The sequence below is a fragment of the Orcinus orca genome, chromosome 19 (assembly GCF_937001465.1).
Source record: "Orcinus orca chromosome 19, mOrcOrc1.1, whole genome shotgun sequence".
Classification (NCBI taxonomy): domain Eukaryota; kingdom Metazoa; phylum Chordata; class Mammalia; order Artiodactyla; family Delphinidae; genus Orcinus; species Orcinus orca.
In genome coordinates this window covers 17,718,103-17,790,191 of record NC_064577.1, presented here as the reverse complement: position 1 = coordinate 17,790,191, position 72,089 = coordinate 17,718,103, and the positions used below count along the sequence as shown (strand labels likewise).

General features: G+C 43.8%; 1 protein-coding gene across 2 annotated transcripts; it reads left to right on the top strand.

Annotated features, from left to right (window-relative positions):
* Positions 1-25,440: 25,440 nt before the first annotated feature.
* Positions 25,441-59,228, top strand: TEKT3 (tektin 3). Of its 2 annotated transcripts, none has more exons than XM_049702091.1 (8): positions 25,441-25,550; positions 33,248-33,855; positions 36,630-36,713; positions 41,333-41,403; positions 44,764-44,907; positions 47,306-47,528; positions 50,863-51,017; positions 58,884-59,228. In XM_049702091.1, exons 2-8 carry the CDS (start codon positions 33,277-33,279, stop codon positions 59,098-59,100), a joined length of 1,473 nt encoding a protein of 490 aa, XP_049558048.1. In that variant the 5' UTR covers positions 25,441-25,550; positions 33,248-33,276; the 3' UTR covers positions 59,101-59,228. The 2 variants fall into 2 exon arrangements, with proteins under 2 accessions (XP_049558048.1, XP_049558049.1); XM_049702092.1 differs by having other exon boundaries at positions 25,441-25,728.
* Positions 59,229-72,089: the final 12,861 nt, after the last annotated feature.

The window sequence follows — 72,089 nt, the reverse complement described above, 5'->3', positions numbered from 1 at the left end:
CCTCAAGGCAACCACTGTGTCCGGCACCTCCGTTACAGCAATTGCCAAGTTGTGTTTTGTGGTTTACACCTAGTGGCCAAACGCAACTTGTAATCAAAGCGATCTTCATATTCCCCGAACCTTGCACAGTGTTTAGCATTTATGAATGCCCAACAAATATTTTTAAAGGTAATTCATTTACAGAAAAAAAGGAGAGTATTAAATAAGGAGATGAAAATGTTGGACATGCCGCAGATAGAAGGGTAGATGGAGGGGGGCGGTTTTCAATAACTGGGTAGGAATCTGAGCCAGAGAAAAATATACTAAAACAGTGTTTGGATATTTTAAATAAATGTTGGCTTGGATATACAAGGAGTAATTGTAAAATTGTTTTTTTCTCCATTCCTGAAGGCTTGGGGTCTGAGAGGTCAGAAATGTGTAACACTGTACTTTGCCTAAACAAAGCATCCGTTTTGTCATCAGCGAGAGAGGGGGAAGATGCCGGGGGAGCTAACAATGGCTTTTTTTACACCCATATTTCTGGTCTCCAGCGAGTTGAGTTTGCCAGGGAGGGAAGCCCTGGGGCCAGACATCATGAGTCACCTAGAGGAGCAGGGGTTACCCCAGGGGCAAAGATTATAGAGCTCCCCACCTTCAGACAGCTTTTGAATTTTATCTTGGAAATTCATTCCTTCAGATATTTAAAAATATTCCCCAGGTACCTGCTGCATGCTCGACGGGGAGGTACCAGGCGTCTGGAGACTACTAAAATACAGTCCGTGCTCTTACCAAATACAGTCTGGTGGAGAGATGTGAACATCGGGTGATAATCCCAGTAGAATTCAATAAGCCACCAAAGTGCTGTGGACACAGAGACAGAAGACGAACTACATTGCTTAGATCAGGATCCAATGTATAGAATAGAAACCCTCAAAATAACAGTGGCTTCCACAGGATAGACGTGTATTTCTCTTGCACATAAAAAATGTCCAGAAGTGGGCAGTTCAGAGCTGGTATGAGGCTCTTGGGCATCAGGAACCCAGGTTTTCGTCTCCTGCTCTACCATCGTCAAAGTGTGGCTTCCTCGTCCCCTGGTCCTCCAAGGCCGAAGGAACTTCAGCCAGGGCATCTGCCCTCCAGGCAGGAAAGACGAGCCCCTCGCATCTCAGGCAGCTCTTTTAAGCAGCCTTCCTTCCAGAAAGTTCCGCGCAGCATTCCTGCTCCTGTCTCAGTGGTCAGACCTTAGTCTCCTGGCCATACCTACCTGTGAGGGAGGCTGGAAATCGGCTTTTTTTCCTTTTCCGATCAGCAATGTTCCCAGCTACTAGTTAGGGTTCTATTACCAAGGAAGGAAGCGGGAATGGACGTTAATTCTGTTAACCTGCAGTTTTTGCCACACTAATCTCATTTTGTGGGCTCTGGGGAGTCCTTTTGGATCGTAAAATTAATGTTGCTTAAGATTCTACGTGCCTGCCTCATAAAGGAAGGAATGCGTGAGTTGTAGGTGTCAAGAGTGGGCTTTTGGAGGAGGTGGGAGGTGGCAGAGTGATGGAGATTAGAGTTAGGGATTTACAAACTGGTTTTGATGCTTGAATTCTGATGCATACCCCTTCTCCCCTCTGAGACAAAGTGAAAGGCCCAGGTGCATGGCAAATATGCCCCAGTCCCAGGGCAGAGCTCCCTGGGAAAGCTGAATGGGTGGCTGTAGCTTTGGTCAGGAGGCCACACGGACTCTAGGAATCTAGGGTGGTCCATGCGGAGCAGACAGGACTGGACTTACTCACCCAGGCTGGGATGCAGAGGGTTGGGAACAGGGAGACCCCGTGCATGGATGTACTCCACCTCCCCAATCAAACAAGACCCAGTGAATTTCACAGACACTCCCACATCAGATCATCAACCCCAGCTCCTGTGGAAATCACAGGTTGTAAACTGGAAGTTTCAATGATTCTTTGACCTCCGGGCAGAGGCTGAAGTGTGGGGACAAAGGGGAAAATATTTTCCCTTCTTGTCAGCATCTAAGTGAGTAAGAGGGTGGATGGTATGAGGTGTAGTAGAAGCGGCACTCAACCAGGATCTTACCCAGATGATTGAATTGCTCTGAATTGAGTCTCCTTCTCCATGACGGGTGATAATCACTTCTGCTCTCCCCGCCTTGCATTTGTTGCGATGATCTTACTGTTATTTCCAGGTTTTTTTCTTGGTTCAAATTCATAAGAGAGAGAAGCTGATGGAAAAATATCGGAACATGAAAATTCATGCAGTGAATATTTAAATATTCAAACAACAAATAAAGAAGTACAAACAACTGTAAAAAAAATTGGAAGCCCCAAGAATGAGGGCAGGAGAAACTAGAAATCACAGGGTAACACGAGGTAGATGGATATGCCGGGGAGAACAAGGCAAGTTATGGTGTTGTTTAATAGCTAGCCTTTGTTTAATGGAGGTATGATTGAAAGAAACAAATTTAAAATTTTTTTAATTTAATTTTTTAAAATGGAAGTATAGCTGATTTACAAGGTTGTGCTAATCTCTGCTGAACAGCAAAGGGACTCAGTTATACACATATAGACATTCTTTTTTTATATTCTTTTCCATTATGGTTTATCACAGGATATTGAATATAGTTCCCTGTGCTGTACAGTAGGACCTTGTTTATCCATCCTGTATATAATAGTTTACACTTACTAATCCCACACTCCCAGTCTTCCCCTCCTCCTTCCCCCTCCCCCTTGGCAACCACAAGTCTGTTCTCTATGTCTGTGAGTCTGTTTCTGCTTTGTAGATAGGTTCATTTGTGCCATAATTTAGATTCCACATATAAGTGATGTCACATGGTATTTGTCTTTCTCTTTCACTTAGTATGATAATCTCAGTTGCATCCATGTTTCTGCAAATGGCATTATTTTGTTCTTTTTTATGGCTGAGTAATGTTCCATTGCATTATGTATATGTACCACATCTTCTTTATTTAGGTTGTTTCCATGTCTTGGCTATTGTGAATAGTGCTGCTGTGAACATAGGGGTGCATGTGTCTTTTTGAATTATAATTTTGTCTGGGTATGACATAAAGAATTTTTAAGTTCTTACACATACATACATACCTACATACATATAGTATATTCGTGAAACAATCACCACAATCAAGGTAATGAACATATTCACCACCCACTAAAATTTCCTTGCCCCACCCTCTCATTTCTCCCTGCCCCTACCCTGTCCCTGGGGAACTACTCATCTATTTTTTTTTTTTTTTTTTTTTGCGGTATGCGGGCCTCTCACTGTTGTGGCCTCTCCCGTTGCGGAGCACAGGCTCCAGACGCGCAGGCTCAGCGGCCATGGCTCACGGGCCCAGCCGCTCCGCGGCATGTGGGATCTTCCCGGACCGGGGCACGAACCCGTGTCCCCTGCATCGGCAGGCGGACTCTCAACCACTGCGCCAGCAGGGAAGCCCCTGATCTACTTTTTAATCACTATAGATTAGTTTGCATTATCTGGAATATTATACAAAGGGAATCCTACAGCATAGTTTGTAGTCTTGTTTTGTCTGACATAACTATTTTAAGATTCATCCATGTTGCTGCATGTAATAATAGTTCATTCCTTTGTATTGCTAAGTAGTATTCCGTCAGATGGATAGACCACATTTAGTTTATTCACCCACCCGTTGATGGGCATTTGGGTTGGTTTTGATTTGGGGGTATTAGAAATAAAGCTGTTATACACATTGAGGTGTATGTTTTTGTATAAACATATGCTTCCATTGCTCTGGGATAAATAACTTAGACACAGACTGGCTGGGCCATATGGTAAGTATATGTTTAACTTTAAAAAATATTGTTCAGTTAGTATAGCAAATGATAGAAACATTCCCTCCATGTTACCGGGATGACAGAAAAAGCAAGGAGAAGCCAAAGACTGAGAAATATTTTAAAATATTTGCTAGCTTTATTTAAAAGGAGATACCATTGTTTTCTTTTTTGCTACACTTTTGCTATTTATTCATTAAATGATCGCCTTTATTTTGCTTTGACTTTAATTATGAGTGAGATTTAGCGTCTTTTAAGTGGACTGACCATTTGTGTTTCTTTTTCTCCGAAATGCTTGTTTGTTACTATTTGCCATTTTTCTATGGGATTGTTTGGCTTTTTGTTGTTGTTGATCTGTACGATCTGTTTAGTAATTAATATTTACAGATATATTTCACATGATGTGCAGATTTTTTTTTTTTTACCAGTTTGTTATTATGTTTTGTTGACATTTTTTTCACATAGGAGTCTTACATTTTTCCAGCAGGATTGTGAAGGGTGAGACATGGAGATAAAGATTCCAGGTACTTTCCTTTGGCACTGATGGGCCACTGGGATGAGAGGAGGGTTCTGGGCATTAGGAGAAAGGACTCAGGACCATCTGGGCTTGTTCAGAAGAGATTTATGGGAAGAGAGCAGGGCTGCCGTTTGAGGAGGTAAAGTAAAGGAGCTGGGCCCCGTGCTGGCTGGAATCTCTTCTGGTTTCAACATCATTTGCAGCTGGTGTGCGCAGCCATCACCTTGCCATGCATCTGCTGCTGGGTTTCTTTCGATGGACGGAATCTGGACAACCACCCTACTCCAGCCAGCCTTGAAGTTCAGGAAGTGTCACCCCATTTTCAACTTTCCCTCAGTCAGCTCTTCTGCATGTTTCCCTTTGATGGTCAAAATAGGCAGCGTGTGGGGAAGGGACAGGAAATTGCACAAAACCCCTCAGATGATCCTTGCTGCCTGGGGTTGGCCGGGCGGCAGAAAGGCAAGACCTCTTCTGCGCTGGAGGCTGATGGGTCTGGCCCTGATCCCTGCTCCGTCCCTTGCCAGCGGTGTGACCTCAGGTGGGCTCCTGAATCTCCGTGGGTGTCTATTTCCTCTTCCGAAGCATTTCCTTCTCTGCTTCTCTCCTGGATTATTGTGAGGGTCAGTGAACAAATACGTACCTTTCCACCTACGTTATATTATCATATAATAAAAATCCAATGAATACAAATGCGTGGTGCTTAATAAGTGCCTTGCCTCTAATAGGTGCTTAACACATACTTGTTGATGAAAGGGGTACATGGCGTGGGAAAGGGGCTATGGAGGGTTTTCAATGGTGCAGTGTTTTGGAGGCTGACCTAGTACTATGTGTTAGTAGCCTTAAACATACAAACCTTTTCATCCAGCAATTCTGGTTCTAGAAATATTTTTTTCTAAGAAAATAACTAAAGGATGTGTAAAGATATTTGCTGCCACATTGTTCACAATAGTGAAAAGAACTGATAACATTCGACGTGCACAGTCATGGGAGGTGGGTCAGATAAAGTCTGGTTCTGTCCCAGTGGATGCGTGTCTGCAAAGCCCCTGCGGAAGCATAAGGCTTGGTTTGCAGAACAGGCCTTGGTGCTGGCGATGAAGCCTGGCTCTGACGCCTGCCGGCTCCATGGACTTTGGCGAGTTTACTTAAGCTCTCAAAGCACTAATTTTCCCCTTTGAGAGTGGTTTTAAGGATGCCAACCTCGTTGGGTCAGGAAAATCGGACAGGTGCTTGGGATGGCTGCTGGCAGGCTGCCAGGGTCCCAAATGGCACGCAGCCAATGAAATCAGCTAAGCCGCAAAACCATATGATTACTTTTGTGTGTGTGTGTGTGTGTGTGTGTGTGTGTGTGTGTGTGTGTGTGTGTGTGTGAAAAATAAATACACATATAGAGGTAGAGAAAGTCTGGAAGGATATATGCAAACTCGTCGATAGTGGTTATATCTCAGAGGGCGTGTTGTGGGTGCTTTTTAGTTTCATCTTTCTGTTCATTTGCGTTTTCTTTTTGCTACCATGTGCTATGATCATCTCTGCAATAAAAGCACATTCAACTTGTACATATGGCGTCATTTCTGGGGTCCTTGGGAAAGGAGTTTTGTACGGTTTGGCCTAGTTTGATGAGCTGCCATAAAGGCAGATTACCTGATGGGCGGTTTTATGTAGTCTGAGCAAAGTTGATCTGCTAAGAGGCAGCTTCATCCTTTTTGGATGAACTTACATTATTTTCCCATCAAAGGACTTTGGCCGCTCACGCCTCGGGTAGGGCTGGGGATGCAGCATCTGTGTCACCGTGGACAGTGCTTGCTGGCAGGTCAGTAACGACAATAATGATAGCTCACATTTTGTCTGCCTGGCACTGTCCCAATCATAACAACCCTACGCTACTATGATACTATGATTGCCTCTATGAGGTGGGTTAAAAAATGAAGGCATAGAGAGGTTAAAACAATGCCCACAGTCTCAAGGCTACTAAGTGTTATGAGCAGGAACTACCACATTCAAAGACACTGCCTCCCAGCTGGAGGGTTCTGACAGTGAAGCACCTTGACGATCCCCCTGGGCAGCTTTGTTAGTCGGTGGATCTTGTGCAAGTTTCTTCATCCATAAAATGGCGATATTAACGGTGCTCCTTGGGATGAATCCACGAGCCAGTGCGTAGAAAGCAGTTATCACAGAGCCCGCATGAGGTCAGACTTGACGTCCTGTGTGTGTGGCTCCGTTTCCCACTAAGCTTGATGGCAGAATCCTCTGCAACAGGGCTCCAAGGGACCACCCCTCATGAGCTAGAGCTGATACAGCAGATTCTCTTACCTGCCATCTCTGGGCTAGCATTTCCTAGATGTTCTTACGATGTCATTTCAAACGATAAAAACGCAAGCTCTGGTTGAATACGGCTGTCTTTCCCCATTCCCGTGCTGAAGCAAACTCCTACCCTAACCCTTGTGCTCTCTTGCCCTTCTCCTTCCCCAGGGACAGCTCAGATGTTAATAAGCATGGTGATCATGGTGATTTTCATTATTCTGATACTATTGAGAAACCTGATTTTTTGGATTAAGGTGCACTGAAAATTAACAAATGAATTTGTACGGTTCGTATTTGAGATGACTATTCATAATGTTATTTGTAGTACACTTTATTTTTTCTTGTGATGAGATACAGTATTATTAACTCCAGTCACCATGCACGGTGAATGTGCAACATTTCAGGCTGCAAATTCAACCTTGGAAAGTTTATTGATACTCTAAGGAAACAGAATTGTGATGTGGTGAGCTGTCACCTGATGGTCGTTCTTTGGCTCCTCAGTTCACACTGTAAGGCATGTGTGTTATCTGAGATTTACCTAGAGGTTAAACAACCGTGTAGGACCCAGTGAGTCATGCCTTCTGACTCTGGGCCAAATGGGTGTAGCCACATGTTGCGTAAATGTCAGCGTCACTCGTTTTCCTATTCTTCTAGCAAGCAGAATATTAAGGTTCATAAAAAGAAAATGATATATCAAAGTCCAGTGGAAATAAGTTATTACAAAAGCGAGAGGGTGGTATGCTCAGAAACGTCTAGAAACTCACAGCTTTTTGAGTTTTGCGCGTTTTGCCGGTGATTTTGCGTTTAGAACGGCTTCCAAGAATAGCGCTGAGTTGCTGTCCAGTGATCCTAAGTGCAAGTAGGCTGTGATGGTCCCTTATGGAGGAAACACACGTGTTAGGGAAGCTTTGTCGGGCACCTGTTGTAGTGCTGACGGCCGTGAGTTTAGTGAATCAACGATGTATATTAAAGTGTCTTTAAACAGAAACACACATAAAACAAGGTTATGTGTCGATTGGTCGATGAAAATGTTGTCATCAAAGGCTCCCAGGAGCCTAGCCCTATATTTCCCCCAGGAGCAAAGGTTCAGGATTCGCTAATTCAGTGTTCTCGGTGACTTTATAAAACAGAACTGCCGTGAATAACAAGAATCAGCTGTACACATATTGATTATATATTGATTCTCTGTAACTCAAAATAACTAAACTTCAACTGCATTAATATATTTCATCATAGTGAAGACCCTGCAGCAGGATGGGAAAGGGACTCCTCAATTCTAACGAACCCGGGGCCCCCTCCCTTGCAGGGTTGCGAGTCGTGTAAGGATATTTATTGTGAGCCCCGGGGGGAACACAGTGACTGAGGAAGGGCAGCTATTCTGACGATGGTGATGAAGACATTGTGAATCATTTCAGGTGGGTCAGGACGGACCCATGAGATGATTTTCAGTGTAGGCATGAAACCCACAACCTGTTCCTACCCTCCCACTAATAAAAAGTTCAAACCTCATAAGAATTAAGTTATATGCCAAAGTCCAGTGGAAATGAATCCCTAGAGGTGAGACACCCAAAAAGTATTCTGTACAAGGTAAGAAGGTGAATTTACCACCTAGGAAGAGCCCAAGTATGTCTTATTGTGCTTTATTGTTATTTTGCAAAGGCTTTGCTCGTACTGTTTCCGGTTTGACAGCTGAGAGTTGGTTCAATTCAACTGAAATCACTCAGAGATTTGGATTTGCTCCTTTGTGGTAGTTGGCTGGAATCCAGCCTTGGGACAAACCATGGTTGATTTTCACAAAGAAGTAATGCTGCAGAATTTGATGTTTCTAGAACTATAGGAAAGCGTAGATGAGGATTCCTTTCCTCTCGTTATTTGTGCAGATGAAGAAGTGAAGGCCCCCAGTGGGTGAAGGAGAAGCCCCATCGCATGCCTTCTATGCAAGGTTCTTAGGAGAGTTCATGGAGCAAATCCTATCTTCTTGGACAAAAGGAAAGCTAGGGCGTCCCCTCTAGAGTGGACACCAGGACACTAGGGTGTGCCCTGTTCCTCTTGTCCACTCTGTCCAGTGGTGGTCAACCCTTAAGGCATCTGCCCTCAGCTAATGTCCTGGTCGTCAAAAAGTGCATCATTAGGGACTTCCCTGGTGGAGCAGTGGTTGAGAATCTACCTGCCAAATGCAGGGGACAAAGGTTCGAGCCCCGGTCCGGGAAGATCCCACATGCCGCAGAGCAACTAAACCTGTGCGCCACAACTACTGAGCCTGCGCTCTAGAGCCCGTGAGCACCAACTACTGAAGCCCGCACTCCTCGAGCCCGTGCTCCACAACAAGAGAAGCCACCACAGTGAGAAGCCCGCGCACCGCAACGAAGAGTAGCCCCCGCTCGCTTCAACTACAGAAAGCCTGTGTGCAACAATGAAGACCCAACGCTGCCAAAAAAAAAAGAAAAAGAAAGCAAAGTGCATCGTTAATATGGCCAGCCCCCTTCTGAGCGTACATGATTAGCTCAAGATGAGACTAAAAATATGTGGATCAGTGCAAATCCCTCCAAGTTGGAAAAATCTTTCGAAGCACATCCTCCTAATCCTGGGCAGGCTCTTCCTCTGTGCCCTTGACCTAATTGAAATAGGTCCATTTACTGCTCACTAAGTGCCAGCTTCTGTTCTATAGGTCGCCCCACTGTCTATCACTGGATGCTGGAGAATTTCTGTGATGGAGGCAGTGTGGTCGTGGTCACTGGAGAGCCGAGGAAAGCAAAGCACAGAGCTGTGCTCATCTCACAGCTTATGGTCAAGGAGGCAATATTCTGGGCTGTCTTACCATGTGGTGGATCTGACGTCCAGGTAACGAAGGTGGACCTGGATTAACATTTCAGCCCTGCCAGTTGACCTTCATCCAGCTACCTAACCACTTGGATCACCATTTCCCCCAGTTCTAAAGCAGAGATAATGATAACTACATAATGAGCAAGTTTTATTGTGTGTCTGTCATTAGAAAGATGCAATACAGTTGTAAGGTTATTTAGCTGTGAACCAAATGGCCACATACCTATTTCTGTGTGTCATGAGGGAACTGGGTGTAGGTGTCGGGGGAGTGAAGATGGAAAGATATCTCTCTATGGCTCTATCTAACTGCATTAACAAAAGAACCCACCCAGCTTTCTAGAGATATCTAGAGCTTTTCAGAACAATAAATCCTCAACCATCAAATCAGCTCTTTTGAAAGCAGCACCTTTTCTTGAGGAGGTATTTGCTCTCCTCCTCCTTGGATAGACCACGGTCCACGAATTCCTGGAATAGTTTCGCTGCAAAAGCCGAGATCCGGGACATCTACAATCGAGTCCCTGGACTCTGTCTGTGCTCACTCCCACTGGCTGGAATTTTTTATGGGAGTTCAGACAAAGGCCATTTTGTGGTGACTCCCTCTGCCCCCTGCCCAGAACTGGCTTGGCTGGAATGCATTAATTGCTGTGAACAAAAGGATGCCTATGTCCTCTCTACCCCATGGCTGTGCATTGATTCTTTATGGCGTTGGTATCAAAACTGCCAGTGTCTCCCCTGGACGATCTGCTCCCTGACACAGGACACAGCCGTGGGTCACCTGTGCTCCCGGGGACGTGCTTGTGAGGCTGGGGAAGTGGGAAGTGATGAGCTTCACTCACCTAGCAGCCTGGTGGGAAGCACCTCCACTGGCCATAAGGTCCCCTTTGTCTGTTTGCATCCATGTCCCGGGCACTAACTCTACAGGTCCAGCCCAGCACGGGGAACAGTCAGCACCTTGCAAAGATATCCAGTCCACCCACTGGGTGTTGGCCTAAGAAGAAACCTGGTCCTACCCAGAGAGGTTTCTCAAAAGGAGACAAAGGAAGGATGTGAGGGGGTGGGTTGAACACCTGTATGAAAGTTTCTTGAAAGGGTAACAGCACGAAAAAATAAGATGGCATGCCATGAGCCAGTAAGGATGGAGGACAGTTTTTGAAGATGCAGGGAGTGGGCAACAAGAATAGCAGAAAAGCCAAAGCACGGGACAGTCCATTGAAAGGCCGCCATGAGATGCAGTGATGTGAGGAAGCCCAGAGTCTCCAGACAGAAACACAGGCTCAGGTAGGAGACCCCTAGTCTTACTTTAGCTGTGTAGTTGGAAGCTGCCTTTGGAAGGTGAGCTGGGCTAGGCAACCCCCTTTTCCAGCTCCTACTTCAAGAAGTAATGACTTCTGTCCACTGACTAGGATAGTAAGAGTGAGTACTTGGGGCTAAGACGGAAGGAAGTGTCCCCAGAGGCTACTGAACCCAGGGAGGAGTGGAGACCTGCTCACACCCAGAAAACCCCTGCTCATAATTCCCTGTAGTGAGGTCCACAGAATAAACGGGTCTACAGGCAAAGAGGGAATCCCCCAGATGAAGGGAAGCGTGAGAATCACCGGCCTTTCCAGAAGATCAACCTCATGAAAGAGAACCACCAAGCTTGACAAGGGGGCAAATCATCCCCCTGCCAATAGTGAAAACAGAAAAATACTTTAAAATATAGATAATTATTACCTTATGATGGGCTAATTGGGAGGAATCATCACAACACAATAATGACTGATGTTAAAAAAGAATCAAGTAGACATTTTATAAATTCAAAATAAGATAATTTAAAAAATCCTTCAATATATGGAATGAGTAACTAAATATAAAAAATAAATCCAGGCACCAAATGGTAAAAGCAAGAAATTCTCCCTGGTTTGGGGGGAGTTCCCTGGCGGTCCAGTGGTTAGGACTTGGTGCTTTCACTGCCGGGGGCCGGATTCAGTCTCAATAGTTTATAGACTGTACTATTCTATTTATGGGGAAGGGTAGGGGGCAGGGATAGTTTGGGAGCTTGGGATTGACATGTACATACTGCTATATTTCAAATAAAATGCCTTTCCATGAAAAAAAAATTAATTAATTAAAAAAAGAAATTCTCCCTGATTTTTAAAAAATGTAGATTAATTTTTTAAAAAATTGCAGTAAAATACACATAACATAAACTTTACCATGGTCACCGTTTTAAAATGTACAGTTCAGTGCCATTAAGTACATTCACATCATGTGTAACCGTCACCACCATCCATCCCTAGAACTCTTTTCATCTTGCAAGACTGAAACTCTGTCCGCATTAAACACTAACTTCCCATTCCTGTCCCCCTCCCCTGACCCAGGCCCTGGAAACCATCCTTCTACTGTCTGTCTCTATGCATTTGACTACATTAGGGACCTCATATAAGTGGAGTCCTACAGCATTTGTCCTTTTGTGACTGGCCGATTTCATTTAGCATCATGTCCTCAAGGTTCATCCACGATGTAGCATGTGTCAGAATTTCCCTCTTACCTATGGCTGAATATTATTCCATTGTAAGCATACACCACTTTGGCTGATCCATTCATTTATTGATGGACGCTTGGGTTGCTTCCACCTTTTGGCTATTGTGAATAATGCCTCTATGTCCTGGATTTTTATACTACAGAACAAACAGATGAAAGAATGAAACAGGGACTTCCCTGGTGGCACAGTGGTTAAGGATCTGCCTGGTAATGCAGGGGACACGGGTTCGAGCCCTGGTCTGGGAAGATCCCACATGCCATGGAGCAACTAAACCCGTGCGCCACAACTACCAAGCCTACGCCCTAGAGCCCGAGAGCCACAACTACTGAAGCCTGTGCGCCTAGAGCCTGTACTCCGCAACAAGAGATGCCACCGCAGTGAGAAGCCTGTGCACCGCAACGAAGAGTAGCCCCGGCTCGCCGCAACTAGAGAAAGCCCGCGTGCAGCAACGGAGACCCAATGCAGCCAAAAATAAATAAATAAATTTATATTAAAAAAAAAAAAGAATGAAACAAAAGGTAAAAGATCTGGACTGGAGACCCAGAAGCTCCAAACACCACATTTTGAAAAAGTTTGAGAAGCAGTAGAAAACCTAAATAAACCGATTACCATAGAAAAATGGAAAAGGCAGTCTAAAATCCAACCCTTGAAAGGATATAAGGCCCAGATCCTGTTTTGGACAAATTCTACCAAGAAATATCGGAACTTTCCCAGAGCCTAGAAGAAGATGTAAACGTTCCCAGTTCATACTATGAGCTTAACTTTGAAACTAGACAACAATAGAAGAAAATAAAAGACCCAATAAAAGAGAACAGATTACATCCATGTATGTACTTTCCTCTCTCCCCACCTCTCTGCCCGTACCACCCTAAAATAACATTACAGGAGGACAAAAGTGTAGGGCTTCTGAGGGCTAAGAAGGGCAGACAGGAGCCCCCAGTGGACAAGAGATTTAAACAGATTTCTACAAGATGGAAAACAGATGGGAGAGAGGAACTAAGTAAGGAGGAAGAAACTACATTCTAATGTGTGTAGGCAGGGAATACTGAAGGAAAACAAGCCGTTTAATTCCGTAAAACCCCTTGAAGGCTCTGGACCTGGTAGCATCACAGAAAGTTGGAGGCAAGCTGGAGGCTGGAAATGGGAAACAGGACCACTGTTTCCATCCAGCGCTCCTGGTTTTCTAGCTCTGCCCCACTCCACTCAGAAGACTGCAGGTTTATGTTCTGGACAAATTAAATAGAAGGAGCTCTGGTCCTGGACGTTTCAGGTACAATTTGAGGGGGAAGGGGTGTGGTGTAGGGATAAAAACAGGTATGAAATGAAAGTCTGATCCCCTAACCCCCTCCCTGCCCCTTTTCCCTGCTCTGCTCACAGAGTCCCTGCAGCTATATGCAGGGGTGGGGATTTGGGAATTCCTTCCCAGAGAAAATAGCTTCACACAGTGAAATCTGGAAGTGCCCAATGTGGAGGCCACCAGGCGAGAAGCCTTATTCACATATTTAGAGCTTCCAGTGTCTTTGTTAGAGCCTTGCTCTGACACATATAATAAAAGGGTGTCAAGGATTACCAGGCATTTGAGGCAAGAGTCCAAAATGAACAGGAGAAGAGGAAAGAAACTATGCAGGGCAGAGAAGAAAGCTTAAAATACTGTGTAATTTAATATCTCCAAACAGGTAGAAGATGGCATTGCAGTCGTGCAAAAGCGTTGCTCTCAGAATAAAACAGAAATCAGGTCTCGCTAAAAGGCTCTTGGAAACTAAAACTATGGGAGTAAAACAAATGGGGGATATAATTGAGGAAATACTCCACAATGTAAAAGTTAAATGACCAAGTAATGGAAAACAGGAGAGAAATGATGGGAACATTAAGAGGATCAATTTAAAAGAAACAAAAAATCATCTAATGTCAGTTCCGGAGGAAATGGAAGAGAGAAAATTATCAAACAAAAAGTGCAAGAAGGTTTTCTGGAACAGACGGACATGACAGTCCACATAGTAACCAACCAAGTGTCTGGGATCATGACAAATAAAACAAACAAACAATCAACAAGAAATCAAACGCATAAGAAATCTACTTTTATGAAATTTCAGAACAATAGTGATTAACGACACAGAGTTACAAGAGGGAAACCGGGTCACATACAAAAAGGATTAGGAGTCAAAATGGTATCACACAGCCCTGAACGGTAGATGACAAAATTCGGAGGGGAAATTATTTTCAACCTAGAATTTACTACTGAGACCAACTGGGACTCAAGTGTGAGGGAAGAATAATGACATTTTCAGAGGAAAAGGGAATTACACATTTTACTGACCGTGAACCTTCGCATAAGAAGCTGTAAAGATTTATTCCACTAAAGTGAGAGAGAAAACCAGAAATGGAAAAAAGCAATGGAGCCAGGAAACAATATTTAATAGAGAAAAAAAAAGGTAAATGAAAGTCTCAGGATGTCAGCTGTGCAGAGTGGAGCTCACATGTGCTCCGTGAAAGCCATAATGACTTGGGGGTGGGGAATGCTCCTCCCTGGCTGGGGTCAGAGCATCTGTGTTCTGGGCCAGAACCTTCCAACACTGTGACTGTCGCAACTCCCTGGGCTCCCCTTCGCTTTCCTTGTTTGTAAAGAGATGAGATTGAACAGTATACTTTTTGAGTTTCCTTAGATTCCCAGTAGTCTTTGCTTTGCAGAACAAGAGGAAGAGGTTAGGGATGAACTTTTTCCGGAAAAAAAGTGCAAGCATATATACTTTTCGCTTCCTGTGGAACAAAACATTGATACCGGAATAAGACAGAAATAAAAATAAAGCCACTTGACATGTTTCTAGCTCTAAAAGTCTGTTCTTCCTTCCTTTGGGTGAGTAACCCAAAGGAATTTGGGGTGGTCTATATAAGTGTGATGATTGTGGAACAGAACTACCAAGTAAAAATGCACCAGTTGCCCTCTTTCTTGAGGTCTTGAAGTGGCTTTCTTGCACTGGCCTGAGCCCCTTCTTTCACTACTGGCTAATATTTAAACCCAAAACATGTTCTTAAATCTTGTGGTTATTTTTAGTCAAACAAACTGTGAATCGAAACTACATAAATTTATTGTTAAACCCCCAAAGCAAAACTTGATTGGAAATGCTCTTCTTGATGAGATGGATGGGAGATTATTTACTTATTTAATCAATGCACATACCATTGCTAAACTGAGCTTAGTTTCAGTGTCAGTTCTGTGCCAGTGCCTCATTTTTCAAGCTATTGGTGTTGAGAAACCTCGTTCACACAAATTAGATAGGACTGGAAGGAGTATTCTTTTTTTAAAAGTTTATTTTATTGAAGTATAGTTGATTTACAATGTGTTACTTTTTGGTGTACAGAAATTATATATTATATAATATATATTTATATACTATATATACTATATAGTATAATATATATTATATGTTTATAAATATATATAATTTTCCATTATGGTTTATCCCAGGATATTGAATATAGTTCCCTGTACTATACAGTAGGACCTTGTTGTCTATCCATTCTATACATAATAGTTTGCATCTGCTAATCCCAACCTCCCCCCCATCCCATCCCCCTACCCCTCAGCAACCACAAGTCTGTTCTCTATGTCTGTGAGTCTGTTCCTGTTTTGTAGATGAGTTAATTTATGTCCTATTTTAGATTCCCCATATAAGTGATATCATATGATATTTGTCTCTCTCTTTCTGACTGATGGAAGGAGTATTCTTATATCAATGCTACTCAATTGGAAATAGAACACCTTCTGAGTTATGTGTCAAAAATGACAAGATCATCTATCACCAAAAATTGTTTGATGAATGGACAAGCGTTTAGCTCTTCCTTCCTTGTTGCAGGAAGCCAACTGGAAACCACGGGATTGGCAACAAAATTCACTACCTAATTATCAGAGTGATACACTTTCTGAACCCATTACCAAGTCTGAACTGTCCCTTGGTTGGACACCCTGAGATGTTTTTCACCCAAGGGCAACACACTCCTGAAAGTCAGAAGAGTGTCTGTGAAAGGGGCGGGGAGCCAGGAGGATTCCAGGACCCTGCTCCCCTCCGGTCAGATCAGTTGTAGAAATGAATATGTACAGAATGGAAATGGTTGCCCTGAAACCACTGGAGGGCCCGCCTGGCCCTTGGAAAGTCTTTCAGTACCTCTAGTGGGATAGTCCAATAGTCTCTTCTGGGCTGGAGAGGGGAGCTGGGCTGCATCTAGGACAATGCCCCAGACCCAGTGAGACACTTTCCTGCCCCTTCCTCTACTTTGAGCCTCCTGAGAGCAGCCCTGCGAGCCATGGTAGCCTCACTGCGTCCCCATCCTTTGCCGTCTCTTCTGGACTCCATTAGAGACTCCAGGGAAAGACTGCACTACCAGATAAATTAAACTTCCTGGACGTGTGCGTCAGGAATCAGGTAATCTGTTTCCATGATTATTTCTAGGCTGTGTGCTTGGAACGCTTAGGAACTCTAGGGGAAAAAAATTAGCCCCAAGATTCATCATAAACCCTGATCTAGGTTAGTCCTTGGGCCCATCTGCCTTAAGCTGAGAGGAGAAAGAAGAAAACTCTTTTTTTTTTTTTCCAGTTTAGTTATTTAAAAATAGTTGTCACCTTTCAAGAAGCCCTTGGTCATTTTCTGGAAGAGCTGATGCAGTATCCCAGGTTGTGGCTGACTTGCAGCCACATATAATTAAGTCCCATCCTGCTGTGGTTCTGCTGTAAGATGATGCGATGCTTCCCTTCCCGCCAGGAGAAAATAGCTCCCTGGGGCTGTGTAGGTTCCCAAACCTGCCCTCAGGTACCCCCCTCTCCTCTCACAGGAGCAACAGGATTCTGGGGAGGGGAGGGGAGGTACTATTTCACCTGTGTTCTCGTTGAACTTGCGTAAGAAGCTGGGAAGGTGGTATGATTATCCCAGCATCGCAGATGAGGAAACTGAGTCTCAGTGAGGTTTAAATGGCTTGCTCATGGTCTCGGGCCAGCAGGGGCAGAAGCAAGGCTGCAGTCTGGGTCCGTCTCATCGCTGACCTCATGTGCTTTCCAACACGCGGAGGGTCCACCTCAGGCAGAAAGACTTCTCCACGGCTCTTCCCGGGCTGGAACACGCAGCTCCTTGGCTGGGGCAGGTGCCCGGGCGGGGGCGTGGGAAGTGGCTGCAGGTGATGCTGCGGTCTTCAGGAATGCCTGGCAGCTGTGAGTCCGGAGCAGTGCTGCCTCACCCTTTCCACATCGTGGCTCATAGAGAAAAGGAAAACGTGTATTTGACAGCTTGGGTTACACAGCGGAAGGTGGCCAAGGCTGGAGGCCGGGGGCCTGACCTTGACCTGGCTGCTGAAGGAGGCACCCTGGTAACTGTGCTGGCCTGGGTGCTGGGGCGCTGACCCACCATGCAGGTGCCAAGCAGACCTGGTCTTAAGGGAACAGCCTCTGTCACAGCGGGGCCTCTGCAGAGCTGTGTCCCTTCATGGGATAAGCAATGGATGGTCCCTTTTCGAATTCACGGTGATGACGCATTTAGTGTCCTTGGAAAGTGGTGACTTTGGATGGTGGAGGAATGTGGAGGGACACTGCAGGTGGTTATGAGTGACAGCCCTGGTCCCTGGGAGCAGGAGGTGGCAGGAGATTGCCTACTGGTCATGGCGTTGCCCACGGCATTCTCTCCTTCTCTCTCCATTGACGACAGTCCAAAATGAGATAAGAAGAATTAATACAGCGTGGGGTTGGTGACTCTCACTTTGGACTCAAATAAGTAATTTCTGAGGAAGTAGAGAATATATAGATGTGCCTATATGTAGTGTATCCATATATATGTGTATGTATATATAGCGAGAGTATATATGTATGTGATATACATATATAGAGAGAGAGAATGTATAGGTGTATGTATATGTGTGTATCCATATATGTATATATATAGAGACTATGTGTGTGTGTATATATAGATATTATATACATATTTAGAGAGAGAGAGAGAGAATGTATAGGTGTATGTATATGTGTGTATCCATATATGTATATATGTATATATAGAGAGAGAGACTATGTGTATGTGTATATATAGATATTATATATATATTTAGAGAGAGAGAGAGAGAACGTATAGGTGTATGTATTCTCAGAAGATATATGAAAGCAGGCTGCAGGGATTTAGGTAAATGAGAAGACAGGCATGATGAAGTCTGCTTTTCTTTTTTAATTAAAAAATGTTCACCTTGAAGGCTCTTCCTTAGGGAAGCCTCAAGCGGTGATGGATGGATCCCCGTGGCCAGGGTCTGATCAAGCAGAGGGGAGACAGAGCGCCCCATGATGTGCTGAGTTCAGAGACAGCAAGCCTACCCCTGCTCAGCTGGGCCAGAGGTGCTGTTTGCAGAACAAGACTAGGAGAAAAGCTCCAGTGAGATGATAATACTCACGCCAGGCCTCTGGGTGCAGGGCAGCATCAAAGGATGTTGGGGGCAGGTCTCCGTGGCCACTTGGGTGACATGGGGCAAGTTAAACGCGTTGGTCTCAGTTTCCTTATCTAATAAAGGGGCTGAACTGGGGAGGTATTAAGATCCTTCTAGATTTCACTTTCTGTGATTCCATTAAGTTCGATTCAGTTACCTGAAACCTCTTTCCAAAGACACTGTGTGCTTAATGGGACAGGTAAGGGAGAAACAGGAGAGATGTAAAGATTCCTCTTGAATACTTAAAAACAGTTTTTAAACTTAATTTAAATGAGAAATATAACTATTAAAAACATCTCACCCACAAGCAAAAAATGGGCAACTTATTTCCAATGCAAGTTAGGTAAGTAGACAAATATTCATCTCAAATGGGAAACAGGTACCTTCTTCGCCTTTAAAATTCCCCAACTTTTTAAATAAAGATTAAAGTAAGGGCCATCTGAACAAAAATGTAAGATCGGGTATCATTGCTCAAATCCAAGTAAAGTTTGCCTGGATCTCCAGGCCCCGCCCTAGACTTACAGAATCAGATCCTCTTGGGCTGAGATCCTGAAATCTGCATTTGAAAAGATCTCTGGGAAATTCTGATGTGTCCCCTTCTTCACCTGGGAATGTCCTAACAGAGCAACCATGTCCCTGCACTGTGATTCCGGCGAGCTAATTATTGGAGCACTTAGTATTTTTACGAGCATTCCAGAGAAGTGTGGGGTGTGGGCTGCAGGAGCTGCTGTTGATTCCAGGCAAGCACAGTTTCTCTTTGTTTGCTGGAGCCTGTAAAGTGCTGGCCTTCCATCTTCGATATGGAGGGTTGTAGTTTGGTATCTCTCTTCTCCACACCCTACTTGACCTGTTACTCCAAGGACTGTTCAACCTACATTTCTGAACAGAGATGTCTGCCCTGAGCCCCTGTCTCTTCTGGGGCCCTGGTGAGCAGAGCTAGGTCAGAAGTTCCTTTTTTTTTTTTTTTTTTTGCGTACGCGGGCCTCTCACTGTTGTGGCCTCTCTCGTTGCGGAGCACAGGCTCCGGACGCGCAGGCTCAGCAGCCACGGCTCACGGGCCCAGCCGCTCCGCGGCATGTGGGATCTTCCCGGACCGGGGCACGAACCCGTGTCGCCTGCATCGGCAGGTGGACTCTCAACCACTGCGCCACCAGGGAAGCCCAGAAGTTCCTTTTAAATCCAGTTATTGGGCGAACCTGGAGCAAGCCCAGACAACACGCCTCAGTTTCCATTGATCCCTAGAACTAACGTGTTTTCTTGAGCAAAAGGCAGCCAAAGACTCAGAGAGCCAAGGGCCAAAGGGCGCAACATTCCGGGTTTGTAGAGCTTCCGGGTTTATAGCCTTCCTGCTCTTTCTTTCTGCTACCGCTCTCCTCCCTAGGTTGATAGCCTCACCTTGGGAGAGAAGGGGACATGGGAGACAAGGGCATTCAGCTGCTGCTTCTACCGCAAGCACGAACACTCATCTGCATCCTTTCAGCTTTTCGATATCGCAACCAGATTTCCTTCCATCTTCACCGCTCCACTGATTTGAATACTGTCTTGACTTCACCTTGCTTCTGCTGAATCATTACGGCCTCCCTGATAGTTTTCAGGACGCTTCCCTAAGAATTTGGCGAGTGGCCAGAAAATGGGGCCCCCTGAGGTGATCCCTAGCTTGTGTTTTAGGCTCTTTGAGAAACAGAGACACCCGATTACCTTGAGTCATGAGGATTCCAAGAAGGAGACCTGGAGAAATAAATCTCATGGCAAATGGGAGACCGTTTGAAAACTGGAAAGTCACGGCGGAGGCAATAGGTTTCCAATTGTTAACGCAAGTTCGTGTGCCCAACGATGCAAAGTGAGCCCAAACAAACGGAAACGTCGGAGTTTGGAGCAGAGGAAGGTTGATTGCAAGACAGGCAAGGAGAACAGGTGGCTCATGCCCTAAAAAGCCCCGAGCTCCCCGAAGGGTTTCCGCAAAGCATTTTTAAAAGCCAGGTGAGGGAGGCAGGGGGTCACAGGGAGCAGGGTGGCGTCACAGGGGTTAACTTCATCAGTCCTTAGGCTCCAGGAGGCCTGGGGCTATGTGCTCAGGGTCATCAAGTAGTTAACATCTTCCATTTGGTGGGGGGTTTTCAACATCTGCAAAACAACAGGGGAAATTTGCATCAAATACTATATTATCTAGGTAGTTCAGAGAGAAGCTAAAGCAGAGGATATGGGGGGCGGGAAAGCCTGTCCTGGGGAAGGCCCCATAGGGTCCTGCTCGTTACACAATGACAGGGTATCTGGTGGCTCCCTGGCAGGCCTAGTCTGTGATTCTCAACCAGAGTTTTGCAACATCAAATATGATGACTCAGCTACTCTCTGGATGACTCAAAGTCTGGCTTCCTGAGAGAGCAGGTCTGCTTAGATGAGCTTGTATGTATATCTTATACACACACAGAACATCTATCTCTATCCTACTCCATTTTTATTTCCACAAACCCTCATCGGTCTAAAGAGCTAGGCGATTTTCCATATAACCTGTGAACTCATCTTTCAAGGGTCCCTGGATGACGCTGCTTTGCCCTCTTCAGAACTCCTGAGAGACTTGAGTTCCTTTCTGATGCTTCTCACCACCCTGGAGTCTGCAGCACAGGGGTTTTGCCTGTGTCCTGCCAGAGAATAATCTCTTTAAGGATAAAAACAGGGGCCCACTTCCAGTGATGTAAACATTTAACAGCTGGCTCTCTGGGAAAAATGTCTGCATGCATACATACATAAGTTTATTATACATTTTAATGATATAAGGGACACATAGCACACAACTTATAAATAGTCACAAAAATACACAATACTCTGTATTGTAAATTCCACATAGTCAATTGTTTTTTTAAACATCTTTATTGGAGTATAATTGCTTTACAATGGTGTGTTAGTTTCTGCTTTATAACAAAGTGAATCTAGTCAATTGATTTTTGCCAAATGCTTTTACTGATTTTTGCTACACTCGTATCTCTAGCCAACCTTGCAACTGATGAACAAAGGAGTTTCAGCTTGAATGCTGGTTGATATTTTCATTTACGTTGTTGAGTAGACAAAACTGAAGATGCATGTTGAAATTTCACTTAATGATATGAATCACTTCTTTGCTGAATCAGATGTTTGTCTTCAATACTGGGAGAATGTAGCTTCTTAATTTTTTTTGCTTGTCACAATGTAATGACCACAGACACAAGACATTTTTAACGTTTCATCTGCATTATAGCATTTTCTCTATGACTTTCTTGAGTCTAGACAATCAAGAAAACAATAAATGAAGCCTTGATTTGTAGCTTTTAATGATTTCCATGGTTTAAATACTCCCATCACGGTCAATCCCAATTTACCAATGTGACATTGCTGAACTTAAAAATGATAAGGGATACCGTCATTATGTAGTATTTCCACCATAATGATGCAACAGATGAAGATAAACTCAAAAGGATGAAAAACAGTAAAGTGTTGTAAAAGAATTAGAAAGTGATGTTTTGAGTATTTATTACCATTGTTTCGATATAATTTATTTAATGATACATTGACATAATTTAGCTCTTAATAAGGACTCTTTAACAATGGGCTTGCAAAATTCCTGCAAATTTAACAATGGGCTGTTGTGAGCCACTATAAATCAAACTACTGCCAGTTACCTGTCTAATTCATTGCCTTGCATACCCACAGCTAAAATACCTTCAGTGCTTGCATGAGGGATCTTGGTCCAGTAAATTCGAGACATTGACTGTCTGACTCTGTTTGACATGCTCTATCTCCTTGACTAAAGTTTAACAACCTCCCAGTGGTAGCTGAGTTCAGAAGCTAATTTTTCTTAACTGATAAAGACTCATCTGGATGAAATACGGTGTATCGCTGATATAAACCAGCCTACTCAGACCCGTTAGTCTTGTATCAGTCACAATGAAAAAATAATGCAGTCTCTGCAGAACCTTCGCGAGAATATTACAAAATGGCCTCAGCTCCTAAAATGCCAGATCAAGATTCTAAGTAGCCTTGATATAGCCCTGTTTTTTCATACATAGCATGAAGTATAATCCACAACCTAACATATACCATTGTATGACTCTTTAAAAATAATAAATTTATTCATTTATTTATTTAAAATGGATTTTTGGCTGTGCTAGGTCTTCATTGCTGCACACAGGCTTTCTCTAGTTGCAGTGAGCGGGGGCTACTCTTCGTTGCGGTGCGCGGGCTTCTCATTGCGGTGGCTTCTCTTGTTGAGGAGCACGGGCTGTAGGTGTGTGGGCTTCAGGAGTTGTGGTACGTGGGCTCAGTAGTTGTGGCTTGCGGGCTTAGTTGCTCTGCGGCATGTGGGATCTTCCCAGATCAGGGATTGAACCCGTGTCCCCTGCATCGGCAGGCAGATGCTTAACCACTGAGCCACCAGGGAAGTCCCACCACTGTATGACTCTTAACATCTTTAAAGTGTCCTGTTTGTGTCTTTGTTTCTCTCCTCCTTTAGATTGTCAGGATCTCCCTGCAGCACTTAAAATGAGTCATCTTTATTGTGGATGATGAATAATTGATGATGTTAGACTGCCAATAAATACCAGGACCTTCTAAATGGTCTAATCTTAATGGAACTTTAAGATTAGATTTCAGAGGTGTCCCACATCATATAAGACTTTAGGTCATGGAGCTCAATTAATTGTCTAGCTATCTCAGCTGCTGGGGTGGCTTCTGATTAATACTCCACAACACACCTCACCTGATAGCTCCAATCTGGGTTGCTTTTCCCTTGAGTTTTATTTATTTCAGGGAGAAAGAGAAGTGTCCAACTGTCCCTGTAGAAGTGGGTGCCATTCCCCTTAGGTGGGCTAAATACACTTAGCTTTCCCAGAACTACTCATAAGTGAGCATCTGAATTTCAATCTATTTTCTGGGAAGGATTTCAATAGAGCATCTGATTAATGCTCTTCCTTTCAGGCCAGTGAAGCATCATTAGCCCCATTTTATGGAGAGATACAACAGACCTGGTGTGATTTGGGGATTTGTCCCAAATCATCACTATTAAGTACCAGGGAGGGAAGCTGGTCCCTCCTTCTCCAAGCGCTCATTCATTCATTCAACAAACATGCACTAGGAGTACACCGTAGGCCAAGCTCGATGGCTGGTGCTGAGGATAGAAAGGAGAATACACGAGAAGGAATATAGCTATTTGATGTAGGGGGAAGACCATGGGCTTTGAGGTCAGACAGACCTAGGTTAGACTCCAGCTCTATGACGTCCTGGCTAATGTGACCTTGGTCAAGTTACTTAACCTGTAAGTCCCTGTAAAAGGGGAATCATATTTTCAACCTTATGATGAGGGTCATAAATGATGTGTATGAAGCTGGCACAGAGCAAGTGCTTCAAAAATGGTTCCCGTGACTAAGGCTGGAAAATCATTGTCTCTGCCCTCGCAGGGACATAGTCTAATGGGGGAGACAATACGTGAAAATATACGACGGTGACATAATGGCTCTGATGGAAACAAAAGGAAAGAGAGGCTGTGGGAGTCCATTGTTTTCTACTTGATCCGAAGGACACACACAGAAATGCGACCCTGGGCATGTCATTTAGCTTCTAGGACACAGGTCCTCACTTGCTAAATGAGTGAGCTAGAATATGATATCTGAACTTGATAGAGTCTGTGTACCTTGGCTCTCTGGGAATACTCTCAACGAGGTGTGCGCTGCAATTTCATGTCATGAAAAAGTCATTCAATGAAAAAAGCCGATGGTGATTCACACCCCTATAAATAACCTAGTAACATAAGCAAAACATAACAGTGACAACGGATACTACCTTCCTGTGGTTGTAAATGATAAAATTCTCAATGAACACATCACACACTCAAGTTGCCAATAAACACTCCACAAAGCACTTTTCTGTAAATATTAGTGTTATATTCTGTGCATGAAGGCCATTTGGATCCCATACCCAGTTACAGGTTATAGTTTCCAAAACTACTGATTCTCAACACAGCACTCAAGGAAAAGAATACCATTGATATTGATGGTACAAATTGGAATAAGATGTCCCAAATCTGTTTCTGAGTAATTTCCAAGAACAACGATAAAGAATACATTGCAAGAACTTACATTGTTCTAAAATTTAGACCGAAAATGTTTTTAATCACCTCTCCCAACTTTGACAATGTGAAATATTTCCAATTTCCCTGTATAAATAGCCATAAAAATGGAATTATGGGATTAAAAAAATTTAGAAGGCACAGAGAGATTAGAGACAGTTGGCTGTAAAGGCAATATTTTCCATTTCATTTTCCTAAACATTCCTCCTCAGCCCAACACACTCATATCCCCATATATCGCTCTCACCTCTCTTACTTTTTTTCTCCTCTTCCTTTATTTTCCCACCAGCCGCCCTTTAACACACCCTCTCCACCCTCACCCCCCAATGCCTAGACAGGATACATACAAGGGCAACTGTCATCAAATCACAACTGAGTTAGAATCGTTTATTGAAGACACAGATAAGTCAGTTATGTACACATGGCTTTGGAGAAAAAATGGCTTGTCCATCTCTAGTTAACTGCTGCCATTCTCCAAAGCCACGTGGACACAACTGATTTATCTGTGTCTTCAATAAAAGAATGGCATCCACTATGTCACAGGGAGAAGCACAAATGGGTATGGCCAGGTTAGGGTGTGGGGTAAGGTCAGCCTGTCTTCCCAGACAGGCTGAAACGCGGGGGCTTGTCAGCCTCCCGAGCCTTAGAATGGGCCACCAAGGTCTGCGCAGCTGAGAGAGCTCCGATTTAGGCGCCGCAGGGGAGGCGGGGGACCCTTCACCCCTTCACCCCCTCCACCTCTCTGTCTCCCCCGGAGCTGTGGTTACTACGCGCGAGAGCGTCCATGGCAACGGTCGCCTGCCCGCAGGGTTTCCCTCCTCTCTCCGGCTCCCGCCGCCCGCCTCTCCCTCCACCGGCCAATCGGCTGCCGGGGAGCCAGCAGCGGCGGTCGTTGAGTGGTCCTCGGGCGCTGACGTCACAGAAGGGCGAGGCTGGGCGGGGCGGGGTCGGGCGGGGCCGCTAGTCCGCGCTCCAGCGGGTTGTAGTTTGTGGGGCTGCGACCCCTTCCCGCCCACGCCCGCTTCCCCGCCCCTCGCCCGGCACCGCCGACAGGTGAGTGGTCCCTCGGGCACCTGCCTGCTGCTGGGACGACCCCGACAGAGTCCCCGCCCCTATTAGGACTCCAACGTCTGGCCTCAGAATTCGGGGTGAGGTCGTGGAAACCCTGGCCCCGCCTCCATCTTCACTTCGCTACCCTCACCCCTGCAAATGAAAACCGTAAAACCCACAGGTACACTTACCCAGTCTCCCAAGCCTTCTTAATGTACGTTTCTGTTGCTTTTCGCGGATTGAGAAGTTACTTATAAATGCAGAACCAGGAAAGGTGTGTCAGAACCCCAGACCCTAGGTCGTATAATACCTTACACCTGTTGGCAGTGCTGTGTTTGTCCCTGTGGTTCTTGTGTGCCTCAACCCTCTGCCTTGTTCTCCCGTCTTACTTAGCCCGGTCTTCCAAATGCAGCCAAGGGGAGGGCTGGACAACCAGTCACCTGGCCGTTCAAAGAGTTGCTGAAATTCAGGTCACAGCAGTTGTTCCCTTACTGTCCGTGGCCTTTTCTGTTCAGCTCTGGCTGTGAAGCACTCACTTGTATTTTGACAGTTTGCACAAAGTAACGGCATGTTTTCTCCCTAGATGCTTATGGTGGCGTAGCTGAATAAACATTTTAGAAATGAGTAGAATTACTCGTTTGATTATTGTGAGAAAAGCAAACACTCATAGGCCAAGTGTATCGAGGCGTATGATAAAATATTCAACTGTTTTCGTTTTAAAATATTTCACAAAGTGTTCAAGCATGCAGGTACCCACCCCTTGTTTAAAAACAAAACAAAACAAAAAAACTTACAGACACAGAAGAGGCCTCCTATGTACCCCTTGGGAATCGCATGCCTTTTTCTCCTTCCCCACCTACCAGAATTTAGTGTTTACTTATACTCTGCATATTTTTATACGTTTGCTACTTAGGTATTTATCCAGAAACCAATATATAGTCTCATTTTAAACGTTTATATAATGCTATCATTCTCTACATGCTCTAGGTCATTGCTTTTAACTGTTGTGTGATAATTCTTGCATGGATTTATCATAAGTTACGCATGCATACTCCTGTCGATGGACTTTTACGCTTTTCCCTTTTAAAAATCACCAGAAACATATTCTTGTACATTCTAATTGTATAATTTCTGAGTCATAGGGAATGTGCTTTTTCAACTTTAGTAGATACTGCCCCATAGCTCTCCAACGTGTAGTAATTTATACTTTCACCATCAATGAAGAGAGTTCCTTATCAAACTTTTTTAAAAGAAACAGATTGTTCAACTTTTCCTGCATTCTTATTTAATATATGCATAGAGAGAAATTACTTAAACGCTGAAATCTGATATACTTTCTCCTAAGTCTGGTACTTATTAATGTGTCAGGGGCAGTGTTTTATTTCTGCTTCAATTTGAAACTGTGAGGAATTAAATACATATGATCAAAGGAACAGGGGTTTTGTGTGATTCTTTCAAGCCTGTGCTGGCCACTGATCTGAGGCAATGTGTGAAAAAAGTCATGGAAACTTTCTGTCCTTGTCATGCCTTCTGCAGACTATGAGCTATAGGTTTTTATACCTTGAAATATTTATGATCTTAAAGTCTTGCGTAAATGTGCTAATAAAATATATTTCTCCAGCTTGAGGCCACCTTTTGGGTTTGAAATGGAGCTTTCCAGTACTTACAATCTCTGTGTGATTAATTATGTTTTTAGCATGTTAATATTTATAGAAGACTATTGTAGCATTTTTCCAGTATGTAAATAACTATTGACCCCAACTTCAATGAATACAGTCAAATACTGTATTTGACTTTGTAGCAGGTCTGATTTCTTAAAATGCTTTTTTGGTCATGACTAAAAGCATAATAAAAAAACAATTGCATGATTTAGGGGATGAATTTTTCCACAGCTATTTTCAGTCATCTTCCCAAAGAATTTGTTTAGTTTACTTGCAAATGTGAGATATTTATAGCATCAGTTAAGGATCATAGTGTGTGCTCATTGCCTCTTTAGGAAGAGGCTGAGTTAGAATTTAGAGAATAATTTAAACATTGTGAAAGGCACCTCACGCAAGTAAGCGATAGGCTTTTAAAAGCTATACTATTTCTTCCTTAAAACTTTGGTAGAATTTATCAGTGAACCCATCTGGACCTGATGTTTTCTTTGAAGAAAGATTTTAAACTATAGATTCAATTTCTTTAATTCCTATACAGCTGTTCAGGTTACCTTTTTCTTCTTAGGCAGTTTTGTTTGTATCTTTAAAGAATTTTGTTCATTTCCTCTCTGTTGTCAAATTCCTTGGCATAGGTTGTTAGTAATCATACGTTATTAACTTTCTAACATTTGCAGGGGCTTTAGTAGTATTCCCTCTTTCACTTCTGATAGTAGTCATTTGTCTTCTCTTTTTTAAATCTTGATCAGTCTTGCAAGAGGTTTATCAATTTTATTGTTAAGATTTCATTGCTTTTCAAAAATTTGTTCATTTTCTACTTCATTGACTTTTTATTATTTCCTTCTTTCTACTTTGGGTTTACTTTGCTTTTTTTTTTTTTTCCTAGCCATTAAGATGAAAGTATAGATCATTGATTTTAGCTCATTCTTATTTTCTTATATAAGCGTTTAAAGCTATAAACCTCATTCTAAACACTCTTAGCTGAATTTCACAATTTTGATACGTTCTGTTTTTTATTCTCATTCAGTTCAAGATATTTTCTAATTTCCCGTGTTATTTCTTCATTGACCCATAGGATGTTTAGAAGTGTGTTGTTTAGCTTCCTAGTATTTGAGGATTTTCCGAACACCTTTCTATTATTGATTTCTAATTTAACTCTGATATGGTCAGAGAGGATACTCTGTAGAGCTTTAGTTTATGTAGATTACAGCTACTGATATTTATTATATCAGAAATTAAAATAGAGAAATTAAAAATATTAACTCTTAAAAGTAACCATAACAACCTATTATATAGTAACATAAACAATACTTTTCATTAAAAAACTATGTTTTCTGAAACAAATTTAGTTAGAAGAGTGGCACTGTTTCACATTTTTGGTAAAGTGTTAAAATTTTTGTTAGTCGGTGGGTTCTCATATCTACTTCTGCATTCAGTCTGTTGTGATATCGCATATCATGTCACCTCTGGAAACCTCTATTGTACATTTCTGAGAGAACGAGAGTGAAAAAGGCCAATCACATCTATAAAAGGTTATCTATAAAAATAACCTTGACCTTGTCACTCCAGAGAAGGTCTTAGGCAAGCCCATGGTTTTGGGTCACATTTTGAGAACTGCTGCTCTACGGTTTACAGTATGCATTTTTGACTTACTGTAGTATATGCTTAAATAACATTATTCCATTTTAGTCATAAGGCCTTTACAATAGTACTTTTCCATTTCTGCTCTCCCATCATTGGTGCTGTTATTACCATATAACTTACTTTTGTTTTTATTATAAACCTCCCAATGAATTTTTATTATTTTTACTTTAAGCAGCCATCTTTTAAAGAAATTTAAAAGTTAGAAAAGTTTTTTTTTTTTGCTATTAGCACACATACTTACCATTTCTGAGACTTCATTTCTTTGTGTAGCTCCAAGTTTCCATCTGGTATAATGTCCTTTTGCCTGAAGAATTTCCTTTCACAGCCCTTTTAGTGCAGTTCTGCTGCAGCTGAATTCTCTTGGCTTTTGCTTTTATATATATATATATATATATATATATATATATATATATATATTTAAAAAACCTTTTATTTCACCTTCATCTTTGAAGGATATTTTCACTGGAAATAGAATTCTAGGATTACACTTTCTTCCAGCCCTTTAAAGATGTTGTATGATTGTCTTCTGGCTTGCATAGTTTCTGACAAGAATTCTTCACTAATTCTTATCTTTGTTCCTTTCTATCTATTGTGTCTTTTTTCCTCTGATTTTAATTTTTTCTCTTTATTGTGAACTTTCATCCATTTTATTATGATGAGCCTTGAGGTAGTGGTGTGTGCACACACACATGGATGTGTGCTTATCCTCCTGGAGTGTGTGGAGCTTCTTAGACATAGGGGTTTGTACTTTTCATCAAATGTGGGAAATTTGCAGCCATTGTTTCTTCAGATATTTTGTCTCCCTCTCGTCTTAACATGACACCCCAAGTGCATGATGTTAGACCACTTGATATTATACCGTAAGTTACTGAGGCTCTTTTCATTTTTTGTTTCCAGTGAATTAAAAAGTCTGTGCTTTGGTTTGTTTAGATTCGAGCTCACTAATCTTTGCTTCTCTGGTGTCTAATCTGCAGTTACTCCAATCTAGTGAAATTGTGCAAGGATATATTATATGTTTTATCCCTAAAGATTCATTTTGTTCTTTTTTAAGTCTTCCACATCTCTCTTCATTATGTTCTTGTTTTCCTTTAAATACTTGTGCGTGGTTTTCTAGTGCCGTCACATCTCCGCCATTTGTATACCTCTTTCTATTGACTGATTTTTCTCCTAATTACGGGCCACACGTTTCTACTTCTTGGCATGTCTGGAAGTTTTTGATTGGATGCTGGACACTGTGGTGCTATATATTTGAGCTCCCGATGTTGGCAGGCACTTACTTGTGGATTAGTTTGAGCTTTTTGAGGCCTGTATTCAAGCTTTCCCAGAGTCTTTAGTACCTTCGTTCTAAAGATAGGTCGGCCCCATTCTAATGCGTGACCTCTCTGGGCTTTCCATCAAATGCTCCAGGTGACCACTAACAACTCTCCACTCTGACTGGTCTGGGTTCAAAATGTCTCTGGGCCCTCTGTGAGCTCTAGGAATTGTGCAGCTAACAACACTGCCATCATTATTTGCCAAGGTTTGTGGAACATTCCTTGATGTATGTACAACCTATTACTCAGCAAAGACCCAAGTGGACCCCTACATAGATTTATGGAGCGCTTTGTCTGCATAACTCATTTTACTCCAGAATCCCGCGTCCCAACTTCCAGGTGTCTCAGCCTCCCCAAATTCTGGCCTCCTCCTCAACTCACAGATGCTGCCAGGCTCTGTTTGGTTTCCATCCATTTTCCCCATAGTCTGGAAATTGCCTCCAGGTGATCAGAGGGCTCACCTTTTTTGTTTCTCTTCTCTCACAGATCAGAGTCCTGTGCAGCCTGAAAACAGTTGTTTCATATATTTTGTCTAGATTTTTAGGTGTAAGAGGCTAAGTCTAGTTTTTATTACTCTATCCTGGTTGAAGGCAGAAATCTATTTTGAGTTAAATATTTCTTAGGCCATGAGATTCTCAATTTTCTTGGCCAATAATGACCAAAAGAAAAAAAAAGAAAAAAAGACATTGCCAGGCTGTTGTCTTTTATTGGGTCTTCCTAAATGACTTAGAAGGGGGCCTACTGGAGCTGGAACATGGAATATTGGAATATGGAATGGCAATGGAATATTGTCTCTCATGTGAAACTTACTGCCATATATGAGGAGCTCTACATCTGGGAACTTTTTAAACAACTGACTTTATGCTTCAGATTCCAGATTCTAAATTATATCCCATCTCTAATTAAAAATTATCACTGGATGCTTTTACAAACCATATTGATTTTCTCAAGTCATATGTCTCCTCTGGCTTGTGGACCCCTGCATTTCACACGTGTTAAACCTGAACACTCGTGGTTTGATATTTGACAGACATGGATTGAGCTGCCTCAAGATTTCAGCATCATAGGTGTCGAGTAAATACATGTGGGAATTCTACACCTGGAATTCCGTGATTGAAGGACCAAGTGTGACATTAGCTTTTAGATTCATTGTTGTCAGGAATTAAGAAAAGCCAAGCAAGAGTGGTCCAATCCCACTCAAAGCTTCTTGCTCAAAGAAAACTGATGGGATTATTTCTAGATGTGACTTGGGGAAGGGGTTGAAACTAAAAGTAGCCAGGAGGACCCTCATGGCTCAAGTTACTTGGAATTTGCCTTTTCAAAAAGCAATGTTTTAAGTTTCAGACTTAGGTGTGGAATGGCAAGTGGTTATTAAGTCTTTCGTTTTTACCATCGTACTCTAAACTTGGCCCATATAAAGTGTTTGGGGGCTGAGGGAGGGAAGAATAAGGAGAACATCAGGGAGCTAGGGTCAGGTGGGATACCACCAGTGGCAGTGGGCAGCTGTTTCATCACATGTAGTCCGAGTGGATTTTAATTTGGCCACAATTCTACAAATAGATTATTTTGTGGTTTGGGTACCAATGGCGTCAAAACAGCTATTTAAAGAATCATTGAATGTGTTGGTTTTTTTTTTTTTCTTTTTTTTTTTCCGTATGTGGGCCTCTCACTGCTGTGGCCTCTCCCGTTGTGGAGCACAGGCTCCGGACGCGCAGGCTCAGCGGCCATGGCTCACGGGCCCAGCCGCTCCATGGCATGTGGGATCTTCCCGGACCGGGGCACGAACCCGTGTCCCCTGCATCGGCAGGTGGACTTGAATGTGTTTTTGTTTGTTTGTTTTTTCTGAGTAGGAGCCTACAGAATTGGATCTGATATTATTTTTCCTTTTCAGTAAATGCATCTATAGACATTAACCCCCAAACAGAATGACGTTCAGATGCTGAAAAGTATGTCATAGTCTATGGCATCCTTGGCTTTCTGGACTAACAATGACCCCAAATTCTGGACAACAGAATATTTTCAGCTGGTAAAAAAGGATAAAGTGGCTCTCTATGTTTTAACAGGGGGAGAGGTCCAAAATACATATATTTTCAAAAATGCATGTTCTGGAATGATACATATAATGATTAAGATAATTCAATTTTTGTATTAAAAAACTCTGTGCATATGTATATAGGGAGATGTATATAGATTTAAAAATAATATATATGTTGGTATATGAAAAGGAAAAATCTGGAAAGATACAACTAGTAATGAATTATTCACAGTGTCTACTTCTGAGGAGTTTATTTTGAAGGGGGGAGAGTGGATATTTATCTTTTACTTTGTATACACCTCTGAGCTAGTAATTTTAAAAGCTAACATTTATTGAGCATTAACTATGTGCCCAGAACTGTGCTAAGTATTCCAAATACTTAGCATCATCTTACTTAATGCTCAGGGGCTGCCATAGCATGTCTGTCTATACCGGAGTTGCTTAGAGGTGGCAAGTTGCCAGGAAAAGGGGATCTAGGTACTTCCTTGAGTTATGTTGGCTTACCTGCCACACCGGTGTTACTCTGATCGTGTGTTTATTTAGGAAGACTGGGGGGTGGGGGGTGGGCGCCGCTCAGCAACCCCTTGCGGCTAATACTGCTTATAACAAACCAAAGTAGCAATTACTATTATTATTCCCAACTTAGAGATGAGGACAGAGAGCTTAAGTCATTTGCACCAGGTCTCACAGTTAGTAAATAGCAGAGCCGAGATCTGAATCCAATCTGTTAGAAAGCATAGTTCAGGCTCTTCATTTGAATCTGTTACGAGACGGTGTTACTTCTCATGATTGAAAAAATATTTCAAAACTTCAAAAGGCCTATCTACAAAAATGTAATTTGAATACAATCCAGAGACAGAGATGAAAAATAAATGCAGAATATGTTATCACAAGTAAAGGTGGTTATCAAATTAAAACAAATATCTAATGTGTTAGACAACACTGCTGCTTATAGTAAGTCAGATGGACCCTTTGATCTGTGAGTTTTCACCGAAGGCTATTTATGTGACCGTCTATTTTTGCTTCCCCCCCTTTCCCCCACCCTTTAAGCAGGAGAGATTGACAAATAGTGCTTGAGCATCATGGAGCTTCTAGGTTCCACTTTAGCGGCACCTTATGCCCACCCTAGACCAACACCAGCCAACTTCCTACCAGCCATCAGTGCCATGGCCTCAAGCTATAGGAACTGCTTCCCACACTGCAATCTGACCCACAGTCTGAGCCTGCCTTGGAGACCAAGCACGTACTACAAAGCAGCCTCCAACTCGCCAGCCTTGGACCCGTGCTGCACCAGATCTCAGAGGGTGTCCGAGAGCACCACGCTTCCCTGTGTTTCCAACAGAACCACACTCTTCACCAGATATACCCCAGATGATTGGTACAGGTCCAACTTAACCAACTTTCAAGAATCCAACACCTCCCGACACAATTCAGAGAGACTAAGGGTAGATACATCTCGCTTGATTCAAGACAAATATCAACAAACGAGAAAAACCCAGGCAGACTCCACCCACAATCTGGGAGAACGAGTCAACGACATAGGATTTTGGAAATCTGAAATCATTCATGAGTTGGATGCAATGATTGGAGAGACAAATGAACTAACCGATGTTAAGAAAAAACTGGAGAGGGCTTTGATGGAGACAGAAGCCCCTCTTCAGGTAACTATAAGACCTTATTAAAAGAACAGTGCATTTTTATGATTATAACCCTGTCGTTGAAATTTTGAGGTTATTTATCTATTGAATTATATTTCGCTTCCCCTGTAGAAGCCAAGCCCTTGTCAATAAATCTGTACCGGGTTTCAGTGACGATAAAACCATTGCCATTTTTCTCACATTATACCGAACAACCATTTAAGTAGAAAGAATTCTGGAATTCCCTGGCGGTCCAGCGGTTAGGACTCAGTGCTTTCACTGCTGAGGGCGCAGGTTCAATCCCCTGGTTGGGGAACTAAGATCCCGCAAGCCCAGTGGTGCAGCCCAGAAAGAAAAAAAAGTAGAGAGAATTCTGCATGCAAAGCAAAGGAGGCTAATTAAAGCGATGCTCTTAAGACGCACAGTATTTTATGGTGAAAATGCCATCTTCCCATCTCTTAAATAGGCTGCTTGGTTATTGCTGTCCCTGGATTAACATAAACGTTGTTTGAGAGGAAAAAAACTGTTCTTTTAGTCTGTGTCATGAAATGCCTTCTGCATGTATGTTATGATTCCACTTCAGGCACGGTGAAACGATCAAATTAGAGCTTCTTGGGAATGGAATGAGTTTGGTTAAATAGAGAAATGGGATAGAAGTTAAGCCAGTTTTGGTCCTAGAGGCAGCCTTTCAGTTGGTTGCTGGCCTCTGACCAGGCTTCTGAATGGAGATCAAATTACCTTTAATCCTCTGTGTGTGCGATGGGCCCCCTGACCCCACTCTATCCACCACCGTTGGAAGAAGACATTCTGTATGTGAAGATGTCCAAATGATGCAGATTATTTTAGAAGTTGTGTATATGTGAATGGGCAAAGCGAACACTATTTTTCTCCATGTTTGTGTGAGATTAGAGAATCGAAGAGCTAGAAGTCTAGTTGTTTGGGGGGTTTGCTGGAGACCCCTGCACACCGTAGCTTCTTACTGCACCCCTCCTCCCCACTAAACACGAGTGCACACAAATATACACGACCACAGAAATCCTGAGAAAGGTCGACAGGACACTAATGATATTCTTTTAAAAGAACTCACCATGGGATCAGAAGCCCTTCCATACTTTCTCTGAGCTCTGGATCATTTTGAGGATTCCTGGTCTATTCTACAATACATCCCATCCCACCCCACCCACCACTTACTTTAATGAACACTTAAAATGACAGCCACTTACCTTTTACTTAATTTCCAGAGGAGATTCAATTTCTTCCCTTGACACTCCTTTCAGTGATGACTGCTTTCAATGAGATGGGCATAATTTAAATACTTTTCTGCAGTTTTTGTCCAGATACCTTGTGTGTTTAAACATTTACAATCAACACGGTATCAGAAGATCCCAATTAAAATGAGAATTAGTCCCATGAACAGATACAGCTCAAAAGAGGAAATACTGATGATCAACTGTATATAAGACAAAAATATTAAAACTCAATAACAAAAATGCAAACTAAGTCAATGAAGTAACCGTCTTTGGCTTACCAAATTTGCAAAAATGAAAACCGATAATGTGTAGGGTTGGCAAAAGTGCAGAAGACGGACACTTCAGATATTGCTAGTAGACTATGGATGAGTAGAAACTTCCTGGAAAGCAATTTCGTAATACACATTAAAATAATCAGAGTTCCCTTCAACCCCTTAATTCATCTTCTAGTCAGTGTACATTAGACTATTAAAAAATTAGAGATTCACTCCAAGATTTTGTTCAATGACATCATATCCAGATTACAGTGTACATACTATTATATTTTATGCTTTTTAAACATTTAACATTATAGTCATCCCATGTCATGAAATACTTACTCTTTGAAAAAAGTATTTTAACATTTACATAATGTTATTTCATGCATAATTTAGTTGTTGGCTATCTAAGCTGCTTTCCATTGGAGTCATTAATGTACTTTGTCTCATAGACTATTTCAAGTCTACTATTTAACATCAATCCTAAAAAGAATAAAATTATGAGGGCACTGTAACTTCTGTTTAAAACAAACAAAACTGATAGGAGTATGGATAACTCATTTTTGACTTCTCTCTACTTTTTCTCTTTAATGGATAAAGCATATTATTATTATTATTATTATTTGTGGTACGCGGGCCTCTCACTGTCGTGATCTCTCCCGTTGCGGAGCACAGGCTCAGCGGCCATGGCTCACGGGCCCAGCCGCTCCGCGGCATGTGGGATCCTCCCGGACCGGAGCACGAACCCGTGTCCCCTGCATCGGCAGGCGGACGCTCAACCACTGCACCACCAGGGGAGCCCCGCATATTACTTTTATAATTAGGAAAACAATAAATGGTACTTTAACAATAATCACCTGGATTTTTGGCCACACAAATATTTTGAGGTCTTTAAATAATCATTTGTTTCTTCTTCACTCTTCTCAGTAGAAAACATTTGGAAATAAGATCTTGAAGACTATGATTTGGGTTATTGAACTATTTCTCTAGAAGGAATTGATGTCACATAGTTTTCTCAGATGCTGATTTGTGGGGATTAAGTAGATGCCATCTGCTTCAGTTTGTCAACTTTCCAAATTAGGAATTTTTTTCAAACTCTTTACCTTTTCACTAGCAGCAGGGATTCACTTCGTTGTCACACTGAGTTTCTTGTTTGATTTCCAGGAAAATGCCTTGAAAAGTTGGTATTGGGAGCATCTATTGCCTTGTTTTAGAAACAGGTTATTAGAAGTGCTAGTCACTGATTTTAGTCAGGTTGTATTAGTGTTTTTCGTTATTTGTGTATCTGTAGGTAGCCCGGGAATGTCTGTTTCATCGAGAGAAGAGAATGGGAATCGATCTAGTTCATGATGAAGTGGAAAAAGAGTTGCTGACGGTAAATATGGGGCAAACCCTTCAATAACAAGAAACCTCATTGCAAATGTGCGTTTAATGTATAGAAACAAAAAATGATGTTATGTAAAGACACAGTAAGGAGTTATAGTATCAGATATTTATGGTATTTAGAAAAGATACATTTTATTTTATTTTTTATTGAAGTATAGTTGATTTACAATGTTGTGTTAGTTTCTGGTGTACAGCAAAGTGATTCAGTTATACATATATATATGTATATTCTTTTGCATATTCTTTTCCATTATGGTTTATTACAAGATACTGAATATAGTTTCCTGTGCTATACAGTAGGACTTTGTTGTTTATTTTATTTTTTAGAAAAGATATATTTTTGGGGGGTTATGAAAGTAATAGATATTTATTGAGAGAATTTGAAAAATGCAGTAAAGATAAAAATCACCTAAGTTCAATTAGACAGAAATGACTATTAATGTTAGAGTATTTCAGTCTTTTTAATAATCATACTTAGGTAGATACCACCCAACTTAAAGACACACAGACATATCTTCCAGGTTAGAATTATAGTGTATCTATGCGTTTGAATAGTGCTTTTTTTGTTGGATAAATGCCCAATGATGTTTATTCTTAAATGTAGACGTGGAAAGGCAGTGCTGTGTTTTTTTAGAAGACAATGTTTTAGAGCACTTTTAGGTTCACAGCCAAATTGAGGGGAAGGTCCAGAGGTTTCTTCCCATGTTGCCCCTGCCTCCACACATGCATCGTATTGATAAATGTATGCATTTCTGATTATTTCCTCAGGATACATTTCCAAAACTGTAATCCACGCATCAAAGGGTATATGCATTTGGACAGCTTTTGATCAGCCATCCGGGAGCTTACCTCCTAGGCTCTCTCCCACAAGATCTCTGCCATTTCTTAAGATTTCAGCCCTTAGGTACCTGGGACCCTTCCCAGTCTCTCTTTTTTTTTAGCCTGGATACTCTATTAAGCATTCGTTCTGCTTCCCCAAGTGCCAGACATATGTACGTTGGTAACTCATTTTTTGGTTCACATTCATAAAGCTTAAAAGTGAACTTTTCTTTGACCCTGATGCCTTCTGCCTTCCCCTTCCTATTGATGGTACTGTTACTGGTTCTATGACTCCATCCCAAGAGGGTTCTGCTCTGAGACAGTATTGAATAGAACCTGATACCAGCATGCAAAGAATGTCTGGGTGGATTCTCACCACCAGTAGCAAGAAACGCCTTCCCCGTCTGGGATTTCCGCCTCTAAATGGCTTGTAGGACCCCAGCCCCCTCACAACCAGCCGGGTGATGGGTCAACTTCAAGTGATTCAGGAGCAAACACTGAGAGTGCACATCTTTAAGGAAACACCGCTGCTTCCCAAACTCAGGGATGAGTGAGAATTTGAGAATGTCGTCATCAAAACACACTGTCTATAGAAATGGGGTGCTTGCTCCTATAGATGACATTTGCCATTATCCAGATTCCATTTGGACTTATAGTTTGATTTTTAAAGTGTGATTTCAGTAGCCTATTCTACCTGTTAAGAGTGTGATAGTTTACCCACTTACCCCAAACTTAAAAAGGCTCAGTTAAGCCTTTAAGTTTGTATGTATCTGTGGATACATAGAACCACAGGAAGCAGGGTCTGGGTTTAACAGTGAGGTCCCAGAAATGATCGTATATCCACAGTTCAGGGTATAGCCGAGAGTTAGCACACATCCATGTGTGTGGTCAGAACTCGGAGTTCTTGTGACCTGGCCAGTATTCCTCAGCCCAGAAGAGGGTGGAGGGCACGTCGCACATGAGGATTAAGTTCTAGATCATACTTTATGATCCATGTCGCATTATAAGTCCTACCCTTTAGTGAGAGCTTCCAGCTGCAAGGCACATAATTATCTACCCCACAGCCTAGAAAGGCAGGTGTTATTACCCTTTGTTTATAACTCGCCTTTGCTCCCAGCATTTGCAAAGGCAGCATTGGACCTGGGCTATCTGATGCCAGAGCACGTCTTTAACCACTATTCCACCCAAGACGCAGGGGGGTGAGGCAACGGGGGGGGGGGGGGGTTGCTCGAGGTGAGGGCACGCCAAGGGCTGTGAAGCCTCTATTCTACCTCCGCGCTCCGCCACCCCATCCCAAGACCACAGCTCCCAAGAGGAGAACCGTAGGAGATGCTTTGCAAAGGTTTCGCCTGCTCAGATAGTAGGATTAATTCAAGGTTCTTCAAGTGCTTGGATGTGATTCCTTGTTCTCTTTCCATCTCAAGCCACAGTGTATTCATTTTGGCCACTGAGACTCTGAGAAACTCAGAGGAGTCACTGCCACCCTTTTATTCTCGGGGTCTATTTTTCCTCCCCAAGTTCAGGATCCAGAAGGGGTGGCATCACTTGCCAGGCTCCTAGTGTGTGGTTCTTGGGTTTTCTGCCATGACCTTCACTTCCCTGGGTGTCAGGTGGCAGCTATCGGTCTGACGACATCTGGGCTCTTCTCACACTTCTGCCCTCTGTCTGTACCCACCACCTTCCGGCAAACTTTCTTCTCACGGGCGGTTGAGGGAATAAGGCCCTTGCCCTGCAGTCACTTCATGGAGGCGTTTCCAGACCAGCCCCATGTGTGAGTGCAGACTAGTAGGTAAGTTAGCGTTGGGGACAGTTACAAAAGTCTTTGGTTTCAGGCATTCCCTGTTCCAAGGAAGCCTTCTGCTTCCAACCACAATGTTCACCATATGACATTATTTAAATTCAAGTATAAAAAGTAGTGTTGAAGGGATTTTTTATAGCAAGAGTCTCATTAAACGTAATTTTTTCCACTGAAAGTTCCAGGAATTCCCTCTGTGTGAATAGTGTACACATAGCATAAAAGCTCACTGGGATTTTGGGTTTTAAGTGATATTTTCTAAGCAGTATTCCATGTATCCTTTGCCAACACCTCCATGAAATGGCCACACACACACACACACACACACACACACACACACCCCAAGCCATAGAGAAAGATGAAGACCAGACAACCAAAAATATCAAAGACAGGCACCACCTACAATGAGAATGTGTGAGAAATCCTTGGTAAAGGCAGGGGGACTTGCTAACATGTCATGGGAATTGCGGTTTTCATTTACTCCAGTCATTCAGAGTATCAAAGAATCAGGCAGGAGGGTTATCACTGAAATAAACTCTAGGCATAATATTTTTACGACAACCAATTAAACAATAAAAGAATAAGAAGGCTATATAGTTGAGTAATAATTAACATTGGAGTGAAGAGGCCTCTAAAATCACATGAACAAAGGCGGAAACCCAAAGGGAACATTTGATCGTTTGATGTCATAGAAACCAGAAATGTCTGTATATCAAAGACACCACACACAAAATATAAAGGCAAGACTAAACTGGTAAAAAAAAAAAATATATATATATATATATGTGTCATATAATGGGAAAGGGTTGAATTTTAAATACAAGAATATTTATAAATAAGAAAAACATAACAGAAAAGGTAGACAAGCACATGAACAGGTGGTTCACAAGAGAAGAAAGTCAAATCATGAACAAATACCCAGTCATAATAGTAACCTGCAAATCTGAACAGGTGTGCTTTTCCTGGGGGGTGGTCTTTTATGTTGGCAAAGATTGAGAGGAACCATAGTGTCTACTGGGTGTGTGAGGTGAGGAAGCTCACACTCATTTATTGTTGTAAATGGGTGCAACTCTTCTGAAGGGCAATTTGGTTGTACTTGTCAAAACCTTGAAAAAAGGCATCCCCCTTGGTGGTGTCTAAATATTTTTGAGCTTGTTCATCGCAGTATAGTTTTATGTCATGGGAAAGTGTTCAAGTTTCATGTTCAGTATGATGGTATGATCACTTTTCACTTGAAAAAGTGGTAGCGATCGTTATGTGCACTTTTTAAATGTCTTCTAGGTGCTATTTTGGGTTCCTAAATTTTGTAATGTGAATATGAATTTCAGAGGGAAGTAACTATTTATTTGAAAAATCTCTGCTATACGTGTAACAATATATACATCCTAGCAGCATCAAAATGCCACGTGCGTGGTCAAGCAGAGTGGCATGGGTAGTGCAGATTTTATACGAGTATAGCAGCTGGGCTGCAGGGCAGAGGCAGGACAAGGGGAGAGCTGGCCTCCTAGGGTGGAGGTTGGCCTCCGTTTGGAACAAAAAACTGGGTCTTTTGGAGGTCACATGCACTGCCTGAGAGAACTGCCTTTTAGGCTGTCCTTTTCCCTTCCAGATTCACTTTTCTTGGAAGAATACTTAGTATAGAAGAAGCCATGCATTAAACAACCTTGGGTATCACCAGAATTTGATTGATTGATTGATTCAATTAAAGACCAGAGATAAAAAATAAAACTCCTAAAATTTTACCCCTGTCCCAACTTGTTCCATAATATATTTCCCTAAAGCCCTGTGAAGGGTGAATCTCAGTCTTATGTTAAGACAGCAATATCACGGGGGCGTGTAGGTAAATAAGTGGGTATAAAATTCTTTTCTTGTTTTACTTCACGATTTTCCCAGAAACAAAGTTTTCTATCATCAGTGTTTTGTTACATTGTCGACTCTGAACGTTATGTTCAATATCAAAACATTAATGTGGCTTTTTTTTTTCACTTGAGTAGGAGGTTGATATTATTCTGTGTTGTCAAGAAAGGATGAAGCTGCATTTGGACAAGGCCATTGCCCAACTGGCGTAAGAGTTTTTACCTCTCTATATAGTTGAAACTCTATCATGAAACTGTACTTCCACGCTTCCCAATCAGATTTCTCTTAGCTTCTTATGTAAGGATTTCTTATACATGGACACACATCCGCATGCCCATACACGTTTTTATTTAGAAGGTAAAATGAGTACTTGGGGTACTTACTTTAAACTTTTATTTAAAGAAATAAGTTTTGCAATGCTTCAGAAAGGATTTTTATCCAACCTTGAAGTGTGGCTAAGGTTACTTTTAACTCAAAAGACTTTTATTCTTTGATAAGAGATAGACTTGTACACGTGCAGCCCGACAGCTGGAAAAGCGATGAACTGTGGCACACTTTTATATTTACTTTCCACTTCTCCTTAAAAACTCAGCCTTCTCCTCCGGTTTCTCGGCAACCCTGGTACGTGGTCCTTGGTGCTGTGATTACACCACTGCATTCACTGCATCCATTGCACTGTAATTGTTCACCCATCCTACTCTCTAGCAGAATACAAATTCTTCTTCTCTTGGCAATAGTAGACAGTAGGCACTTAATATTTATAGTGGGGGTTGGCGGCAAAGAATAATAATCAAAGGAGGGTTTGAAGCAATGATAACAGCTGTCAGCATAGAAAAAATATTGGCCGAGCCTGTCGCCTTATAGGACTAGGAACGTCAACGTTCATTTGGTGACGGCCATGGAAAGGAGTAGTGTTGAATATGTCACAGAGAGGAAATGATGATTCTGCCTGTACTGCTGTTGTCAGGGGTAGCGTGTGATGTAGCCAAAGGAATAGTGGTTCTAAAGGTGGTGGTTCTTTTTGCTCAGTCTGCTGACCATCAAGATTGATGCTATGAAGGTCGGTGAGATTCAGATGGCTGAGTTCTCTCTCAAGCTGTCATTGGAAGGGCTCCTTAATTCAGAAATTGGTGAGGATAGCTGAGGATTGGCTAAGGATGCTCTAACATGGTTACTGGGCTCGGTCCAGCAAAGGTGATGGGAGGAAGGTTTTCAGCTCCACTTGTCTTGAAGGAACAATTAAGGAAGGAACATGAGATGGGCTTGGATCTCAGCTGAGAATGGAATCTCATTAGAGACCAACATGGAGGCCTAGATCTCTCCCATCTTGGGCTCTAAGATGGTGCATGGATAGAAGGCCTTCCTAAGGAGGCTCTGAGGTCAGGTCAGAGGAGGTCAAGGGTGTCAGCCCAAGAGAGGAAGCCTGGGGAGCATCATGGTCCCACACCACAGATGAGAAAGACCTAAGAATCCCAGAGTTTCAACCCAGTAACCTGAACTCGGAAGCAGCAGGGATGCAGCTTCCTCTCCTTTCCTCCTCTGCACACACACGCTGATTTAGAATTCACAAAATGCAGATGACCTGTGTACTGCTACCCTCATTTCCACTTTACAAACAACAAAACAAAGAGCTTTGACAGGTCAAGTGACTTAGCTGAAGGCACAGGCCAATTTAAGGAGGATCAGCCCTTCGGTTCCACACAGGCTTTCCTGGGTGGCTCCTCTATGCCAGGGCCTTTTTCGGGCCCCGGGAGTAGAGAAATGTCTAGGATCATCCAGTTCTCTGGCTTTTTCACATGCTCTCTGTATGCGATTGCCCAATTTTTATTTCTAGCCCAGACCTTTCTCCCCAATTCCAACAACCCACTTGGTACCTCCGCTTGGATGTTTAATGGACACTCAGACGTAAAGCAAGGCCTGCTGTCTTCTCCCCCAGCCCTCCATCCCACCCATAGATTTGCTCACCTCTGCTGATGGAATCCTGCTGTCCCAATGGCTCACCTTTGGCTTTTTTTTTGCTCCAGAGCCTGTGCTCTTTATTTATTTATTTTTTAACATCTTTATTGGAGTGTAATTGCTCTACAATGGTGTGTTAGTTTCTGCTGTATAACAAGTGAATCAGCTATACATATACATATATCCCCATACCTCCTCCCTCTTGCGTCTCCCTCCCTCCCACCCTCCCTATCCCACCCCTCTAGGTGGTCACAAAGCACCGAGCTGATCTCCCCGTGCTATGCGTCTGCTTCCCACTAGCCATCTATTTTACATTTGGTCGTGTATATAAGTCCTGGTTCCATCTTTAAAGCATCTCCAGACTCTGAGCATTTCTCACCTCCTTCACTGCCGCCCCGTTGGTCCAGGCCACCACCATCTCTCACCTGGGTAGCCTCACCGGTCTGCTCATGGGGTCTCTCTGTCCCCTGCAGTCCGTTCTTAACCCCACACCAGAATGATCCTTTAAGATTGTAAGTCGGTGGTCTCTCACTCCACTCAGAGGAAAACCTGACATATTCCAATGGGCAGCAAGGTCTGGTTCTCCCTCTGCAAGTCTTGGTATCACCTGCTTGAGGAGGGTCCTACCCTGGCCATCCTATTTAGAATCATCGCTCACACTCCTGGCCCCCTTTTTCCTGCTTTGTTTTCTGCATTGTTCTGCTTACAAACCACAGGATTTGCTTATTCCTTATGGGGACTGCCTGTCACCCCCCGTAGGATGTGAGCTCCTCTAGGGAGGTGACGTGTGCTTTGTCCGTGATGCATCCTGGCACAGAGTAGGCACTCTGTAATGATATGTGGAATGAACTATGCCACAAGTCAGGGCGTGGCTCACCTGTCACCCACGCCTGCCCTACCGGCGTGTCTCTTTGGGACTGAGCTGCCTGCTGGGTCCTCTCTCTGCATGGCAGGGCAGGAATGCCAGGCATCTCAGAGCTCACCAAGTCCTCTTGCTTCCCAGGAGGGTTCTGGCGGGAGCGGGAGGCCGGGGGCTGCCAATTCCTGGCCTCTTTCCACACGCTGACTCCTGCAGGGGAGGTCCATTTTGACCCTCGGTTTCTACCTCCAGGCCTGGCACAACTGCAAAGTGAGGTCATTTACAGCTGGAGGGAGGCTGGCTGTGAATACCTCCTAACTTCTCAGGGAATTGCACTCTAGGAATGGAGGAGAGAGGGGTTAGGACGTAGCTGAGGAAAAGGAAGAAGGAAAGGGAGGCACAGATGTGGACAGATTGCTCCAAACCAGTGTCCTGTCTGCAGCAGTTTGGGTACTAGGAAGATGGGCCCCAGCCTGGGGGAGCTCCAGATACCAATTTCTGTGTGTCTGCACGTCTCATGCCCATGGAAGGGACAGTGTGGGCAGGGCTCTCATCGCCCACATGTAGGGACAGCTCCAGGGGAAGCTGCTTTTAATGGAGAAGTTGGACATCGTGGGAAGGAGGAGAGACCCAGAGAGCAGTCATGGGTGCGCGTGGGGGGTGGAGGTGGGTCCCCACCCCGAAGGGCCGTCATGCTTCCTCCTGTGACGTTGTTCCCTTAGCCTGAAGCTCTGTCTCCCCTCTGTGTTTTAGAGCCAACAGAGCTTCCCAGCACGAGCTGGAGAAGGACCTGAGTGACAAGCAGGCGGCTTGCCGCATCGACGATAAATGCCACCACCTGCGAAACACGTCGGACGGCGTCAGCTACTTCTGCGGAGTGGAGCGGGTGAATGCCATGTGAGTAGGGCGCGTGCCGCCTCTGTGATTTCCATGTCACTTAATTCATTCTCTCTCCTTTCAAAAGGATGCAGCGCACAGGTAAATCGGAGATCCTGGGAGGATGCGGAAAGGTAAGAGGCACCTGCGATGGACAGGTCGTCAGTAAGCACGGTGTTCTGCAGACACTTGCATCCTGCTGTAATCTTTTGTAGAAGAATATTCATTGTTTATATTTCTAACTGTGAAAATAGCACCTGCTTGAGGCACAAGAACCTAGAAAACACAGTTTAGCACAAAGAAAATAAAATGTTACCAATGTATTGGATGCCCTGGACGTGGGCCCGGGGTGGGAAGTACAAGCTGAAAAACAGCTGAATGTTGAATAATTTGTTTCCACTCTTTCTTACACCTGCCCCGTCCGTGGTTTCTTTGCCAGGCCCCTGGATACGATCTTGGGTTCATGCTCTTTTCTCTATGAGAGGGCCTGTCTTTCCGCATCTTGATAACCCTGCTATCTTTCTTTACCATCTTATAAAAATGGTCCTGTCGCTTTCACATCTCTTTGGAAAATAGTGGCATAGAACATTAAAAAAAATCAACTTGATTGAGGTGAAATTCACCTATGCTAAAATGCATTTGGCGTTAGTGTACATTTTGATGAGTTTTAACAAATTTCTATGCCTATGTAACTGTAACCATATCCACACTCATGGCCCCTCCCCCTTTTAAAGGGACTCCCTTTAAAGCTCCCTTTAGGGCTGGTCACCCCAAAGCAGACCCCCTCTTAGCTCTTCTGTAATAGGAGCAGCAACGGGTACCAACTTTGTCATTCAGATTCTTCAGGTGTGAATCAGATTCAGACCCTCGGTCCTAAGTGGTCCCCATGAAGTGCCTCTTACTTAATTTGAGGAGAGCAGGAAGCATCTTCCTTTTCTCCTTCTGGGGTGGACGTGGTGGGGCGGGTGGGCTGGGATCAAACCACACACACTCTGACCACTTGGTCCTCCATAAAGGGCCTCATCTATTTCCAGCATGAACTCTTAGCCGTCTCTTGTAGGGTGTCAGGGTATGGAACAGATAGGATGTTATTTTTGGTCATCATGGCCTGAGCTAAAACCCTAATCGACAGTAAGAGTCTCATTTGACATCCTATTACACCATCAAGCAAAGAAACCACACAGAGAGGCCCAATATTAACAATTTACCGTCAGTCCTTCCAGTATTCTTCCACTCGTGTAGATATCGATTTATATTTTTAAAGATTGGTATCACGCATGTGCTGTTTGTATAGCCTGTCTGATTTTTCACTTCAGGATATGTCAAATACATTGTTTGTGAAAATATTCTTCTACAGCGTGAGTTTGCATGCTGTATGGGTTACTTTTTAAAAGGTACCATAATTTACTCAAATTTTTCTTTACTTTGGGACATTTTAGCGTGTTTCCAGCGTTTCAGGGATTGGCATAAACACTGCTAAAAATGAATCTCCTTACCTGTACATCTTTGGGTTATTTCCTTAGGATCAATTTCTGAAGTGGATCGATACAGAGATTAGCATGACGCTTGCGCAGTGATGGTGTGCCAGTTCAGGAAGCATTCTGTATTTTTAGTCCGGGGATATAAAGTACAGCATGGTGACTTGTTAACAATACTCTATTGCATAGTTGAAAGTTGCTAAGACAGTAGATCTTAAAAATTCTCATTCAAGAAAAAAGGTTTGTAACTGTGTGTGATGGTGGATGTTGTCAGCTAGGCTTCCTGTGGTGACCATTTTGCAATGTACCCATAAATCAAATCATTATGTTGCACACCTGAGACTAATATAATGTTATAGTAGATTTCAATAAATTAGATTTCAATTAGATTTCAATAAAAACACTTTCTAAAGTGGAATTTCTGAGGTATGCACATTTGCTCTCCGGCATGGCCGTACCCATTCAACTTTCCTACCTGCAGGATGAGAGAATCTTTTTCTAAACATGCTCACCAGAAAATTATCATTCTCTTCATTCTTTGTTATTCTGACAAAGCGTTGTTAATATGTTGTTGTTTTCATTAGTACCACTTTGATTAGTCCTGAGGTTGAATATTTTTTCGTAACGCTTATGGGGCCGGTGAGACACACATTTCTAATGAATGGACGTACTCATACCCTTCACCGATCCCCTCCCCCGCCCCTGCACATTGGCAGAGGACTTAATCTATGCTGCGGATTTACAGAGAGAAAGCACTCAAACAAGGAACAATTAAGAAAATTTTAAAAGAAGCTTTGCTCTGATGTTTACACTTCATGCAGTAAAACCAGGATCAAGTGATTTGGGGTTTTTTTCTTTCTCAGGACGAACGGTTGTCGACAGAAAATCTAGGCTGATTCATCATCGTTTCCATTGTCTGGGTCTATTTCTTTTTTCTTCAGGGTCTCAGTGCCCGAGTCCTGGGCCAAATTTACCCACGACAATATTCTTCGCTCCCAGAGCGAGCGAGCTGCCTCTGCGAAACTAAGAGACGACATCCAGAACCTCCTGGTGGTGACAGCCAACGAGATGTGGAATCAGTTCAACAAAGTGAACCTGGCTTTCACCAGCCGCATTGCTGAGACTGCAGATGCTAAAAATAAGATTCAGATTCACCTCGCAAAGGTAAGCCAAGCACTGGGAGGCCCCCGCAGCTGACCTGGATAGGTAGAGCAGGGGGCCCTGGGACCACAGATCTCTACTGTAAGGCACATGACTTCCTGGCCATACAGACTAAGAAAAATGAAAACTGGTACAGAGTGCACCATTTATTTTAGCCAGGTAGCTAGGTGTCAACATGAAATTGGAATCCAACGTGAATTGGAAATGGGAACACAAAGAATGCACTATGTCATGAAAGGTTCCTAGTATTTAATAGAAACAAAAATATTACTATTAACGTTCAATGAATCACCGTATGTAACTAGGAAGTGAATTTATTATTAGAACATATGGTAGGGATGTTTTCTGTTAAATTATTTCGGGCCTTTTTTTCTGGAATACAAAACCAAATACAGGCGACTATTAAGTGGTTCAAAATGTTTCTGATATTGAACTTTTTAAAGTGTTTTATGAGGACAATAAGATGGAAGATTTAGGCAGAATTCATGGGTTTCAAGATAAACAAGGTGCTCTTGCTTTTTTTACTATCGGTCTTGGAGTCCTTGTTATTTCTGTGGGTTATGCTGCATATAGTTTTCTGGTTTTGTTTCTTAATTTAATTTTTATTTTATACTGGGGTATAGTTGATTTATAATGTTGTGTTAGTTTCAGGTGTAGTGGTTCAGTTATCCGTATATACATTCTTTTTATTCCTTATATACATTTATTATTATCTATTTTATATATATATAAATATATATTATTATTATTACTTATATACATTCTTTTTCAGATTCTTTTCCAATACAGGTTATTGCAGAATATTGAGTAGTTTCACTTCTCTTTTTAAGAAGCTTACCATGTTGGCTCTGTTGCTCTCAGGAGATATTATCCTATCGAGGACACTGTGTTTTCCCAGGCTGCAGTAGTTTACCTTTCCTTCTCATGGTGTCTTCTCTGGGCGATACACATTTGTTGGGTCAGACAGCTTCTACATCCAGCGAAGGGAAGAGAGAAGGATAAAACGTAGTTTTTGTCCCAGGAAGCTTATATTTGTGGAGAAGGTGCGCGTAACGTGAAAAGCGCATGCACGATGAGAAACAATAGAACACGACAGATCACCGTTGCCAAATAGCCAACACAGAAATCGTTCTGGGAGTTTGGAGGAAGAAGTGAGCATTCAGGTGGGGCAGCATCATGAACAAAGCCTCGGGAGGTATAGCCAATCAGAGGTTGAGTCAGGTCCGTAAAGAGACCCTCTGGCTGGCGCAGACGGTGTGTGTCCCTAGAGAGACAAGCTTGGAAAGGCAGGTGGAGCCAGGCCGTGGAAGTCATTGATGGGCAGGCGTCCCCTGGGCAGTGAGGGGCCACCTAAAGGCCTTTTATCGATAGAAGGCTGACACGATGGAGTCCCTTTGCTCAACAAAGTTTTGTTTACTACTGTATTGGTTTGCTCTGGCTGCTGTAACAAAGCCCTACAGACTGGGTGGCTTAAACAACGGAAATTTATTTTCTCCCAGTCCTGGAGGCTGAAGTCTGAGATCAGGTTATCCGTGGGGTTGCTTTCTCCGGAGGCCTCTCTCCTAGGCTTGTAGACGGGCGCCTTCTCCCACACCATCACGTGCTCTCTTCCCTCCATGCCTGTCTGTCTCCTAATCTCTCTTTATAAGGACACCAGTCAGATTGGATTAGGACCAACACTAATGACCTCATTAAAGAACTTCATTAGCTGTTTAGAGGTTCTACCTTCAAATACAATCACATTCCGGGATCTGGGGGTTAGGACTTCAACATATGGATTTGGGGGGGTTGAGGAGGATAGAATTCAACTCATAACAGCTACATTGAAGGTGCTGTGCCAGGGGCTTTGGGGTGTACACAGATGATGACTCACTGACCCTGCCATCTTGTGTCTTGTGTGAGACAAGACACGTACGTAGAAAATGATAAGTTCCATCAGAAAAGTGCAGAAAGAACCCTTTGGAGCTACAGATAAAAGGTTCAGTTTGTTTAGCAGAAGAGCAGTTATTTCCAGTGGTGAGAGATGGGGGTGGCTTCGTGGAGCGGGGAGCCCTTGAGGGTGGCCTTGGTGATAGAACAGTGTAATGATTTTCAGCAGGTGGTTGAAAGCTTGGAAGAGAGGGCAAAGCTTAACTGACAGGTGAAAGAGTTCCTGGCTTTCACAAGTGCTGAAGCTGTGTGGTTACAGGAGGTCTCTGCAGGGAGAAAGGAGGTAGCAGAGAAGGGGTCAAGGGCAGCACCTTGCACTGGAGTGAGGAGAAGGAGTTAGAGACAAAATCAGGGATTAGGATAGCAGTTGGCCAGAGAAGTAAGCAAGGCGGGGGTTTCAAGGGGAGGGACACTCCGGAGAGGCCTCATCATTGACTTTGAGTGCGTGGTCTCACCAGAGCAACCAGGGCCAGAGACAGGATACGGGGGCCGCTGGGAGGTTAGGTGGGTGGCACGTGGAGGGAGTAGGCGAGGCCACTGCTGAGTCCATGTGGCTGTGAACTTGAGGAGAGGCTGGGAAGGTACCAGCTGGAGAGGACCCAGGGGGATTGGATGAGAGCGTGGTGGGGAAGGCATGAGGGTTCAAAGGAATTTGGGTGATGGTTGGCGGGCATCTCCAGGCCACAGGAAAGCGGCTGAAGAAGAGGGACTAGTGGGGGGGTGTGGAGACCCGGGGGGGGCAGAGGTCAAGGTGTAGGCGAAGGAGAAGGCAGGGTTTTCAGAGCACAAGAAGGGGGCTTGCTTGTCAGAAGAGGAAGACGAACCAGGGAGGGATTCAGGTTTAGGTAACCGGGGGACTTCTTTAAGGAGAGAAGAATATAAAATTGGGGTTACCAGATTATGAGCTCCTCCCTTGCAAGTGAGACACCAAAGCTTGACCTCGATTTGCCTCAAGGCAAATCCTCTCCTAGCAGGAAAACCTCTCTGAGATTAGTGAGGAGAGGCAGCGGGGCGATAAAGAAGCAAGGATGCCCCGACGTGGGCGGGAAGCGGGGACCCTCGAAGCTGCTGGCCTCCCTTTTCTCGGAGTCACGTGCAAATGTGTATCAGTAAATATCTAACAGCCGGTGATCTGAGGGAAAAGGAGAAAGCGAGCTCGGATTTGCGGCATTCGCCCATTTCTGTGGCCTAAGTGCTCGCACGCTGAGTCGGGAGGAGATGCTCTCCAAAGGGTGGGAGCAGGTGCCGCACCTCCCACCGCGGGTCCCGGGATGGGGCTGGTGGGAGGAGGCCCTCAGACAATCCTCCTTCCCGTCAGGGGGAGGCCCGGCCACCGATGCACGGGTCGGGGAGCAGGTTGTTGAGGGCCCGGCACCAAAGCCCTGGGCGTTTGCTTCTCCTGGTACAGACCCTGCAGGAGATTTTCCAGACGGAGATGACCATCGAATCCATCAAGAAAGCCATCGAGGACAAGTGCGCCTTCCTGAAGGTGGCTCAGACCAGGCTGGATGAGCGTACGCGGAGGCCCAACATAGAGCTCTGCAGAGACACGGCTCAGCTGCGGTGAGCGAGGGAGAGGCGACGGGGGAAGAACCAGGTGGGGGTCACGGTGATGGGGAGGGGGGCGCCCTCAGGGCCAGCTCGGGCTCCTCTGGGGAAACCCCCAGGCTGCCGGCAGCTCTGAGCTCCTGCGGCTCGTCCACCAGCACACGGGGATGTAGAGCGGCCTAGTGATGGTCACGGTGCTAGAGCCTCCTTTAAAGTGTCAGTAACGGGGTTCGTGTTTAACAGCCCGGAGTTTCGGTTTGGGATGATGAAAAGTTCTCGAGATGGAAGGTGGTGATGGTTGCCAAGTTTGTGAATGTACTTAATGCCAGGAACTTAAGAGCTGAGATGGTAAATTTTGTGTTATGTCTATTTTACCGCGACTAAAACAAAAAGGAAATGACATCAACACTACACACAAGAATAGTGGTAACACTTAGCCTCATCCAGGGGGTGGAGGTGGCGTTGGGCTCCTTTGCACCTCCCTGGAGTGTCCCGAGTTTCCAGATCCCCTGTCTCGGAAACAGTACAGAGGTTGGCCGCTGTGTGTGTCCGAGTGCCCCTGACTCATCGGAGGAGGGACTTTGGGTACCACCTCCCCCCACCCCGTCTGCTTGCTCTCACCGTCGCTCTCATCCGCTTCGTTGGGTGCTTCATTCCTGCTCTCGTCGTTAAGAGCATCCTCAGGACCCCCTAACCCCGATGGCTCATTTCAGCTCATTTCAGTTTGTTCTGTTCTTGATAGAAATTGAAAGCAGCTGGTCAGCATCAAGCATCCCCCACATGTACACGGTGGGAGGGATCTGACACTACACTTCATCTTCTGGACACTAGGTGTATTTTCTCCTTATTTTTAACTTGGAAGATTCCTTTCAGGATGGGCTTGAATGGAATTGGCCGCCCTCCCACCCCCATTCTGGCTTTGTTTCCAACTTCTCAGTACCTGCCTATCTGCCTCTTTCTGGATCGTATCATTGCTGTGCTTAGGTCTTGAAACACTTTGTGCAGAAGCAAATGAAATTTATAGCAACTGGAGGGACGAAGCGGCAGCGCTTGAACTGGAGCAGTGGGAGAGACCACTCGCCTTGTAGTCTGCCTGGTCCACGACTGAATTCCCTTATATCCTAGGGACAAAGCGACTTGGAGCTCTTACCCAGGGAACAAGCGGTGGGGTGAGGCTGTGAAGGAAATTTCGGGTGGTCTTTGTGAGGCCAAGAATGAGGAAGATGATGATAAAGGTGGTGATGGTGACAATCACAATAGCTGTTGTCATTTATTGATCTTATTCTGTGCCGGGCACTGTCCTGCACACTTTACCTTATGCATTCTCTTCAATTTACAAATAAGTAAATGGAGGCAGAAGCGGGCTGAGTGACGGTGACCCAGCTGGCAACTGCTGGGAGGAAGGAGGGACATAGTTAGAATCCTTGCCCATCTCCCTGCTGAGCTCCGTTCAAACAAAGCAGCAATTTGCCTCTGCTTCCCCATGGTTCATCGTATGGGGCCTTTGCCTCCCCGCCGTCCTGTACCTACGCTCATCCGGCCTTCCCAATGCCCCCATGGGATGGGTCAGCAAAGCAGGTGCTGTATCCTCATCTCACTCTCACAGAGGATAAAACAGAGGGTCACAGAGGAGACGTTACTGCAAAACACCCTCCATGGGCAGCACGCGTGTTGTCTGTGTCGGATGCTAAGAGGTGTGCTCTAGAATAGAGTCAAATGGCCTTCTTCTCCCACAGCAGCTGTGTTTCTCCTGGTGGAGCTGTCGTCTGGGCCATCACCATGGAGGAGGTCACCCAGGCCACATGTTTCTCCGAGTGGGTTCCACAGAACCCCTACTCACACACAGCCCATCACTGAGGTGAAGCGGCCCGCCACTCTGGAGGCAACCAGTCTGAAGTATCTATTTATTACAGGAACCTGGTAGTGGGATCACACCCATTTGGCCAGTTAGATTAGATCATGAATTGTGGTTTTATGCAAATATCATTGGGAGAAGCGGAGCTGAAGTTTCATGCTCTGACAATTTCTGCGGAGTCATCAAAAGTAGTGACGGGGGACTTCCCTGGTGGCACAGTGGTTAAGAATACGCCTGCCAATGCAGGGGACACGGGTTCGAGCCCTGGCCCGGGAAGATCCCACGTGCCGCGGAGCAACTAAGCCCGTGCGCCACAACTACTGAGCCTGCGTTCTAGAGCCCACGAGCCACAGCTACTGAGCCTGTGAGCCACAACTACTGAAGCCCGCGTGCCCAGAGCCCGTGCTCCGCAACAAGAGAAGCCACCGCAATGAGAAGCCCGCGCACCGCAACAGAGAGTAGCCCCCACTCGCTGCAACTAGAGAAAGCCCGCGAGCAGCAACGAAGACCCAACGCAGCCAAAAATAAATAAATAAATAAATTTATCAAAAGGAAAAAAAAAAAAGTAGAGCCGGGAAGAGAGAAATTGTCCGGGCTGCCATCAGACCAACACAGGGTTGCTTTTCAGAAGGGTTTTGAGTCGTGGTCGAATTTGACTTTGCAGTTATCAGACAATGAGGCATTCACAGCTGCTTCTGAGAAGCTGAATGATTTTTCCTCTTTTCTCCCCCTTCACGGCTAAACAGAATTTGCTTTTCCTTTACTTCCTGTCGACCCTGCAGTGTGTCTATTTCCTCTGCTCCTTTACTGACTGCAGGACAAAACCTACTTTTGTTTCCGTAAAGATTTCTTGTTAAAATATCGTTGCCAAAAATATGGTCCTAGAGGAACAGCAGTGGAATTTAGGATTGTTATTGAGGGAGGAGGGGATTATTTTTCTTACTCAACTCATCATTCTGAAAGCAGCCCTTTGGCTGTCTAGATGAAGAAAACACAAGGACCATAAACTCAGGGGAGCGAGGACAGAGAAAAAGTGCTGTTTCCATTTCAAGACTTTGATTTGCATTTGAACTTTTTCTAAATGGGTGCTTTCAAGAACAATTCTAAACATTCTTGGCATCCTTGAGGGCAGGCCAGACCAGGCTCTGCTTTACTTAATCTTGATATATTTTTTTCAGACGACGGTAGTTTTATTTGTATTTGAATGCAAACTGTTTTTTCGGTTCTGTAATTTCCCCCCAAATGAGTGGTTTCAGCAGAACGGCTGTCTGCCATCTGCCAAGAATAAGGAAACTGAGAGTGGAACGTGGCCTTCAAAGAGGAGGAGAAACGTATTTCTAACGGCGAAAGTTGAGGGAGGTGTAGTATCTCTGAGCTGCCTTCACACAGCGATGGGAAAGCCAGGATGTTAGCTGCCTGCATTCTAAGTATCTGGAATTGCTTTTTAAAAAAATTGGTATTTTAATGTGTCCTTTTTCAGAAGAGCCCTCACAGATAAATTTTCCACTAGACTAACGTTTGGCTGTCAGGAGTGAAGACTCGCACGTCACCCTGCTCCGTCCCTACCTTTGGGTTCAGAGTTCCTTTTGAAGCGGTGAAAACAGCTCAGGGAAGGCTGGGAGACGAGAAGCAGGCCAGTGTGATTATAAACCACTCACCCTCATAAATCCCGTCACCGGCCGTGTCCGACAGCCTCTCTGAAGATCTGTGTCTTTGCTAGTGGTATTGTATACCCTGGGATCTTCAAAAAAGAAACTTACTTTTTAAATCCAGCCTGACCTAAACAACAACAAAATATGCCTTTAGCTCAGTTCTCAGATGCTGTGTTTACAGATCTCAGGCCAGAGGAAACTTCCACACTTAAGTTTAATTCCTTCCCTCCCCCACTAGAAGTAAGAAGACCGTTCAGGCTCTAAGATGAAAGGAGATGCACGGTGTGGGTGTGTTTTCACGGCTTGTTGTTGCATCCATGAGCCTTTTGGGGGTGCTCTGCGGTGCTCCCCACCTCGGGCTGGCTGCAGGTGGCTCCCTCTGGCCTGTGCTCCCTCTTCATCACCTGGGGTCTGCTCCTCGTTCCTGGGAGACGCTTGACTTGGACTTCCGGGCAGCTTCCTACCTCCCATCATGGGCTGCATCTCCTAGGACACAGAAGTTGGTCCCCATCCATCAAGGATTTTCTGTGCCCCTGTCAACTGCAGGAGGGGCTGTGGATGTCACTTTCCCGGACCCCATGGCCGGCAGGGAGACGTAGCACACAGGCCACGACAAGCACCCTGAGGGCCACAGAAGGGCTGGCGCTCTTGGAACACACGACATCGACATCGGGCAGCGAACTAGTCCCAGGGCTGAGGGAGGGACTTCCCTAAGAAGGGTCTGTCCAGCCGGGCTTTGAGGATGGCGTAAATTAGCGGGATGAAGAGTGGAATAAGAGCATCGTGGGCTGAGGGGACGGCAAGGGGGAGACCCTGAGGTCAGACACGGAGCAGGGACATTCAAGGACTTGCCTGCACAGTGGAGAGGAAGGGCGCAGGGGCACGGGGAGACAGGTACCGCAGATTTTTACATTTTTACCTAGGGGTGTGAGGAAGAGGGTGGGGTCAGGGATGATCAGAAGACCTTCGGTTCCAGCATCCGCAAGGATGACGTCACCATGGCCTGAGATGGGGAAGGCAGGTGGCTTGGGGTGCTGGTGATTCATCTGCTCTGTACCCCACCTTGGTGTGGGTGGGCCCCTGGCGGGCATACCCACCAGGGAGGGTGTGTCCAGAACGTGGGCCTGCAGGGCGGTCCTGGGGAGTCTCCAGACCCCCTTCATTTGTCCACTGTGGCCTCGGATGGAGATGTGATGTTTGCCCCGTCGCGGTGTCGGTCCAGCCGAGGCACTTCAGGTAACCTCTCTGAGTTCAAGACCAAAGAGACTTCAAGTCCCTCAAAATTGTGTTTCCTTTTTGGAAACTATTTATTGTTTTCTTTCTGACTTTAAGAACTGTATCTGTTCGTGATAGAAAATCAGAAAATGAAATAAAAAATAAAAATCATCATCAGTTCTCCTTGCCGTTGAGGGATAACCGTGGTTGCCACCAGGCACGTTAACAAAATTGTGATCACGCTGCATGTAGAGTTCTCTATCCTGACTTTTTCAACCAACATTGTATTCTGAGTTTCCTTCCCCAAGGCAAAAACAAATTCTTGTTTAAAAAGTATTGCCTGCATAGTATTCCATCGTCTGACTACGTGTCCGTTATCATCAGGATCTTGTTTCCTCTTGTTCTCTCATAATAATACTCAGTACAGGATAACACAATGAAGGCATTGTTCCTTTATCGTTTTCTGTCAAACTTTTCACTTTGTGTAAATTCACAAGTAAGAGAGAGACACGCTCTGATTTTAAAACAAATTCAAACAGTACAGATCCATATGGAGTAAAAAACAAGAGCCTCTTTTCTTCCCTCTCCTCTCCCCCCCCCAAGCACCCCCCCAACCTCAACCAGCAGCTGCTGATTTGGTGCAACTCCTTAAATACATTTACAATTTGTCCTTTACGAAAAGCAGGGGGCGGAGGGTTTTGAGTAGAGACGTTGTGGCTTTGGTGCCGTCTTAAATGAATATTCTGTGAGAGCTAATTTTGGGCCTGACACTATTTTGGTTCTTGTGGTAGGGTTGCCAGATTTTGCAAATTAGCGGCCAGGTAAATATGAATCTCAGATAAACGACGAATAATTTTTTAGTATTAGTATATCCCCAATACCGCAAGGCATCTTTACACAGAAAACACTTATGGTAAGTAAAAATACTTGTAGCGAATACTATTCAGCCTTAAAAAGGAAGGAAATTCTGACACGTGCTACCACATGGATGAACCTTGAGGACATTATGCTGAGTGAAACAAACCAGTCACAGAAGGACAAATACTGGACGATGCCACTTGTATGAAGTACCTAGTGTGGTCAGATTCATAGAGACAGAAAGAAGAACGGTGGTTGCCGGGGGATGGGGGTCGCGGGGCGGAATAGGGGTTAGTGTCGAAAGGGGACAGAGCTGCCATTTTGCAAGATGAAAAGAGTTCTGTGGGTGGAGGGTGGTGATGGCCGTGTGACTGCCCATGATGCCACCAAACTGCACACTTAAAAATGGCTCCGATGGTAAATTTTATGTTGTTTATATTTTACCACAGTGAAAAAAATACTTGGACTAAAAACATACGTGTTTATCTGAAATTCAAATTTAACTGGGCCTCCTGTGTATTATCTGGGAGGCCTGCACTGTGGGGATGACAAATAGAAATGAGATGGTCTCACCCAGAGGGTCCAGGGCCGAGGCCAACTTCCCAGGTCTCTGCTTCTGGGAGCTGAGTGGGCGGGGCAGGAAATGGGACCCAGTTCCTTATTATGGCCACCGAGACTCCTGATTTCCTTCTTAGCTTCCTGGATAACTGTGAGTGGTATATAAACACATGTAGGCCGTCTGCCTGTGGGGAGGGCAGTTCATCAATCCCTGGGGCTCAGTTTCCTTGTCTGTAGAACAAGGAAGCTGGGCTTGTTGACCTCTGCCATTTATCTTCCAGTGGCAAAGGCTGTGAAGCTATAAAATGGTCTTGGTATAATGATTTCCACATGGTCTGGGTATTTTTCTAGGAGCGTGAAATCCTTTTCCGCCTGCAGCGACGTCCACACCCCTATTTGTTCACTGTCACTATTCTCTTTATAGTATGGTACATTTTAGTTAATTTCGTGCACACACCCACCCTCCCCCCACCCAACCAGTCTGCTGATAAATGAACATCCCCAACAAAGAAAACTTTAGCTCTGAATCACTGGGCAAAATTTGGTGAATTTGGAGTTGGTGGTTTCAACTGAGATAAGTTATTATCCTTACTATTGTCTTTTTAACCTGTTTAGTATTCTTTCTCTTGATTGACCACATGGTCCCACCCCTTGGATATTATTGGCCAAATCAGAGGGTAAAGGCGTCCTTGCTTAATCGCTCTCTGGGAGGAGAAAGAGTTTCTAAATATAAACACAACAGAAGAAATCACAAAGAAAAAGAAAGATTTAGCTAACTAAAAATTGAAATCTTATGTGTAACGAAATATAAGCTAAATTAAAAGGTAAAAAACAAATTAGAGAAAACATTTGCCACAAGCTTAACAGACCAAAAAAAAAAAAAAAAATGTAATATGCCTAAAACTTAAAGAACTTTTTGCCAAAGTTTAAGATAATTAGTAATACCCCAGTAGAAAAATGAGCAAAAGACAGGAAGAGGCAGTTCACGGAAAAATTGCAAAATGCCCAATAGACATTTAGGAAAGTTTCACTAATAATCAAAGAAATGAAAATGATATCAGTTAAAATAATTTGAGGAGGAGATGCTAGAGTTTTTACATGAAATGATGCCTTTTTTCCTTTCTGTCTTGAAAAATGTGTCATGTGTTTCATCATCAGCACAATCAGAACGGCAGCTTGTTTCATGGTTTACGTAGCTGATTTCATGAATTATCATTTTCATGTCCCATTAGGTTTTTGACGTTTCGATATTTACTCTGGAACCTTGGGGCATTGCTGGGGGGAGGGGCATTATAATTGGAGGAGTGCCCATTAACTAACCCCTCCCCCACGGTAGTTAACAGGTTGGGCTGAATTCTAGTCGCTGAATAAAGCTGGGTGTTCCCCTCTTCCTCACTATATAAACAGCTTTCAACGATAAAGTAAATGCATGAAAATTGAGCTCTTTCCATTTTCCCCATCTTTACTATTTAAAAAAACCAAATGTTTAAAAGTTTACCTTTTTAAATATTATAAGGTTTAATATTCGCGTGTATGCGCAATGCATGTATGAAAACTTGCTGGTGTCCCCTGAATATCCTTGGTGTGCCTTTTGGATCGTCCTGTTTGCTTTGCGGCTTTGCAGCGTGAAGTAGTTCTGAGGTTGATGTGACCGGTGGGAATTCACTAACCACACTCGGCGCCGGTGGAGCTGATAACCAGCGTGACTTCTGCTAACCTAACAGGTGCCTCTTCCCCACGCAGCCTGGTTAACGAGGTGTACGAGGTGGACGACACCATCCAGACCCTGCAGCAGCGCCTGAGGGACGCGCAGGACACCCTGCAGTCGCTGGTCCACACCAAGGCCACCCTGGAGCACGACCTGGCGGTCAAAGCCAACTCCCTGTACATCGACCAGGAGAAGTGCATGAGCATGCGCAGGAGCTTCCCCAGCACCCGGCGGCTGGTGGGCTTCTGCTAGGGCCCCCTCCCCGGACTAGGTGTGATGCTCCCCAGGTAAGGCGGAACCAGGGCGCCGCGCGCGCACGCACTTACACGAGGGCCAATCTATATTCACTTATTAAAGGATCGTATTTATAGACATGTGCCGCGGTCCTGTCTCGTAAAACCTTTCGTTTGCCTCCAAACCTTAGTTGCCGACGATTTACTAGGCCTCTGGGCCAGAGAAAAACAATCGATGTAATAGACAAGGTAAGAACCCTTATTTGTATTACTCTTGTATTCTCTGTGTAACATGAATGGGCTGGAAAGGAGCAATGTATTCTTTTCTGAGGCCGTGGAGGCAGGTGTCCCAGCAGGTGGGTTCTGAGAGAACAGGGAGAGGTCTCTGGAAGGTAGTAGTCGGGGATAGTTTGAGCGAAATCGAAGGTGGAAAAATAGAGAGTGCATTTGGACAATAGTAAGTAGACCAGTTTGGCTGTGATTCATAACGTAGGGTGTGTATGAAGAAACAGGATGGCTGAGACCCCTGGAAAGTTGCGGGGGGTGGGTTCAAGGGTAGGGGGAGTGATGGACAGCTCTGTGCAGGGACGTGGCCTTGTGAAAGCAATGACCGGGTAAGGAAAGTTTGAATTAGAGAGATGGCCGTGGAAACCAAGAGGAGAGAAGCACAAAGCATGTTACAACAAATCAGCAGAACTCGCTAACCTCACAGGCGAGTGAGCCCTGAGGGCCCAGGGTGACAAAAAGTTGCTGACTTTGGGTGGGCCGAAAAATGGGACATTGCTTACATTCTAGGAGGTCCTGTCTTATCTCAGGGGTTGCTTATTTTTTTAAAATAACTTTATTACAAATGAAAAACATTTGCTGATATCTGTTTTGGAAAATAGGGAAAAGACACACCCAGAACTCCTTGTAAATTACTTGCTGTCACAGCGCCCAGAAATAATCACTGAAGTTGGTCAGCATTTTATGGTATATGCTTTCAGTCCTTTTTCTGTGACAGTATATGTGTCTATAAAATTTATTTACATATGCAGTGTTTATTTACACATATGTATCATATGTAATGCTTATATTTAAATACATAATCTTGTTAGTGAAATGTGTGCAAACAACTTTAATATTTTGCTTAAGGAAGGTTCCTAGATCTGGAGTCGTTACATCAGAAGTCAGGCGCACATTGAAAAAGGCTTTTGCAGCGTAGTATCAAATTGACCTCCTGAAACTTTATGTCACTCAGCACTCCACCGCCAGCCTGTAAGAGGGCCTGTCTTTCTGCATCTTGATAATCCTGTGTTATCTTTCTTCACCAGCTCATCTTTAGTGAATAGTGGTGTAGAACATTGTTCACTGGACCTTGAATTTCTTCTGTCAGTTGCTAGTCCTTGTTATTTGCCTGTTTCCCCTGAGTATTTCTCTTTTTCTCATTTGTTTTCTAGAATTCTCTGTGTATCAGTCATGTGACACTTTCAGCCTATGTACTGAGCATACATTCTTTGTATGCCACCTGCCTTTACATTTTGCTCATGGTTTTCAATGTTCAGAGGCTGAAATGTGTAAATACTTCCGTGATGATTTATTTCTTTGGAGTTACACCAGAAAAGCTCTTCTTCATTCCAAGATTATTTACCTATAATTTCCTCTGATTCCATTCATGACTTCTTAAATTACCCTTAACCATCTGGAATTCAATTTGATATGATGTAGAGAGCATGCTAGCTTTGAATCCTTTGATCTGGAAATACTGAAATGGGAAGATGAGTTACCGGAGGGAAGGGTTTCTCTCTTTTCTCTCCTATTTCTCTCCTCTTTCTCTTATAAGCATCTTTTTTCTGCCTGTGTTCTCTTTGCTCTGTCCTAACCACTGTCTATTAATGCCAAATCCATCTCTCTCTCTCTTTCTGTTTCTTAAGTTATTTTTCAGCACATCTTGGTCAGTCAACTTCACAAAACATCTCAAAATGCTAGTAGGGTTGACATAAACATGATAAGCTTGTACTAGGGTTATTTTTGTGGTCTCAGTGTATCATTTTAGACATCAAATTGTAGGTTTTGTCATTCTGCCTTTGCTTCTAATGGAAACAAAGATATTTAAGTGCCACTAAGACACTTGGCAATTAGAGTAATCAAGTGTTGGTGGCCATCAGTTTTAGACAATAGTTAGAATAAACATAAATTCCACGTCTCTTATTTGTTACATGTTTCAGGGAAAATCTTGCTGACTTTTTCCACGAATTATAATTTTTTTTGAGGAATATGTGAGTGTGGAGTCCTTTTACTTAAACATGTGTTCCCAGCATTACAAGAATGTGATGGGAAGAAGACATAGTTCAGACAGAGGAAAAGGCTACTTTTCTTGTTATTTTGGTAAACTGTGGGCAAAGCGAAATTCCACAAATAAACATTCGGTTTCTGGTCTAAAATGTCACAGCTACTTCCGAGGGCAGATATTCAAACGCTGGGATCCACGAGCAGCCAAGACTCAGAGTGTGATCTTGCGTCAGAATCACAGGTCCGCAGATATCAACACGTGATCTGGCTTTATCTATTCAGGCTCAAGCTATCTTTAATATGACGTGGCTTTAAGAAGGGCTGCTGGAATGTCAAAGGCTTCCACCCACCCAAGCATCATTCAGATTTAGAAATGTGTGTAACTGCCCCTAAATAACCAAGTCACCTATAATTTTAGCAATTTCCATTTACATCCCTGGAGAGTGTTGTCATAAACACCTCGCAGGGCACTTTTGAGTCCTGAGTTCATGCTGGAAATAGCTGAGGTGGGGTCCGGTTCTTGGTTATAATTTTTGCACTGAAAACGGGAATGGAGTCCTTCCTTTTGTGTGCAGGGCTGACCCAGTTCAGGAGAAGGGGGAATTGGTTCTCATGGATGTATCCCCAGTTTTCCCTGTCAGTCTCCACTCTTCTAGCCCTGGCCCTTCAACTGTTGCCGGCAGTGCTGGACCCACCATTGGTGGGATTGCCAAGACCAGCCTTCTAGGCGGGATGCCATGATGATATTTTCTGAACCCTGTTATAGTCAGGCATTCATGGAGAACAGAGACAATACTTAATGTCTTCTCCAAGGGTGGAAAATCTATTTTACCTTGAGGACCAGTTCTAGACCATAGCAGTGCTTATTTGGAATGTTGAGAAGGAGTCTGAGGACATGTGTGAGTTCACACAGGTAAGAATCTAGACGTCGGAAGGCTAATCTAACCTGCAGGGGTCCAGGATGGAGAAGAAGCAGCACAAATATTGCGATCTCTGCTCTAAACAGTTCTATATTCTCCCTCAGCCCAGATCTTTCCCTTCCAACATCAGAAGCGTTCTGTTTTGTGATTAATGGGTCATTCCCTGGGGACCCTGCTGGGAGCTACTGGGAGACCCTTTCTGCTGCCAACTTTTTCCTTTTAGCAAGGAGCTTCTAAAGAGCTCACCATGACCAAAAAGCAACTCTGGTGGCATCATGGTAGAGATCTAACTGTACAGAATAAATTAGACGTTATCATGGGATGTCCCTGGCAGTCCAACGGTTAAGACTCTGCGCTCCCAGTGCAGGGGGCGTGGGTTCGATCACCGGTCAGGGAACTAAGATCCCACATGCCCTGCGGCATGGCAAAAAAAAAAAAAAAAAAAAAAAAGAATAAATTAGACGCTATCAAAGTTTGTGGTTTTTTAAAGAAAATTATTTGAAAACTAAAGTGTTATTTTTCCCAAGAGACGTCCATGAGGGTATAATATTTCGAACAATCAATCTCATCAACACAATGAATTAATTTTACCAAAGTATTGCCAAGTCCTAGATCTCAACGTCTTTGATTCTATCTTTAAATAGCATTTAAGGATAATATCCGCGTGTATACTCTGTTTCGTCAGATAGAAGAAAAAAATCTCCGATTTGACAGAATGTACGCAATTCTAGAAATCAACCTCTTCTGGCATCCTCTTGGCAATAACCGTTGGTACTGATGGACTGTAGGACTGCTCTCCATGGGCTTGGGTCTTTGGAACCGTATTTCTCCTAAAGAGCATTCAGTCCCAAATGGGGAGCCATTGCGTTTTGTGTCACTTTGCGAGTTAACCAAAATAGGTTCTTTCCCGTTTGTGCGCATTCTGGGTTGCCTCTGAGCTGGAGTTATAGCTACAGAAATAACTAACTTCCTCTAGAGAGAAAAAGGAATTTAGAACTAGGTGCCTCCTTTTCTTACCTTGGTTTGGATTCTGTTCATCTTATCTTGTGGATTTTAAGACCCTTAGCTTGGGTCACATTTCTTTGCTTGCACGGAACTCAGGACACACAGGAATGTATTAGTAAAATGAGTACTAGGCATTGTGGAGCAACAGTGTTAGGAAATGTTGAAAGGAGTCTAATTATGAAATTTAGAGATGAAGAGTCAATGAAAACCCCAAATCTACAGACGTAGAGCTATCTAGGGAGAATTTCAAGAGTCATCTGAGTTCTGGTTTGCTGGATAATTACCTTTGTAGAGAAGTTCTGAGATGTGTTTATTGTTCAAGCTTCAAGAAGACGATGGTGATGTTTATCTCTTAGGGAGGGGAAAGCTCAAATGTTCGGGGATAATGCAGAGAGACCTTATCCCCAGTGGTGAAATAATGACCATCACTCTTGGTCAGTTTCACAATAGAAGATCAAATCCAGTGGCAAGCAAGAGGATATATTGTGGCCCAGTAGGAATGGCAGGATGGTTCAGTAGTAAGTAATCCAAACCTCAGCTTCGTTCTGTCTGCCTGTTCGCTGGTTGGTTGAATCCCTGGAGGAGAGCAGAGCAAGGTGTACGGAGCGAAACCGTGCTAGGAACTGGGGTCTGGACTGATATCTTGTCCTCCAGCGTCACCCTCCCCCTGTCCCCACCAGCCAATTCTTTGAAGATATAGTATGTGGAAAATTACAATTCGTTCTTTATTCACTGACTCAATTGGTAGATTTTTACTGAGTCCCTTCCATGTGTTTGTGCTGTATTGGACTCTGGAGATAATACAACGGACGAGATCGACACGGTCTCTGCCCTCATGGAGCTTGCAGTCCAGTGGATTCTACTGACAAATAATCACACAAAGAACTAAGCTAATTATGAGAATTTATGAGAGGGATTGCATCTTGGAAGGCTCTCTTGAAGTTGTGACGCTTAAGCAACTGTCTGAATGGTAAGAAAATCAATGTGCAACGTGCTGGGGGTGGGAGAGCCTGCAAAGGTGTTCTAGGTGGAGAGAATCACATTTTCAAAGACCCTGAACATGTGAGGAGCTACATACAGGAGTTACATACAGGCAGGACTGGCTTCGCGGACATGAGACCTGTGCAGTCACTCAGAGCCTTGGGCTCAGGGGAGCTCGTGCTTGGTTCAGTGCTCTGCTGTTACCCTCTTGAAATTCTTAATAATTTTTGAACAAGGAGGCCTGCATTTTCATTTTGCACTGAGTCCCTCAGAGTATGTAGGTGGTCCTGGCTGTGGAAGTTTGATCTTGGTCCTACTTGTGATATGTAGCCGTTGGAGGGCTTGATGCAAGGAGAGACATCCTCTCGATTCCTAAAAGATGCTCTGGTTGTGATGTGAAGCGTGGAAGGAGGGATATGGCTACCGCCCTTTAGGACCTTATAGTACAGCAGGTACGGCAAAACCTGGCCAAGGGGTGTTCTTAAAAGTTACACATTATAGGAAGTTACACATTATAGGAATATATTGAAGAAGATCCTGAGAACTGAGCAGAGAGTTATCAGGTGAAATTTCCGGGTTGGGAAAGGTATCACCTCTTACATGGGTCCTCCCAGCCTTCTCTTCTCTGAGCTAAATACCATCGTTTTGCTTCTTCAACTCAAGCTCAATTTCTTTAATCGATTAAGAAGCTTAAAGATCTGAAAACCACTGTTTCCCGTTTGAAGCTTCGCGGTATTTTTGGGAATTGCCTCGTAGCTTTAGCGCAATGCTGGAGACTCACATAAAGTAGGGCTGCTTTCCCCGCTTCCTTCCTATGACGCAGCGAGCTCAGATAACACCCAGATGATTACGATGAGGCTTTTCAGTTGCCTGTCTGAATCTCTGCTAATCTAATTCCTTCGATGCCCTGGAGTACATCCCACAGACACTCGCTGTCTCTTCCACTTAAGGCGGCTGTGTTTCTGCTGTCAGTGAAGCTTCTGTTCTAGGCATTTCCCATAAAGACTATTTTATGACATTATTGCCAGCCACGTCATCATCCTCTTGTGCTGTTTTAGCTGTCGGCGCTGTCCAGTAGAACTTTCTGCAATGATGGAAGTGTTCTACATCCTCTCTGTCCAGAATGGTAGCGACCTGCCACATGTGTCTATTAAACACTGAAAATTAGCGGGGTTCCACATGAAAACTTAGGGCACTAAAGCTCAGGAAAGCTATTTGGTCGTTCAGTGTCACAGAATCAGAATAGGGCAAATCCAGACAGAAGCTCAGATCTTCTGACTCTCAGGGATCCTTTTTCTATGCCATGACCTGGCGGTCTCAAACAACCATTTATTTGCAAAGCTTTATAGAGCATCTATTAAATGTCATGAGTATCGCGGGGGATGCCAAGAAATAAAATAGTTCCATTGGGTCAAAAAAGGGTGAGCAATGAGAAAAGAGAGTCACTTGGTTGACCTCTAAGGACAAATAAGAGAAAGGGAGGGCCCAAGTGTTCACCTCCAGAGGTCCAGAGGTGTTGCCATCTGTTATACAAATGGGCCGTGTTCTGCGTCTGTGCTCGAGGCAAAGGGTCCTGAACCCTGCAGGTTCTTTAGTGCCTGACACACACAGGCTGCGTGTGGTAAACCCCACTGCCTATGCCACTCCCTGGTCTTTGGGTTTGCAGAGACTGAGGCTACGTAACCTGCCCAAGCCCACACAGCCACTAAGAGTCCGAGTCCAGGTTGAAATCCAGATTCTTTCGGCCCGAGTGTTAATTAGGGTAGCAGTGGGTGTGGATGCTGCAAACTAAGTTTGTGCACTGACACTGGTGGTCCTGAGTGCCAGGCTGAGAGACTTAGATTTGACCTATTGGCAGCAAGAAGCCAGAGAAGCTTTTAATGAACTTCTCAGTGGAAGCTACCGAGGAAGTAGGAAGGATAGACTCGTGGTGGCCAGAGCAGAAAGATGGAAGGGCTTCAAGGAAAACCACGTGTCGAGGTTTTTTCCCTTAGGGGCTCATTTCTCCCACACCCAGATGTCCAGAGGCGCTGGGAACAATGGTGGCATTGGAACGTCAAGGAGAGGAACTGTTCTGGGAGTTAAGGAGACGGGGGGTAGGGGGTGCAGGCAGAGAAGTTGCCCCAAGCAGAGTCAGAGGAGGTCCAGAATAGGGCAGTGGAGAGAGAGCAGAGATGGGTCCAGGCAGCGTGGGGACCAGTGTGGCATCGTGTAAAGGGTCACAGAAGGTCGAAGATCAGAAGACTTGAAGGGCATGAAGGAGATCACTGATAACTTTTAATAGTTCTCTTTGGGGAGGACAGTGTAACCAGATAACACAGGAATTTAAGGGAAACAGGGCTGTGTTCCATGGGGAACAGGAATTGACCAGCAGTGAGAGGAAGGGCAGAAATGCAACACCCAGAAAAACACAAGGCAGTCCATACAAGTTTCTTTGAGATCGCAAAAACTTGTTCATGTTTGCAAGTATAGGGAAAGAAGCCAGTGAAAAGAGTGAGAAATTAAATGTATTGGAAGAATGAGACTGCATGTATTATCTTCCAAAGAGATGAATTACTTGATAACAATTTTAATGTTACTGTAAGGTAAAACTTCTCTCAATATCCTTAAAAATCTTTCAGCCATTCTTACTTATTGTTCCAGAAGCAGTATTTTAAAATTATCTGTAATCTCTACAGATTACAGATTTTTAAAAATCATGAAAGTACATACTCTCTGTGTCTAGTCAAACATCAGGAAGAACAGTTGAAGTATGTGAAAGTTAAAAGCTGGGAAGGAGCAGTGAACATTTCCTCACTCACTTTTTGATTGCATTGAGCTTTTGAATTTTTCAAATCCTATGGCATCATTTGGCTAGTTTTAAAACACTGTCTACCCCTTAAGGTCATCTATCTCTTCTTCTGATAATGGAAAAAAATTCATAAAGTGTCAGGAAAGAGTCAAATACTTTGCTATTAAGTCATTTGTACCAAGTGTCCATCTCTTGAAGAATCTTCATAAATTGCCCAATATATAGTTAAGGTATTCCACACACACAAAGCACTGAACATCACTGAAATGGCTTTAAGTGATATTATCAGTGCCGCCAAGTAATGCTTTAAAAAAAACCCAAACTCATTCATTCTTAAATTCAAATGCTCATTTGAGTGCCTTTTACCCAATACAGTCTGTGTAGAGAATAAAATCTTACGCTTCCTGCAGGTACTTTCACACCATGTGTTGAAAAAACATATGCCAAATGGACACCACTCGGTTGTAATTTACAGTTTGAGCATCTTTCCTGCTTTACTGCATCACAATTAACATGCACAGTGGTGATCCTGAGAAGACCGATGTTTATTTTCACGGCAGCTCCTCCCCCAGTGCCTACTTAGCTAGTGTTCCCTATGCACATTTTCCAATCCTCACCATGACTCACACAATAATTGCTCACTAAAATAAATACCTCTTCTTCTGTACTGTAAGTTTCCAATAGAAAAAAGTGGCCAGCCTTTTCTTCTTTGAATATATGTCACTCATATTCCAAGTGAGTTCAAAAGTTGGTACATCAGTGGTTTGACCCAACCGCAAACCGAAAACAAACACAAGCCTTACCACCACCCCTCATGACGTTGTTCTTCCACATTATATGCTGTTAGTACTCTGCGTCATAAATTCCATCACTATGTATCAGTCAGGTTGGGCTAAGTTATGCTTCAGTAACAAATGGCCCCCAGATCTAGCCCAGCAAAGTTCATGTCCAGCACAGGACAGTTGAAGGCTCTGCTGCACATCATCCTCACTCTGGGATCCAGACTTGTGGAAAAGCCACTGTTGGAACATGGACAAGTTGTCATGGCAGCGGGGGAGAGAGCGCTCTGAAAGTTGTTTATCCACCCTCATTTCTCAGACTGACGCAGGTCACATGGCCCTGCCTGATTTCAAAGAGATGCAGTGCTGTCAGGCACACGGAAGGCAGAGAACTGGAAATAGGTAGGGAATGGTCCTAATGATTTCCACATGCTCATTCGACTTCTTCTCTGAGCATAAATGTGTCAAGAGCTATGAAACTGGTTTTGCAAAACTTCGGGAAAATATTTTGACTCAAACCTGTTTATGCTTTGGAGAAGTCTTTGAATGTTGGCTTTGAAGTTTTAGACTCCTTAGAGGAAAATATTCCATTGAAGACTGGAAAGCAATATTTTGAGCTTGTTTTAGAAAAAAAATACTCAGTGGGTTTATTTAGAAAAGGTCACTGTTGGAAAATGATGCAAAATCTTCATACTCCTACTTAACAAAGCTTCCGAACAAGACAAATCAGTTTGAAGTAGAAAGAAAGAAATTCCTAAGTACCGTGATATCCAGTTTAAAAATTCATTTGTCAGACTTTTCATTCAACTCTCCAGTTGGAGTTGTTTGCGGGAAATCTGCTTGCCTAGCACTGTTCTAGCACATGCAGATTCATAGTCTATATTTGAACTAGACTGAATTCCTCTTTCCTATTTATATTTATGATGTTATTTTGAGCTCTAGTATTTGTATTACTATTTTCATTACACTCTTATTCTTAACAAATCACTTTTGAGCCATTGATTCTTTTCTGCGAACTGGGGATTTAAAACAACAGAGAGTGACACCACCAAAAAATGACAAATTTAAAAAAAAAGGATAATTTAAAAAGAAAATAAAACGAAGTGCTTAAATGAATTAGATAGATGTCCTTGTACAGGATGGATATATATTCAGTAAAAGTTGGCTTGTGAAAACAGTATAAGCAAAACTCAGTATCCCTAGGGACAGGTAATGTAGAAAACCTTCCGTCTTTGGTTTTCAGGAAATGGGAATCATCTGAAAAGTTCAAAGTGTGTGATTCCCCAGAGAATGTGATCCCCCCATTCTATCAGACAATGTTCCTCTAAATACCCTCAACCAAGTATGGGGTTTATTGTTTTCCCCTTATTGCAAGAGATGCCCCAGTTATTTAATTGATCCTCCTTTAACCTTCTGACTAATTGCCACGGTGTGAATAGAGGTTTAGAAGGACATTCTCTCCTCCTGCTGTTTGATTATAAACACGGGTCTCACTAAGCAACAGAGAGGCATTTTCATTTGCATGCTTCCTTTTTAATGGGATATTGGGTCTACCAATTCAGAGCCCAACATCCCAGTGCAAAGTGTGGGAAATTAGAAGAGGGTTTTCAAGTTTGGGACAAGACGGGAGCCTCTTATTTCCTGGCTCTTACCCCAGAATTGAAATCTGGGGACCACATTCTCAGATGGCAATGGAGAGAGAGAGATCGGGCCCCAAGAGAATTCCTGACTCAGCTACTGACTGTCGCACAAGAGTGAAGATAACTAGCTGGCTTTACGTCGCTAGTAAAACCCAAAAGAGTGTCGGGCCCTTGAGCAGGGGCTTGAACCTAGTGGCCCCAGTGCTGTGATGATTTTCACGGTGCAGTGAGTCAGTGATCCCCAGTCTTTCCTGGGGAAGGGCCCTGGAAGGGGGTAGAGAAAGACCAGTCATGCTCCCTTCAAAAGTGTTCCATAAGGAGGGGAGAGAAAGTCCATTCTTCTGTGAACCAAAATATGAAAAGGAAGATGTTCCTTCCCTCAGGCACTAGTGTTCATTGGCTGCGATGGTTTGAACGTGTGTCCCCCTAAAATTCACGGGTTGAAACCTACCCCCCCCACACACACCAGGTGATGGTATTAGGAGGCGGGGCCTTTGGGAGGCGGAGCCCTCATGAATGGGCTTCTTGTCTTTATGAAAGTGGCCTCAGAGGGCTCCCCTGCCCTTCCACCATGTGAGGACACAGCAAAAGGATGGCCGTGTGTGAACCAGGAAGCGGGCTCTCACCAGCCACCAGATCTGCTGGCACCTTGATCTTGGACTTCCAGCCTCTAAAACTGTGAGAAGTAAATTTCTGTTGTACGTAAGCTCCCCAGTCTGCAGTATTTTGTTATACCAGCCTGAACGGACTAAGACATTGACTCAGAAGATAATGGTAGCAAAAAAGAACTTGAACGTGGTGTCAAGGCTCACGTAGGAGGGGTGGTAACTCTATCCAGTTAAACTTGTGTGGGATCCTCAAAGGTCAGGTGACGCAGGGGCACTTCACAGTGAAGTGAAGAGGAGACAGGTCTGCCCTTGTGCTTGCAGGGTCATGGGGGGCAGTTCTTGGAAGACAAGGTAGGATAAGCGCCATTCAAGAAACATGAAGGAAGTGGTGTAAGGAGGTAAGGATGGAGGTGGGGGCTCTTTTTAGGATCTGGGAAAGCTTAATACAGGGGGTGAGATTTAAAGTGGGAGACAGATGAAAAGATGCTCAACATCACTAATCCTTAGAGAAATGCAAATCCAAACTACAATGAGGTATCACCTCACACCGGTCAGAATGGCCATCATCAAAAAATCTGCAAACAGTAAATGCTGGAGAGGGTGTGGAGAAAAGGGAACCCTCCTGCACTGTTGGCGGGAATGTAAATTGGTGCAGCCACTATGGAGAACAGTATGGAGGTTCCTTAAAAAACTAAAAATAGAGCTACCTATGATCCAGCAATCCCACTCCTGGGCATGTATCCAGAAAAAACCCAGAATTTGAAAGGATGCATGCACCCTGATGTTCATTGCAACACTATTTACAATAGCCAGGTCATGGAAGCAACCTAACTGTCCACTGACGGAGGAATGGATAAAGAAGATGTGGTACATGTACACAATGGAATACTACTCAGACATAAAAAGGAATGAAATAGTGCCATTTGCAGAGACGTAGATGGACCTAGAGATTGTCATACAGAGTGAGGTAAGTCAGAAAGAGAAAAACAAATATCGTATAATATCGCTTATATGTGGAATCTAGAAAAATGGTACAGATGAAACTTATTTGCAAAGCAGAAATAGAGTCACAGATGTAGAGAACAAACTTACGGTTACCAAGGGGGCAAGGGAGAGTGGGATAAATTGGAAGATTGGGATTGACATATACACACTACTATATATAAAATAGATAACTAATAAGGACCTACTTAGCACAGAGAACTCTGCTCAATACTCTGTAATGACCTGTATGGGGAAAGAATCTAAAAGAGTGGAGATATGTGTATGTGTAACTGAACCACTTTGCTGTACACCTGAGACTAACCCAACATTGGAAATCAGCTCTAATCCAATAAAATTTAAAAAGAAAGAAAAAAAGAAAGGAAAGGAAAGAAAGAAAGGAAGAAACCCAGAAACTCCAAGTCTGCTCTTTTCTGGGGAGAAGGGAGTTCAGGCGTGATGCTCCAGTTCTCTCCTCTCAAATTTGTCTTCCCTTTGAAGAATCCCTCATTAATCGCCAAGGCTCCACCATACTGTTCTCTGTAGGGATGTGCTACGTGTTATGTGTGTCCCCCTAAAATTCCTATGTTCAAGTTCTAAACCTCAGTACCTCAGAATGTGACGCATTTAGAGACAGGGTCCTTAAAGAGGTAAGTTAGAATGAGGTCGTGTGGGTGGGCCTTAATCCACTAGGACTGGGATCCTTACAAGAGGAGGGTACTTAGACACCGACCCACACAGAGGGAAAGCCAGGTGAAGACACAGGGAGAAGTTGGCCTTCTTCTCTGGGCAATTTGTTGGGGCCACCCTGGCTAACTAATACAGTGGGGGTGGAAAGTGACTTCCTTTGATGTCTTAGAGCCCCGCTGAGAGGAGGCATTTAAGGCAGGCTTCTGTAAAGTTTGGGAGACAGCAAAAAGGAACCATACTCCCAAACTAAGGTAAAACTAGGTCATCAAGCTTGTAAGAAATGGCTTGCTTTTAAAGATGCTCACGAATCATCCCATTCACAAAAGGGTCTGTCCAGGGATT

Excerpts from the sequence above, each read along its gene's own strand:
- TEKT3 (XM_049702091.1), top strand. The coding sequence starts at position 33,277 with ATGGAGCTTCTAGGTTCCACTTTAGCGGCACCTTATGCCCACCCTAGA. Across the intron at positions 33,856-36,629 it reads AGACAGAAGCCCCTCTTCAG|GTAGCCCGGGAATGTCTGTT; the intron begins GTAACTATAAGA and ends GTGTATCTGTAG. Across the intron at positions 51,018-58,883 it reads AGAGACACGGCTCAGCTGCG|CCTGGTTAACGAGGTGTACG; the intron begins GTGAGCGAGGGA and ends TTCCCCACGCAG.